Below are 60,113 nucleotides of genomic sequence, written 5' to 3'. Positions count from 1 at the left end.
ACTGATGGCATAGTCGTTGATATTATCATGTTGTTACTACACTTGCTGCATCAGAAGAGAGTTTCGCAAGATGCTTAACATCACGGTATCTCTCTTCTTTTTTTTACTCTTTGATTTAAGTTTTGTAATTTGAATTATATTTTTTATAAACCGTCAATCCGTCCGAACCACCAAGGCAAATTCGCCATTATTTGCCAACCGAACCGCCGATTTTTGATAAGAAAAATGACAAATTTTAGTGACACTTTTATTAATCCGCCATCTGCCATACAGTTTCTATTTTTCTCTCAAACCGCACCGACCCGCACCGCGCACACCCCTAATCACATATGTAATCATCCGATGACTAACGCTTTATTTATTTCGATATTATAAAATATATTTTCTTGATTTTTTTTTTGGAGCCAAACATGTTACAATTTACATTATTGAAAGCAAATTTGCAAGATTAAACATATCTTTTAGGAGATGAGATGAGTAATTTTTTATTTATTTATTTATTTTAAGAAATTAGCGAATGTATGTGAGGTTATGAATCTGTCACATGTCATGCTGGATATTCTGACCCAAATTCACTTGAGTCCCACCAATTTATGATCGGAAAAGGGTAGGAACCCAGATTTGCAGTTTCAGAATTTGCCCAGAATTAATTTGTGTGGTAAAAATTAATTTGTTAAAATGTAAAGTCCATAAATAAAATGAATTACAAACATTAATTATTATTTCTAAATAAATTGTGAGTAAAAATTTTTGAATTTGTAATCCTCTCTCTATCATCACTACGCCTTAACACAAAAGCTACCAACCACACTTTTTGTTGCCTTGTGTGTTTCGGCTCAGAGGAGAGGATTATCTATCAGCCACACAAAGATCCAGAATGAATAATTTACGAGTGGAAGAGCATCCTCATCAAACTCTTTACATTTTTAATCAAATTAAAGTTGAAAAATTTATTTTGTTATTTTAACTAGTCACTCACTGCATCAAACTCTTTATTTTAACTCAATCCTATTAAAATATTTGTTATTCTTTTTTTTTTATATAATTAAATTGATGAGCTATCAACTAAACAATTCTTATGTTCTACAAAAAGTAAAACTAAAGAAAAAAAAAATAAAAAAATAAAAAATTTGCCGTTGACCGGTTGACCGGCCGGACGTCCGACAGGACTTTCGGCCGGAAGTCAGGTTATATCCAAACTGCGTGTTGTAGTGATGAGCAGTTGCTCGCTTCATCAAAAGAGTTACTGTAGCAAATTTAACAAAAAGTTAATTTAGAAAAAATTTGTTAAGATTGATGGAGAAAGAATTTAATAATTTATTAGTTATATTTTAACTTTTTGCTATTTTGAAGAAACTGATGCTGATGCGCTAATAGTGCTCTGTTGAATGGAATAGACATGGACATGGAGGGGTTGTCTATCAAATTCTATGTTGTTTTACAAATCGGTGGTGCTACATGCACCAATTAGTATACTAACTAGTGTATGTTGACTTTTTGGCTTTCGAAGGTTATTTTTGTAATTGCGAGCGTGCCAGCAAGGATCAACCAGTCCTTACAGAAAATTAATTGCCAACCAATTATCAAATGATTGTGTTTTAGTTCTTTCAGCCTCAATGAAGAGGACTTTCACTGGTAGCTTGATTTAAGAAATTAAACAAAATAACAATTAAATGAATAACAACTGAAGTATTTCATTAAAATGAAAAACTTACAATGATCTAAACTTAGCCTCGTAGAGGTTTACAGCAACAATCTACTTGAAACTACTCCTATGAATGAAGTGCAGTGCAGGAATTTAAAGTACAGGAAATGTAAAACTGGAAAGGAAAATAAGTGTAATAAGACTGGTTTTTTGGATCTGAGTCTGAGAGCTTTTTGTGGGGCCTTCTCTGCTATTTATACTGTTCAAGGATGACCATCAAACTGCATTTCTAACCGTCGAACTGCTCCTCCATGCTCGCTGATCGTGTTGCCTCAAGATTAGCTCCATTACGCAATTACTTGCAGTTAGGCTTCCCTTCTAAATTTAAATTTGAAATGTGAGTAACTGTTGAAGTCACATCACCTTACATCTCTTTGTTGATCCACTGCTATTCAGATCTCGTAATAACCAATACTAACTGCCACGTGTACGATCAGGATCGAAGACTTGAATAGTCTTCCTATATTATCCTTATTTTGCCACTCGTCAAATTGTAATTGGCTTGTACAAAATATATAGCCAACATTACCCCCTGCACTAATATACCCAATACTTGGTGATATTAGTGGATCAAGGTCCTTTTCCCACGTCTTAGATCGTGCTTGGGTTTTGCATTCTCCCAGAAATGCAACTGTTATTCATCATTTGCTCAACCATCACTTTGTCGAGTTTACTGACCCTTTAGAGTTCCCTTCTTATGCGCGAAGCTCGGTGGTCTATCCCTACGTGCCCATTGACCATCGATGCAGTTTGGAGGAGAATCTGCTTGTGGCATGGTATACATCCTTCATGCCTACAAGGATAGTGCATGCCGCCTGACGCCTAGAAGAGGCACATGGGTACAATCCATCATTCTTAGCCCAGAAGGCGAAGATTTGTTCTTCTAATTGGTTCGATTATATTAATGCCCTTGTTCCTTTTGCCCTTGCTCTATCTTCTGAAATAGAAGCATCCACACCAAGGTTCTGAAAAGCGATTGCAGTCGCCGTAACGGTGACGGTGACACGGTTGCGGTTGCGGGGTGTAAAGGCCGTAGTGTAACGATTGCGGTAACCGGAACTGTGAATTTTTTTATTTTTCGCACAATTTGAAAAAAACTTACCGATACGCATATTCTTTTTTCCATGATCATATTTATTGAGTTAAAAATAAATATTGATCAATTTTTGTAAATTTTTAAGTATGATCAAATATATTTCATATTTTTAAATCATTATAAACTGAGTTTTTTACATTTTATTTTAATAATTAATAACTTTATATTATACAAAAAATCAATCACTAACTATTATATATATGATAAACAATGACAAAAGTAAGAGAATAAATAAGAACCTAAATATATATATATATACATATTTTAACCAGCCTAAATAGATAATGACCACACTTATTATTATTATTATTATTATTATTATTATTATTATTATTATTATTATTATTATTATTATTATTATTATTTTCAAACAATATATAGATAGACACACAAAAACAAAATGGTTTAGTGATAGCAGCTGAATAGAATAGCATAGGTCTTACAGTTTCAACAAATCAATAACATGTTCTTCATCTTCCCTCTTCTCTCTCTCTATCTCTTTCTCCTCCATTTTCTCTCTTTATCTTCCCTCTTCTCTCTATCCCTCTTCCCCCATTTTCAGTTTTTTTTTTTTTTGTGTTTTTTCGAAAGAAACAGTTTGGAACCGTTACGTAACGGTGCGTAACAAGCCGTTACGGCACCGTTACGACCGCTAATGCAGCCACTACGGCCGACACACCTATGAATCTCAATCACACTGCAAAAGCGGCTGTAACGGGTTTCGGTAACCACCAAAACCGTTACGTAACGGTAGCGGCCGCTTTTTAAAACCTTGATCCACACCTTCTCTTCCGCCAAATCCTTGCTGGACAGAGAGACTGAGGCTTGCCCTCTCCACGGATAAGGTCTTTCCACCTTATAAGCCTCCACATTCCCCTAATCTAGCTGAGCGGAAGCAAGCTCAACTTCTACTCACGGCTTTCTCTCACTTGCCCTTCAATGTTCTTGAGGACGAAGTCCCTCTCAAGAACCATCGATGGGCTTGTGATATTCTGACTTGGGGTCATATCCTCAATCCCTTGCCCAAGCAGAGCTTCACATGTTTTTGGACCAATTTCCATTGTTTCTCCACTGGCATCGGACCTCTATGGTCACTACACAATCTTTAGACCAACTCTCGTCCCTTCGAGTTCATGCCCAGTACGAAGCAGAGAACTTCACTGAAGAATTCGATGATTTCAAGAATAAAGATTCTGTGTACTGGGATGACTTGGATATAGACGAATTAGAACAAGGATTGAGAGAAACAGCATTCGAAATAAAGACTGAAGAGCTCTTTTACGAAGTGAGAGCACATCAACTCATGCAGCCAATGTTAGAAGAAATAGAGGATAGAATAAAGAAAGAACAGAAATTCATTGATCATAGTTAGACTAAATTTCATGATCTTATTATTTATTCCATTCCCTATTTTTATGAGCTTGAGTTTGTACCCAAATAGGGCCATTCGATGTAATTGCTTTTGCTTTAATACCACTAAAACTTTTTCTTTGTTTGGTATGGTTTGATCTTGTCCCCATTTGTCTTTAAAGCAAATTCAGGGCTTCGAACTGAGCAATCTTATCCTTCGAATTTGGACTCAATCGTTTTAAATGAAACACTAAAAAGAACCAACAATGAACCTTTCCAATTTATGGAATATAGTTAACAATTTTTGCTGATTTTTATTTAGAATTAGTGCTTCGAATTGAACAATCTTACCCTTTAAAGCTTGTTTTAATCATAAACAACATATGGTCATGGTTAGTATGATCAACCAATTTTAAATTGACCATTTTTGCTTCGAAGAATAGTCCATGCTGTTTTTAATTCAAAAGACAATCTTTGTCTGTATGTATACAAACCAACTATTGGTTTTGATATTTCGAATACCAATTCCCATCCCTAAGGGTCTCAAGTTTTACTTCGAAAGACATTACTTTTATTGAGAAACCTAAAACAGGTCTTCAATCCTTTTGAAGCAAGCAAATACTTTGAATATTCTTACATCTTTAGGTATGGAATGTGCTTCGAAGCTGACTTGGTAGTTTCGAAGCCATTGTTATTTGACTTTTGACACCAAAATCTGGTTTCGAAGCCAAATACTATACTTTGAAGCCAACTTCAACATCTGGGATGTGTTTTTCCTTCCAAAAGTATCAATATTGAAGGAAGCTCTTCGTATTTGTACTTTTAGTACTTAACGAATTACGCGATATATCTTCCAGACACAAAGGTTTTTTTTTTCTTTAAAACCCTTTTTATTTCGTGCTCTGAAATCACTCGCTCGCTCAAAACACAAACCCTTTTCCTCTGTTAACCCCCTCTTCCTTGCCTCTTCCTTGTTGCTTGCTACCAATGGATTCCTCTTCTTTGAAAGTGCTTACTGGTGATCGTATAAGCCCAACCATGGCTTTGAAAAGATGTATTGATGTAGAGATCGCCAAGTTAACAGCTGATGAGTCAAGCGCCATAGACGGCCGTCTCTTCATTCCTCGTCACAGCAACAAACAAGAATACGTCTTGGGTCCCATCTTTCGAGAGGCTCCTGCTCAACTTCCAGCTTCATACCCTCGTCTGGAGGACCATTTTCTTCTCTACGAAGAAGGGCTCGACTGGGGAAATTGGAGGGTGACCCGACCTCATTGCTGCTGGCCGACATTGAGAGCTGAATAGGAAGAATGGTATGACAGAGTTGTACCTGCGCAAGAAGACGACCTGCAAGAGCTCTGTATTCTCGATACCCTCCGTCTTTCTAGGTTTATCATTCCTGAAGACCCTTTCTTGATTCCCGCTGCTTTTTGTTTTTTGAACATGGCTTGCAATTTTTTCCAATTTCGGTGTGGCATGATGGCTCCCACCGTTCTTGATATTTGCCATCTTTTAGGGCTTTCACCCCTTGGCTCTCCTTTCACTCCCGGCTATCCAAACCTTCCTGTTAAGTTCTCCCTTCCACCCTTAAACTCCTCTTACAGTGATTTTGTAAAGGCCGAAAATAAAAGGGTAGGTCCCGTGAGAGATAGAGAACCTTTTTCCTTCATTTTGTACTGGTTGTACAAATTTCTCTTTTGTACATCATCTCAGAGGACTATGCCTGACTTCGCCTCACTTGCGAAGGCACTTGTTTTGAAAAAACGCATAGCCCTGGCTCTTTATCTCTTAGGCCATGTTTATAGAGCATGTTCCCAATTTTGTGAGAAACCTCTTGATATAAACCAAGGGGGTCCCCTTTGGGTGCTCCAACTCTGGCTCTTTGCTTACTTCACTAATTTGCATCCCAAATGCTTAAAATTTCTTGTTTAGGACCCTAGCACTTATAGGGAAAAATATGCCAGAGTTGATCTTTATCATGCTTCCTTTGTCTACTACCTCATATTTTTTCACCAACTTCCTATTTCTCCACCTGCTACCTTCTTCTGCTACTTTCTTCTGCCCCTTTGATGCCAACAAAGGACCTGCTTGGCTACGAACATTCTTAGCTGATAAAGAGTGCTCTACCCCACCCCCACAAAGGCATGTGGGCTTCTATTTTGCTGCCGAGGGAGCTGTTCATTGGCACTTTAAACCCTCGAGCCCATAAGTGTATAGCTGAGGTGTACTGTCCTTCTCAATTTGCCAGGCTATTTGGGTTAACTCAGGGGATTCCCATTCCACTCTACAGTCTCTTGAATGTCCATCTTACAGCTAGAGACCTGAGAATACCCAAATCAAAACTGGAAGAAGCAACATTCAAACTGTTGAAAGAAATGAGCGAGTTCAAATTTGTCCCCTTCCTTCCTTCTGGCCTGGCTCTAAAAATATTTCAAAACTGGTGGATAACCAATATGGAAGTGTGCCTATCCGTACACCCTCATGACTTACTGATAAGGTTAGGAGTGGCTTCGAAGGCCAAATCAACAACATCCTCTCTCTTTCCATAGCTGCCAAAACTGCTCCTGTAGCCTCATCCTCTCCTGCTAGAGTTACAAGAGCTGCTTCAAAGAGGGGTAAGTATTTTTCAGGTTTTCCCTTAGACTCTTTTGTTTGTTTCCTTTACATTCATACCTCTTGGTGCAGGGTCTCCACAAGAAGAATCTCCTAAGAGGGCTGAAATCCTAACTACCCTCAAGGACAAACAAAAGCAGAAAAAGAAAAGGAAGCTGATACTCACTCTTGAGGAATCCGAATCCCAGATTGAAGAAGAAGAGATTGAAAAAGAACAGGAAGTACCATTACAGAGGAGAAAGATGGAACAGATGACTGTCTCTCTTTCGATTGAAGATCCCACTCATGAGGCAACTGCAAGAGTAGTAGAAGAGGAACTTACTTTTGGGGAATCTGAATCCCAGATCGAATAGAGAGAAATTGAGAAGGAACAAGCAAGACCAATACAGAGAAAAAAGAGAAGGAAAATGACTGTCTCTGCTTCTGATTTGGTCGAAGACCCTATTCATGATGCAGCTGCCAAGGCAGTAGAACAGGAACATTCTAAGGCCATAGTTGTCTTTGAGAGAGTTGAGAAAAGACGGCAGTAGCAATTCTTAAGAGATGAAGCAGCTGCTGCTAATGCAATCCAAAGGAAAACTGTAAAAAGGCAATATATTGCTGAGCATTATTCCCTTCGAAGCTCTCCTATTGCTGCTATCACTTTTAAAACAAGTAATTTCTTTCATGCTTCTACTGTTTCTCCCTCATCAAATTTTTGGTATTGAAACTTGACATTACTTTACATCTCTTCTTTTGTAGCAACAACTACTGAGCCTATTCTTCCAATAAGGACTCCCTCAGTTTCAGTTGAAGTTGATCGGATGCAAAATGTGAGGACTATTCAGATAATACTCCCACTTCCTAGGCCTACATTCAATGTACCCTCCTTTAGGCCAAGCATTCCTGTATCTCTTTCCTTTGGATTAAATCCGTATCTTCCTTACTTATCTTTGGATCTACCTCAATTCAGTTCTCTTTCGAGCCTTGCTCTTCCCCTTCCTCCTAAGGAAATTCCAACTGATGCTCCATCTCTGATGGTAGTCGATTCCCCTATAGAGGGTGCTGGCAGCTCTTCAACCCATGGTTTATTACCTTTACCTACTTCCAGCCCTTCTTTCCTTGACCTATTGGTGGCTAGGACCATAGAGACTGCTGAAGATGCTCCACCCATTTCTCTTATCCCTATGCAGTCCTCTGCGCCTACTACCACTGCTCTTTCTGCACTCCTCATGTCCTCAGATGAGGTAGATATCTTCGAAGCAAGACTAGCCAGTCTCTTTAACATGCCCTCTACCTCTCAAATAGCTAATGATGAGGCTGAGCCATTAGTCCTGGCTGATTCCTTGTTAGCAATTCTTGAGAGCTCCTCTTCCTCTAGTAGTAAGCCTTCTGCACTTCTGATGGACTTAGATAGCTGTCTGAAGTTACTGACATCCTTTTCAAGGATTCCTTTCGAGGCTTTACAAAGGCCTATAATAAGAAATGGCTTCCTTCAGTGCCGTAAAGTTGTTGAGCAATCCAGTATAACTGTCTCAAGTCATCTATCTCAAGCAGCAGCTACTATTGACTTTTACATCAACATTTGTCATGCTGCCAAGGCTGTAGAGGAGAAATTAGGGAGAGACCAGAGCTTTGTTTCCATAGTACATGCTGAAGTCTCCGGGCTAAAGGAACAACATTCCTCTGTCTCCTATTTTTGAACTCAACTACTGGAGAGAAAAGTTCAACTTGAGGAGTAGCTATCTGCAGTGAATCAGGCTTTAATCCAAACTGACACCAAACTGCAGATCACCAACCAAGGGCTGGCTGACCGAAAACAGGAAATGACCACAGCCATTCAATTGTTTTCATCTTTTAATAATAAAGCATCCATTGTAAAAGAACAACTGAGGCATTGTAATGATTTTTGGGCCAATTTATGGCAGAATGTATTAAACTCTTTATGAAAGACAAATTCTTATTTATCATTTGAGTATTTTTGTGTTCTTGTACTTGGCATTTATTTTACTCCTTGTGTTTCCCATATAGTTTGGAAAATAAGGCTTCAAATACTTGCCATTAATCTTTTTGGGATGTACATATCCATTCAAATTTCTTAAATGGTATGCTCCAAAAAGAAAGACTCTATGGACTTGGTATGGTCCCTCCCAGTTAGGTGACCATTTGCCAAACTTATGGCTTTTAATCCCTATTGGAAGTATGGTTTTCCACACCAAATCACCTTCATCAAAACCAATGTGTTTGACTTTTTTATTATAGTTTTTGGCTGCTTTCTTCTTTTGGAAAAGAATGCTATTTAATGCCAGAATTCTAGCTTCATCTATGCTTTCTAATTCCAAGCCCATATTCTGATGGTATTGCTCAGGATTTAACTGGTCTTGGCATTTTACCCTTAAGGACTTAACATTAATTTCCGCAGGTAATACTACATCATGCCCATATACTAAGGCATAAGGAGTGACTCATGTTCTTGACTTTAGGAAAGTTCTATAAGCCCACAATACATCTAACAACAAGTTATGCCAATCCCTAGGATTGTCCTCCACAACTTTTTGTATTCTCTTTTTCAAGGACTTATTGGATGATTCAGCTTGACCATTGGCTTATGCATAATAGGAGGTTGAATTAACATGGCTAATTCCAAACTCTGTCACAAAAGACTTTACCATTTTTCCATCAAACACAGTCTCATTATCAACAGTTATAGTCTGTGGGATACCAAATCTGTGGATTAAATCCTTAATAAATCCAATAACTTCAGTTTGGTCTACAACCTTGTATGGCTTAGCTTCGACCCATTTAGTGAAGTAATCGGTGGCCACTAAGATGAAACAATGATGCTTCGAAGAAAGTGGGTGTATTTTCCCCATCATATCCATGGTCCATCCTCTAAATAGCCAAGGCTTTACTACTGTATGCAGGTCAGTTATGGGCACATGTCTGATCATGCCATATTTTTGACATGCCTGGCAATCCCTTGCATATTCTATGCAGTCTTTAAGGATAGTTGGCCAATAGTAGGAATGCCTTCGAAGCAACCATCTCATCTTGACACCAGGCTGATGAGCACCACAGATGCCTTCATGAACCTCAGCCATAGCTGTCAATGCTTCTTTTGGGCCTAAATATTCCAGCAATAAACCATCTCCCTCTATTTTGTAAAGAGCGTTACCGTATATGATGTATTGCATAGATTGCAATTTAATTTTTCTGCTGGCCTTCGAAGATGGGCTAGCCAAGTACTGCATTATTGGATGCCTCCAATCTTGTTACTGTAAGTCATTATGATTGACTTCCAAGACCACATTCTTTTTACTTAAATGTGGTATTGATTTCTGGTATGTTGTTTGGCTTATGTCCCTTTGAGTATTATCTCTTCTCTTGAAATTTGAAACTTTTTGAGCCACCTCATTAGCTCTACTATTCAAGAATCTTGGGACATGAGTTACATTTACTATTTGAAATTGAGAAAGCAGGTGTAATGCAACAACATAGTATGGCAACATGCTTATACTTTGACATTTGAAAATCCCTTTTACTTGGTTAACCACCAATTGAGAATCTCCAAATATGTCAACTACATGAACTTGTAGTCCAATAAGAATTTCCAATCCCACTATTAAGGCTTCATATTCAGCTTGATTATTAGAACAAGTAATTTCATCCACTTTGAAACCATGTGTGGTTTCTATTCCTTGTGGTGACTTAATCACTATACCAATTCCAGTTAGGTCATTGGCTTTCGATCCATCGAACCACATTTGCCATGGCTCAACACTAGCCATACCAAGTTCCATTATCTCTTGGCTTTCTGTTTGAGATGGATGGTCTGCCAAAAAATTGGTTAAAACTTGTCCTTTTACTGCTTTTTAAGGAACATATTCTAAATAAAATTCTGATAAGGCTAAAATCCATTTTCCAATTCTTCCCCTCAACATAGGTCTAGATAACATATACTTAACCAAATTTGTGGTTGCAATTACCAAGACAGTTGTAGACAAAAGATAGTATCTTAATTTCATTACAGCAAAATACAATGCAAGACACAACTTTTCTACAGCTGAGTATTTATATTCACAAGAATTTAAAAACCTACTAAGATAATAAACAGCTTGCTCCTTGCCTTCTTCATTGTCTTGGGTTAAGAAAGCTCCCAATGAATCCTCTACTACAGCTATGTATAACTTCAAGGGCTTCTCACCCTTTGGTAGCATTAGCACTAGAGGGTTGGCCAAATAGGCTTTGATTCCTTCGAAAGCAATTTGATGCTCTGCTGTCTACACAAATTTCTCTTCATCTCTTAACCTTAACAAGGAAGAAAATACTTTAGTTTTTCCTGCAGTGTTAGAAATGAATCTTCGAAGAAAATTAACCTGTCCAAGGAACTTTTGTAATTCCTTCTTACTTGATGGGGTCTGGCTTCAATGATGGCTTTGGCTTTATTCTGGTCAATCTGTATTCCTTTCTTGTGTACTACATAGCCCAAGAAATTTCCAGATGATACGCCAAAAGCACACTTAAGAGAATTGAGTTTCAACTTGAACTTTCTCATTCTTTCGAAAGCTGCTTCTAAGTGAAACAGATGCTCCTCTATGGATTGGGATTTAACTACAATATCATCAATATAACACTCTAAATACCTGCCAATGAGGTCGTGAAAGATAGTGTTCATAGCCCTCTGATATGTAGCCACAGCATTCTTCAGACCAAATGGCATTTTAACCCATTCGAAGGTGTCAATATTCCCAGGACATTTGAATGCTGTTTTGTGAACATCTTCCTCTACAATGCAGATTTGGTTATAACCAGAGTGCCCATCCATCATTGATAAAATTTGATGCCCTGCTGAACTTTCTACCAACAAATCTACTATAGGCATAGGATACTCATCTTTTAGAGTTACTAGATTTAAGTTTCTAAAATCAATACATACCCCCATTTTACCATTCTTCTTAACTACAGGCACAATATTAGATAGCCATTCAACATACCTGACTGTCCTAATAAAGCCTGCCTTGAGTAGTCTAAGAATTTTCTCCTTAATTTTCTGAATCACTTCTGGACTCATTCTTCTTAGTTTTTGCTTGTATGGCTTAAAGTTAGGCTTCATAGGGAGCCTATGTTCCACTAATGACCTATCCAATCTTGGTAGTTCATTATAAGACCATGCAAAACAATCTTTATATCTCTTCAGAATAACCAACAACTGGTTCCTGTCAAGAGCATTCAACCAAGAACTTATATAAATGGGCTATTGTACAGAACTTTCCCCTAAATTTATTTCTTCTAAGGGGTCTTGTATCTAAAAACTTACTGAAGCTCCTTCTTTGATTCCTTCTGGCTTCGAAGCAATCTCCTTGTTGTGTTCTGTTCTCAGGTTCTTTGATTCAACATCTTTACCCTCCTCCTCATAGACAAAGTCTGTCCACAAGGCTTCTTCTTCCTGTATTTCCTAGACTTTTGTTTCAATGTCCAATGCACAGTATTTATCAAGGGCCAAAACTCTGGCCTGTTGCTGCTCCTGCTTACAGCCAATTATCATGGCCTTTTTCTCTTGCTCTTGCACTTTCTGGACTATTGATTTTACATCCAATATTGAGAACTTGATTAGAGCCAAAGACTTGGCTTCTTGTGCTTCGCCTCTTTGCCTACAACTAGGCATCATTGTCATTTTTAACGACAACCTCTTCATCAGCACTCTCATGGACTAAGTGTTTCAGGTGTGTCACTTCCTCATTAGCCGTCACTTCGACTGAGCCATCAGGTTTTCTCAGTATACTGAGTGGTGTCACTCTCTCAATATACAGCTTGGCCTCTGCGAAGTCTGCGCAGGCTATGAAAGGTTGAGGATCTGCATCAATTTCCTCTATCTCTCCATTGCCTAAGGCCATCATTATTTTCTGATGCAAAGAGGAAGGCACACATTTATTAGTGTGGATCCAATCTCTACCAAGTAAAGCATTGTACTTAGCATTACTGTCGATCACGAAGAATGCCGTCATGCAGTCCCTGGTTCCCACACTTAGGTTAATGGACAGAATTCCCTGAGCCATCTGTTTGTCTCCAGCGAAACCAGCAATGGTTGTACTGGTTGGGATTAAACTAGGATTCTTTTTCCCTAGTTTCTTCAAAGAAGATTTCGGTAGTAAGTTCACCGCTGCCCCATTATCTACCAAGACTTGGTTCAATTGTATCCCATCAAAAAAGGCCTTGATATACAAAGACTTGACATGCTGCGTCATAGAATCCGAGGGATACTCAAAAGGATATGAGAGGTTAATGCTTACCTCTTCTTCACTCTCATATTCAGTTTCCATTGGGGTAGCCATTACAGATTCATCCTACACCATACTCACTTGTGAGTCTTCACTAGAGACTGGAATTGGGTCAATTTCTTGTCCTCTTGGTTCTCATCTCCAGCTTAGAATTCATGCGGTAGTATGTGTACCATATTCATTGATACTAAGCCAAATTGCATGGCTGGCTATGTCTGTTTCTCCTTTTCAGTTACCCTAGAAGCATCCTCCATGCTGCTTTCTGGCACTTTACCCTTCGAATGGTCTGCCATGACCGGCTTTTCAACCAAAAATATTTGTTCAGCCATGAAAGCTTCGAACATTTTTTTCTCAACCATTTCTTTCTTTTGGCCTAAGCCAACTTCTTTCTCTGTCTCGCTGTCACTCTCCATCAATGCCTTCTTCAGTCCTGCTAAACTAGACTTCTCTCTGGCTTTTAGTTCAGAGTGAACTTTGGCCAACTGTTCTCTACTGCAACCCATTTTGCCTTGTAGAGTTGGTTTTGGAGTATGGTCTGACTTTGGATTTTTCTTTCCTTCTGTCTGCACCAATGAAGAACTTTCTCCACTCTCTTTCAAGTCTTGCTGGTACTGAGTGTACCTACGCTGAATTTTCCTCCTTTGTGATCTAGAAATTACGGGGACTATATCTGGTTCCTTTATTTTTGGGTGCTTAAGCAATACCCAATTGTTTGGAGCCACCGAAGGAGGCTTGACCATCCTGCCTTGGTTTCCAGTTACATCTCTTTGAGTAAACACTTCCCTAGGTTTGTTCTGCACCACAAACCAATCTGAGACCCCAGGTACCCACGAACTTACTGGCCCAACTGTTGCACTGCTTCTTTCTTCTTTCGAAGTCACCTTCGAAGCTGGCTATGAAGGCCACTGCTTGGCCCTGACTTCATGCTTTGGGCCTAACTCAGGCCTTCGATGAAGGTGTCCACTTTCTGTCCTGCGTGAGGCTGGTCTAACGGGCCAATCTTTGGCTTTGATCCCATAAACTGAACCTCTCTCCAATCTCCTCTCAGAATGACTGTTCTCCATTCTGTAATAATTAGGTGGCCTGGACTCATGTAAAGGCCTCTTGCCTTTGGAATGCATTCTATCAGCTGTTGGTTCAACCCTCAATGGCTGCTGCCTAACACCAGATGGATATGGCCTTTTATTGTAAGCATTGGTTGGTTCAGGACGTCTCTAAACATCCTTGTAGTATTGTTTCCCATCAATTGGAAGTCCTTTCAATTTCTTGTAGCTTAGTTTGCACCTAGGACACATCCTTTGCATTACAGCTGCCTCTAAGGAATCGTCATCCAGTGCTTCTTCATCAGAGTCTTCCCTTTGGTGTGAGAAACCTTGTCCAATAGTTGGTAGATTTTCAGTATCTTTCTTGATAGTTGTCTGGTTGGCCACATGCATCTGCACATTGACTTTTTTCAATTCTTTTAAAGACAGGTTCTGAAAGTCCGGCATAATGACATTGGCTGTCACCTCTCAAATTTCTGGAAATGGATTACTGTCGATCCTCATGGCCTTTTCAGCTTTGGCTGGAAATTTCAAACTTCCTTTCCGAATTTGTTTTTGGATCCTATCTCGAAAAACAATACAGTTCTTAGTCGAGCGAGACCAAGAATTATGCCATTTACAATATACTTTTCCTTTAAGTTCATCAAGAGATGAAATTTTAACTCCTTTTGGTAACTTAAGAAAGTTGGCCGCAAGCAAATGATCAAAAATGTCATCTGCCTTAGTTAAATCGAAAGAGTATTTTCTGTGAAGGTCTTTTTTTTTAAATTGATGGTCAATTGTTGTATCCTTATGAATTAATGCTTCATAGATCACAGGTTCTTTCCCCACAATCTCTGCTGCATCGATCTCATAATTAGGATTTCTATAATATGTCTTGTACGATGCATTATTTTGATCTTGTTCCTCCGCTAGTAATGCTTCATATCTAGACACCTTATAAGTGAGTTCCACTAAGTCTCTGAACTCAGTTGAGTCAAACTTTTTTCGAAACCTAAACTCTAAGCCATTTTGAGCCAATCTCACGAATTTTGACTCTGGCAAGATGACTCTACATTTATTTCGAGCCCTTTTAAATCTGGCAATAAACTGAGTAGCCTTCTCGTCAAGCCTTTGACTCAATCTTGCCAAGTCTGCCATAGAAACCTCTAGCTCTGATTGAAAGAATTGGGCATGAAATGCCTCTTCCATTTGTTGCCAAGTTTGGATAGAGCCAGGTGTAAGGTTAATATACCATACAAATGCTCCCCCAGTTAGGGAATTTGGGAATAACCTTAATTTTATATAGTCATTATTAGTAAATTCACCGCATTGAACAACGAACCTAACAACATGCTCCACTGTTGATTGGTTTTCATTCCCATAAAAAAGGGCAAAGTCTGGTATCCTGAAACCTCTTGGGTATTCATGTACCCTGTCTACCCATTCTGGGTATGGTTTCCTGTACACTGGAGTCTGGACCCCCCGAGCCATTGGCCCACACATCTCTCTAACAATGTCAGCAACTTGGTCCCTAGGGACCATATTTTGTGTCTGATGAACCACTACTGGAGAGGCAAACATAGGATTTGGTGGGCAAACTTGTGCCTGTGGTCCTCTTAGTCCATAAGGTGGTATATTTGGGACTGGTTGTCCTTGTGGTGCAGGTTACTGTTGGGGGTGTGGGTAACCTCTTTGAGCTTGTCCTGCAAAAGGACCTGCGAAAGGTGCTGGAACTGGTGTTGTGTCTCTTCCATTTGTAGGAAAACCTTCCAACCCCCCGGGTATAAATTCGAATAAGGGATTAGTGAAACCCCTTGTGCCAGGTATGGCTTCGAACATGGGATTTGAAACCATCCTTATGTCATTTTCTTGTATTGGGCCAGATCCACCAAATTGCATGGCCTCACTGTTAAGTATTGAGGCATTTTGACCTGCTATAGGCCTCGGAATAGATTCGTACCAAGACTGAGGTGATGGTCTTTCATAGTTTTGATTACTAGTTTGACCATTAGAATGTCCATTAATTTGCATAGGCTGTTTATCTCTAGCCAATCTTTGCTGAGGGACATTCGAAACTTCCTCCATGTGTCTTACGTTTGTTAGTTAGTGGTTATTCATTCGATCCAAAAAGGATGTTGCCCACCTTTCCATTGTGTTCATTAATTGTTGTCCCATAGCATCTACTAGGCCACCTCATGGATTTATTGGCTGAGTAGATGGCACAGTGGATGGTCCAATTCCTTGGTCTCGTCCAATATTACGAACATGTGGTACTTGTTCTGAAGTGCTTGTCTGTTCTACCATAGATTCTGATAAAATGGGAGTTTCCATAGGATGTGTTATCACATTATCCTCCGGATTAGGTATCTCTACCTCTCCTTCCACGCCTTCTTCCAAGCGTTCATTTTCTCATTGTCTCCTACGTCTAGCCATTTCAACTAGTCCCACTGGGCGTGCCAAAAATATATGTTGACTTTTTGACTTTCGAAGATTATTTTTGTAATTACGAGCGTGCCAGCAAAGATCAATCAGTTCTTACAGAAAATTAATTGCCAACCAATTATCAAATGATTGTGTTTTAGTTCTTTCAGCTTCAATGAAGAGGACTTTTACTGGTGGCTTGATTTAGGAAAATTAAACATAATAACAATTAAATGAAGAACAACCGAAGTATTTCATTAAAATGAAAAACTTACAATGATCCAAACTTAGCCTCGTAGAGGTTTACAGCAACAATCTACTTGAAACTAGGCCTGTCAATGGGTCGGATCCGGGTCGGATCTGCCAAAATCCGATCCGATCCGATTAACTATTAATCCGAATCCGAATCCGAATCCGATTATTGAAAATCCGATTATACGTGATCCGATCCGATCCGTTTTACACGGATATCCGATCCGAATAATCCGATCCGATCCGTTTTTTTTTTTTTTTTTTTTTAAGCCAGCCATAAAGTCAAGAAAATACCAATTATAAAAAAAACATAGCAGCTTTTTATAATGAAAAGTTCATCTTGATGTTCTGACTTTCCTAATGCAAAACATAACATCATTTCAAAGCATCTTTCCAAAACAAAACATCATAATTACTCCCCTTGTGATACAATCAAAAATACATAAATGAGGGCTTTCACAATGTAGCATGAAGTAACAACAAAGAAAAACTTTTTAAAAAAAATATTCAATTCCAGCAAACTAAAAGTGAAATTGAAAAATATCTAGCATGTTTGACTAGCAACATCAAAATTGGAAACAAGTCTATTTCATTACACATGCTAAACATATGTTCTCGGATTTTGAACATACAAATCAAATCAAACAATACTAAGCTGAGCAGTCTAATTCAAAGCTTACAAGCCTAACCCAGCTCAATAACTCAACCTGATCATATCCCAGATAGAGTACAAAAGTCACTGTTGCATTCATGGTGTAAAAACAACTCAAAAGATGTCACCAGGTTTTGAGAGACAATGGAGCATCATTACAAAGCAACAAACCAATCACTTGGTTGCAAATTAAACGGTGATGTGATTCAGTTTCACTATCACCAATCATATCCAACTCAAAAAGAATAATTCCATCATTGACAAAAAAAAAAAAGTAACATCAGCCACCAAAACATTGCCACTGCATTCTCTAACTTACAAGAGGTCAGAATTTTATGACACACTTTTGGCACAAAAGTAAAACCAGAAAAAACTCATGAAAGACTCCTATGAAGAACAAGCTATGCTATACTATCTGAGAGCTAACAATAGTTTCCCAAACATGTTTGTGTCTCTTTTGGTCTTCTCTATTAGTTCTTCAGTATCTTCTCTTGTTCTTTGCTTCTACTACGATAACATCAGCCACCAAAACATCTGCAGAAGTAATTTTATCAATGTATCAGCAAGTGTAAGAGAAGATAAAAACAATAATGAAAACAATTTTGTTGATAAAGAGCAGTGGACCCAAGTAAAGTCACCGATCAGGGAGGAGACTTATTTTGTTATATATATATATATATATATATTTATTTTGTTATATATATATATATATATATTTATAAGGCAACTGCATCATGTGGTATGACCCTTTAGTTCCACTTTATAAGGCAATTAACATTGTGCCACATAGATGTAGACCACTTATTTTGGTTCAGCTGATAATGATTAGAGAATGAATTGGTTATATCATGAAGTAGCTGCAACTTGTCTCTATAATCCCTTTTGCTTTTGCAATTATGGGACTTCACTGTAGTTATAGAATAAAAATAAAAATAAAAATAAATATGATATGCATCTGTTGCAGTGGTTTCAGCCCCAGAAGCACTTATGGGGACAACTAGGTTCCTCTGTTGCCTTGTTTTGAGTCTAGTACATGGTAGCTTTGTGGGTATGTTCTTATTAAAGCCCAGAAAGGGGACAGATATAGAATGATGAGAACATGGTTTAGAGTGGAGGTGAGGAGATAGAGAACAGCTTGGCCTTTGAGGGCTTGGAAGCAGCTTGGCACAGGAAAGAGAAGAGACTGTGCAGATACTTCCATGTTTGACAATTGGAAGCAGCTTGGCCTTTTAGTTCCAATTCTCTCTCATTGTCCTTTCTTTTTCTTTTTCTTTTTTGTTTGCTAATATCTTATACTGTTAATTTTTGTTTTGGTTGTTCCGTAGATATTTCCCATACTAGAGGAGCAGTTCTTGCCTTGCAAACTTGGTGAGACAAAATTGGAGATGCCAGCAAGTGTGTGTGAAGATGGTTACTGGTATAGGGGCTTGCAAGGATTTGATGATACAAGAGATCTTGGGGAACGAGCGTGATGAGATGGAGAGTGAAAAGCGTTTTCGTGGACCATATAGAGAGGTTTTTTCAGATGTTGCTACAGACGATGAAACGGAAGGGGCGAGAACTACTGAACAATCTTCTCTCACTGAACTAGATGAGGTAGAGTGGCTAACTATAAGATTAAAGGCAGCAAAGAAAAGATTGAAAGAACTAGAGGAGAGGCGTGCTCAGTATGTTGCATCTCTATTGCTCAATTCTGGGGATAATGAGTGAATGTTTAGTGAAGCACTGATTTGGAAGAACCACTATCTTGCTGTCAATTATCTGAAAGTGCAACTATAGATAGAAAGAGACAACAGATTTGGAAGTAGGCAAAATCAGCACAACCGTCTACCATCTTAACAAAATATATTCAGACGATCCAACACATGTACATGGTAATCGTAAAAAGTACCAATAACCAGAGCAGTTCACATAAGCACTATTAATATTTAAACCAAGCTCCAAGAAGAAAAGTTATGTAACCACATTTCACAACAAGCAGTTCTAGTAAGAGATAATTAAAGCTATATACTCACGATTCTTCCAAGTCAATAACTTTAATAGCAACCGCTTTGTTAAGCTCATTATCAAACCTGCAAATCAAGAAAGCTATTACCTTAATATGCAAACAGATTATCAAATTATGTCAAATACGAATTTCATTGATCACTATAAAGGCATGGGACAAGCCCCATAATCTGAACCATATTTACCCATCTACTTCAAGTGATTCGATTCAATTCAATCCATCTACTCATGTCTGCATTCTTCTACATCTGCAATTTGAAAATAATGTGACATTAAGATATTCATAGAACTAAACTAAATAACATCTAATTATTTAAAAATTTCAATATTTCACTTACTTCTATTTTTGGTTGATTCAATCCAATCATGGCAAGTGATCAAGGCCTCCACAATATCTGGAAGTAATGAAGCACGTGTCTCATCAATCACCCTACCTCCTACACTAAACGCCGCCTCTGATGCAACCGTAGTAGCAGGAACACTTAAAACATCACGAGCTATCCTTGCCAAAGTAGGAAATTTTGCTTTATTCACTTTCCACCAATGTAGAATATTGAAGCTCTCATTACTTGGAAACACCAACTCCTCCAAGTATTGCTCCACCTCTGATTTTTGATAGGCATGAATGTTAGAAGCACGTTCTTGGGCATATCACGCATGAAAAGCAGCCAAACTTTCTTGTTTCGAAGAACCGACAAGCAACTGACTACCACTTGAGCTACTATTTTCAGAAACAAGTGCAATGCTACTCATAGAATCAGAAGAATCACTCCTATACTCATAAAAAAGATCAACAAAACCATTACGGACCCTCTGAATATGCTTATTAGCATCAACACCATAAATAAGCCCAAAGTAGTATTCCACCAAGTCCATTTTAAATCTTGGATCAAGAACCACTGCAATTGCTAACACCAAAGAACATTCTTCCCAATATTTTTGAAATTTCACTCTCATTGGACCGGCCATCAATCGAATGCAATCATACTCACTTTGCTCCCATTTTTTCATTTCAAGTTGAATAAGACAAATATCGGGAAAAAACACATTTGAAGTCGGAAAAGTGGTACCACTAAAGTGAGATGTAGCATCAAAAAAAATCTTCAAGCACCCACAAATCACATTTGCTACATTCCACTCATCCTCAGAAGGATTGTGCTTATATTGTTTGTCAATTTGCCCTAAGCGGTGGAATGCACTTTTCAAATCTAATACAGCTTCAAGCATTGAATAAGTGGAGTTCCATCTGGTAGGAACATCCATGGGGACTTTCTTTTTATGATGTAACTTAACATGATTCACTGCAACATCAAATTTTTGTTTTCCATAAGGAGACCTCCCTAAATATCTCACACTTTCTCGGATTTTTGAAATAAGACTCCCAATCACCTTCAAACCATCCTGAACAACTAAATTCAATATGTGCGCGCTACAACGCACATGAAACAATTGTCCACCCAAATGTAGTAATCCTTGGTCATGTAGCCATCGCTTTAAGAGTCTCACCATGACATCATTACTCGTTGCATTATCGACTACCATTGAAAATAACTTCTTATCTATGTTCCACTCTAAAATTAGATCTTTGATAAAACTAAACAAATGGTCTCCATCATGCGGGTAATCAATGCGTCTATAAGCAAGGATTTTCTTCTTCAACTCCCAATCATTAGTCACATAATGAGCAGTCAAACATGTATAGGCAAAATTCTGATGGTCTGAAGTCCATATATCAGTTGTCAAGGTGATCTTAGAAGAGAGTTCATCCAAAAATTGATATAACTTGGCCTTTTCTATTTCATAAACATCAAGGACATCCGCCCTAACAGTGTTACGAGAAACAAGTTTGAACATTGGTTGAAGATTATTACAAAATATTTCAAAAAATTCATGCTCAACCATGTTAAAAGGATAATTGTGCTTGATTACCATCCTAGAAAAATCCATACGACTTCTCTCTTGATCGAATTTAAAATTTGCAGCCTTAGGAGTAGATTCAGAAGCAGCCTTACTAGCAATCCTAGGGGCATTTGGCCCTTTAAGTACTGGACATGTCTTCGACAAATGATTTTTTAAATGACTAGTCCCTTTCCTACTCTCTCCAACAAATTCCCTATTGCAATGCTTACATCTAGCTATGTCATTTCCATTAGGTCCTTTAAATTTGACAAAGTCATCCCATACCTTTGAAGTTAGTTTTCGAATCCTCTTTGTGGGTCCTTGAGATACATCGTCATCCAACTTGGCATCATCAGCAGTAATAGGTTCGCTATAATCCGAAGACATCTTTGGCTCTAAAACTCAAATATGCACTACACAAGAAATCAAACATAAAGGAGCAGGAGTTCATTTAAAAATAGTGTGCACCAATTTGGAAATTATATAGATTTGTGACTTAGTGATTTTTTTGTGATGTTTTTTTAAACTGTCACTAAAACTTATAGTTAGTGACATTTTTTGTGACAATTTTTATATTGTCGCCGAAAATTAACAAATAGTGACGTTTTTTATAGTGTTTAATGAAAAATGGCATTAATTATAGGACATATTGGACAATAAGTCCACCTAGTAGGACATACACGTAAGTCCCCCTTTATTTACTTCTCTGTTTTTTTCTTGTTTTTCTTTTTTTAGGTGGTCATTATGAAGAAGTAAACTATGGTTCTTAATCCAGAGTAAACACAGGTTACCACCAAGAAAAGAGAGTAAACAGGCTTATTGCCATAGCAAATTGGGTAAACTCTTTCACGTACTATTCAATCTTTCAAGGAAACAAAGAGATTGTAATTCAGTATAGACAACAAGGATAACCATCCCCAAATCATTCAACCACATATAAAATGTTGGGAAATAGGAGTAAGAGAATGTGTCGTAAGTTATAACTAAATACACAACTTTTGGAATTTTCAAAAAACAAACAAAGATCTTCTTATATATATATAAAGGTTTCACAGTTTATCCTCAAATTAAGACATTCTAATTCTAATTATAATATACAAAAGCATAGCCATCACTGTATTTAGCAATATAAAGGGCAGGAGCTAATTTATGTTGCAATGAGCAACAATGAGGAAGAAGTGGGGGTGTTCAGCAACTACCTGAGGTTTAATAATTTCTTGGACAGTCTTGAGAGCAAAATTTTCTGGTGGCCCTGACTCCAGTATGGCCCTCCTGAATAAATCCTGATTTACATATCATCGGTTCATAAAAATAGTCACACAATTAAAAAGTAACTAAATTTACACAACAACCCAAAAACAAAGAGTCAAATAGAGAAAAAGGAAAGCAGTTGTTTGTAACACATTTATATAATTTCGAATTCTAACTTTTCAAGTGACCTAGGTGAAAAAATCAGATCTTCATTAACAACATCATTTGTACTAGGACTAAACATCTGAGTGAGGCTCTCTGGGAAAGGTTGTCCATGAAAGTACCTACAGTTACTTCCATAGAACCAACCACAGAAGATAAGAATAGTCATACATGTCTGATGGTGTGTGACACGGTTGGTGCAGTGGTGAAAGCATCTGACCTTCGAGGTTGTTCCCATGTATATTTTATGTGGTTGATTTTGTATCCATAGAATTATTGATTTGGGTCACTTTCCAATCCAATAATTTGGGGAGCCTTTGTTGTGAAAGATGATTTCTTAGAACTTTCTTTTTCCTTTTCTTTTTACCTTTACCTAGTATTTGCCTTTGTAATTTTATACTAAATCGTGGAGGGGCTCTCTGAAACTCAACAACAAAAATCATGTGTTTTTGTTGAATAATTGACAGAGGATACACAATTTTATTGAATAGAATGAATTTGGCATGTTGATCTTGTCTTCTATTTTTTATTTATTAATTTGTTGTTTTTTGGTTGCATAAAGATGTGTTCCAAGATATAAAAAAATCATTTGTCATTCAAAGTAGTGCTGCAGTCCCAGCAAAAAAAATAAAAATAAACAAAGTAGTGCCAATCCAAATAATCTATGATTCAAGAAGAGAAAATTATACATAGTGATCAAGTAAGAGTGATAAGTGATTTGTGTCAAACTTTACTGTCAAAAAAGAAAAGTATAAGCAAATCTAGGGAAAACCCACATAAGTACTTGTATAAGCAAATCTAGGGAAAAAAAAAAAAAACTACTTGTATGAATCTTTATATCATACTGATGAAAACCCACATAAGTATTCTACACATCTACTTAACAAAAAAAAAAAAAAAAAATAGTAAGATTTGAAAAACCCTCCAATCAAAAATATTCATTTGCTCTTTTTTCAAACTTGACCTTCAAAGTTCTTTCTTTCCAGATTCAAAACCCTCTACAAACTAAATTCTTTTCACACGCCCCAAATTTAAAAATTAAAATTAAAATTAAAAAAAAAATGCCCATAGTTATCAAAAACTATAAAATTAAAAAAATTAAAAAAAAAAACTTCCACATTAACAAAACCCAACTCTCATTAACAAAACCCAACTCTCAAATCAATAAAAAGAAACAATAAATTCACGGTCTCCTTTGATCTTGTTCAATATTGTAACAAAACCCAGCTCTCATTAACAAAACCCAACTCTCATTGACAGAGCAATAGGATCAGATCTGATACATACAACTTTAAACCAAGAATCAGATCTGATACGGGTAAGAATCAGATCGGCAACAAAAACAGATCTGATACGGGACAGAGACCCAACAAAAAAAAATAAAAAATAAAAAGGAGCAGAGAGATGATCTCTTACAGTTCGTAGCTCCGATCTGACAAGATTTGGACTTCGTTCTTTGAAATTGAGCGTTATGAATCCAATCGGAGCAGAGAGCTCGATTTGGCTAGGTTCATCGTCATCAATCGGAGCATTTTCAGACGATGAGAGAGAGATTTGATCTTCAGACGATGAACTTCAACAATAGAACGCACTTTTCAGACGATGAGAGAGATCTGTTTATGAGAGATCTGATTTCAATGGAATCGGATTAGGCAAACAAACGGATTGGATCGGATTTATCCGAGTCCGACCCGTTTAAAATCGGGCTACACAGATACGGGTTAAACAGATATTCGGATTCGGATTTGCATAAATGGACCGGATTAATCGGATCGGATTCGGGTTATACCCGATCCGTTGACAGGCCTACTTGAAACTACTCCTATGAACGAAGTGCAGTGCAGGAATTTAAAGTACAGGAAATGTAAGACTGGAAATGTAAAACTAGAAAGGAAAATAAGTATAATAAGACTGGTTTTTTGGATCTGAGTCTGAGAGCTTTTTCTAGGGCCTTCTCTGCTATTTATACTGTTCAAGGATGACCATCGAACTGCATTTTTAACTGTCGAACTTCTCCTCCATGATTGTTGATCATGTTGCCTCAAGATTAGCTCCATTACGCTATTACTTGCAGTTAGGCTTCTCTCCTAAATTTAAATTTGAAATGTGAGTAACCGTTGAAGCCACATCACCTTACATCTCTTTGTTGATCCACTGCTATTCAGATCTAGTAATAACCAATACTAACTGTCACGTGTACGATTAGGATCGAAGACTTGAATAGTCTTCCTATATTATCCTTATTTTGTCACACGTCGAATTGTAATTGGCTTGTACAAAATATGTAGCCAACAACCAACACTAATTATAACATTATTATTGACCACACTCATTAATCACATTATGAATTCTAAAAATTTCTTAAATTATGTCACATTATCAATTAGTACACTAATTAGTATATCAATTAATACATATAATATTATTCTTTAAAAATATCTTATTTGGCTTACACCACCACAAGTCCAGATCGCGCTCTCTTGCTGGCGATGATAGAGGAGGGGGATGGACTCGTAGTCGGTGACTGTGAGTGTGGCTGTAGTGATGCCCAATAGTGATTCCGAGAAAAATAAGGATATTATGACAGTTCTAATTTTAAGATAGGATAATAGGCAATTTGAATCCTTAAAATATATATTCTTTGTCATTAGTTTATTAAATTTTAATTTTGTCATTTTAATCTTTAAAGTTATCAATTTGAGTTAATTTGATCTTAGGTTCAACTTCTGATAACAAAAGATGAATAAAATGCAGTTTTGGTCCTTAAAGTATGTATTTCTTGTCATTTAGTCTCTTAAGTTTTAAATATTGTCATTTTGGTCCTCAATTTGAATCAATTTGGTCTTAACTCAATTTGGCAACTTTGACGATTAAAATGATAAAATTTAAACTTGAAGAACTAAAATGACAAGAAATTCATATTTTAGAAATCAATACTATTTTTTATTCATAAATATGTTAAAGCACGTTAAAGACCAAATTGATTCAAAATGATAATTTTGATGACCAAACTAATAAAATTAAAATTTAATGGACTTAAAGTAAAAAAACAAGGCATATTTTAGGATTAAATCTACGTTTTATCTAAAAGATAAAATTGTAAGACGCCATCGATGAAAGTGTATGAACTGAGGAAGTAAGACGCCAAAATTTAGGGTGTTGCTATCCACCTTCTCTGGATGATGATAAGAATCAAAATAGACAATTAGCCAAAGAAAAAAGAAAAAAAAAAGATTTGAATTATCTGATTGATACGTATCGTTTTACATAAATGGCTTACATACAAAATTCATACTACGCATCTGCAGACCCAAAATACAATCATACTGTGTGGCCTGACATTCGATACATCCACACAATTAATGGTTAGAGACAATTTGTTTAATTTTAGACCACTTTATTCACCATAAAAATAAAAATAAAGACAAATAAAAACAAAAATTAGGTCGTTTGATATCTGGCAGCAAATATATACTTACTTTGTTGATTCGCCTCCTGTTTGTCCATGACAACGCTCAGCTAATTGCGATGTTCGGCAAGTCCGTGCCTAAAACCAATCTAAGATTAGAGTGAAATCGACCAATTAAAAAAATAAGTGACTCTTGGGTTTGAGTTTAATTTGTGTATCAGTAAAGAAAACATCAAAAAAGGTTGGTAGTTTAGCCGGTGAGAGATTACTCTCACTGGGTTTAACGAACAAGTGACTCTGGGTTTGAGCTTTTATGAGAGTGACTCAATTTCCATTTACCTTTGTTCACCGTGTTGTAGGGTTCAAACTACAAGTCAAGCCTTTCTTGAGGAGTGCATAAAATTCCCCCGATCCCTACTTTGCCAAACCCGTTTAGCGCACACCCGTTTTGTTGGCCCATCATCTCATCTCATCTCATCTCATCTCATCGCATGTCCTTCTTCCTAGCCAGTAAGGTCCCTTTTGATCATCCCAAAGAATATTGTTATAGTTGGTAGCCCCTCCAACATTCTTTTACGGTTAATTATATTTCTAGTCTTCAAAATATGAAACTTATGTCATTTCGATTCTTTTTAAATCGTGTTAATTTAACTCCTAATTTATGAGCTGTTCATTTTGATCCTTTAATGTTTAAATTTTAACCTACAACAACACAAAAATGATTCATTACAATTAATATTCCAGTACTTTCACAAAATTTCATTTTAGTCACTACAAGAATTACAGGTTTTGACGACGTTTCTTTTACGACGTTTTATGAAACGCCACATTTTATACTATTTAACGGCGTTTTTTAACCGTCGTTTTTGTTCAATATTAAAACGGCACCGTTTAACTATTTGAAGGCGTTGAAAAACGTCTTCGAATGCCCTCTCTCTGGCGAGCTGGTAAATACACTCGTTCACTCATCAGGAGGATGCCCTAATCTTTTACTCACTCATCAGTCTATCGTTCGCTCTCTCTCTCTCTCTCTCTCTCTCTCTCTCTCTCTCTAAACAGATGCCCTAATCTCTTCCAGCAGAAATCAACGGATCGGTTTCGATTTTGATTTCGAAGTTTCTTACGCCTTCTCTGATTTCGATTTCATCTGAATCTCTGATTTCGATTTCGATTTCGAAGCTCCACCGCCACCACCATCTACACCGACGAGGTAGGTGAGTTCTCTCTCTCTCTCTCTCGCAACCCTCTCTAAACGCTTATCATTCGCAGAGATTCAGATCGGTCTCAATGATTTCATCTCAGAGCGATTTCGATTTCGAAGATCCAAAACACCATCTGCACCATCGTCTACTAAGGTGAGCTCCATCGTCTCTCTGTCTCTCTTTGAAACTCTTCATTTCGAAGCCTATTTCAGTGCTGTAATGAAAACATCTCTCTCAATTCATCTCTAAACGCTTATCATTCGCAGAGATTTAGATCGGTCTCAGTGATTTCATCTCAGAGCGATTTCGATTTCGATTTCGAAGATCCAAAACACCATCTACACCATTGTCTACTAAGGTGAGCTCCATCGTCTCTCTGTCTCTCTCTGAAACTCTTCATTTCAAAGCCTATTTCAGTTCTGTAATGGAAACATCTCTCTCAATTCATTATTATGATCTTCAATAATAATGAATCGTGATGAAGGAATGTGGTGACAAGAGTCAATGGCTATTGAGAACAACATTTCAAAAGGCAAAAGGCCTTTGTGATATTGGTAGAAGCTTTTAGAATTTTAGATGTTTAAGTGATAGGGAATATCATAATCAACTGTTTCCTGCCAGAATGTAGCTTTTCAAAGAATGATATGTTCTGGAGTACAATAGTAGAAGTGCTTCTTCATTTCATGCAAGTACTCGGACTGTCTTTACCATCATAAATTTATTTACCTATTCATCACTCCTTAATTATTGTGAACACTTTTAATCACTTCTTAATTGATGTGAAAGCTTTTAATCACTTCTTAATTGTTGTGAACGCTTTTAATCACTTCCAAAGAAAATACAGATCATTTGAATTTGTTGGGTTAATTATTTATCATATATGGCTTAGTAGCTTCAACATCTGTTATCTGTCCAGGGCCGTGAATCATTCGCTTCATATGAAAGTCTTGAGCAGCTTCACCGTTTCTTGTTTGTTCTTGGTGTTACCCATGTATCATATAGCTTTTTTGCCATTGCCCTTGCCATGATCAAAGTCAGTGTTTCTTCTTCAAAATGTATCATCTTTCTGTATCTTTGGAACTTTTCTTCTCAAGAGAGCCCTAAGATTTTTCTTCTTGTACATGCAGATTTATAGCTGGAGAACATGGGAAAATCAAGCGAAGTCGGCTCCGCAGGAACTACAAGGTGCGAAAAGTTTTATAGGGGTGATTTTGTTCTTCTCCTTTTTGAAGCACCCTTTATCTTTTAAGAGTTTAGTTCAGATGTTCTTCATTAGAAAATTTCTATCATGCCATATTGAAATTTTAATCTAGGTTCCCCGCAATCTGCCTCAAACCACACAAAAATGAGGCGACTATCAACTTTCATTTTTCACCACACATCCCATCCATGGAGCCAGCATAGAGTTCTTGCTTAGGTGGTAATGCACCTTTTTAAATTATTGTGTCTTTGCGATGTTAAAATGTGTCATTTTTTTTTGTTGTTGTTGTTATTTATCTATTCAATTGGGAAATGAATTTGCTGGTATACTACTAAACATCCTAAAAATGTGAAAATGCAGCTCGAGTAATGATTAGCTAAGGGTCTTATTTGAACATGCTTCCAGTTGCTTTGGGGTGGTAAAATGAATATGAAGCGTAAGAGAAGTTGTAGCTGCTGAAAGACGACCTAGGGCATTCAATATGAAAGGATAAAAAGGGCTTCTTGTTGTAAATATGATCATATTTCTTGAGAAGGAAAAGTAAATGCATTTTGTTAGGTACTGATGGTCACAAATGGTTTAGATGATTAGATAAGAAAGATTAGTGTACCATGCGTATAAAATCATCAAAAAATAATTAGGATATGGTTTGTGGTTCCCTTGAACTTGAATGGCTCCATAGGCTTGTTAGATAAAATTTAAATAAAGAATTTTATCTTCTTGAATAGAACCCTAGGGGAAAGTAGGTAAATTCTCCACATTTTCTAATGTGTATGTACTTTCCCGTTTTCTTGGAATTACAGAATTCAATATCCATGTGGAGTAAATAGTTACTAATAGTGTCTTCTATCTGATAAGTTCAACCTGGAGTAGTTCTTTATGAGAGCCATCACTTTACTCAGTTAAGCAACCATCTTTAAATTAAGACATTAGACTTTACTAGGCAACTCATTCCCATTTCCCGGTCGAAGTCCTTGAGAAACTTCCAGGAGATGGCAATATTTCTGTTTTACAACTTGGTATTGTGGAGGAGTAATTACACAAGTTATGGTTTAAGAAAAATTATTTGGTGAAAACAGAAAAAAGCAGGCAAAATTATAACCAAACAGGCATGAAGGATGATTCCCTTTCTGGCTTGATCAACAAAGTATACCTTCCTTAGAATGTTAGTCAACCTAGATCGGTTCTGACTCTTCATGGTTCGATGAGGCATACTATTTTTACAATGAAATGCTATATATTAAGTGAATGGTACAATAAATTCAAGACGATGCCCAAATATTCGTTCAAGGCTTCAATTATAGGATTCTATTATTTAGTTCAGAATAATTCACTCTGTTTCTTTTATTTTATAGAGTAGAAACATTTCTTGAATCAGATGACAACCAGTGACACGGAGTCTTCACCTTGCACACTTGTGTATGTGTACACTGTCATCACATTTTCTTAGTTAGATTATGTGCTTTTACATTCAATTTAAATTGTTTCACAACCATTTAGTTTTGTACTAATGAACTCCTTAATTATATTGCTTTTATCTCTTGGTTTTTGGTACTCTTGGTTGCTTTTTATAGTTATCAGTTTGCCAAGTGAGTTCAGAATTCAAACTCAAGCTATTTCAGTGTACAGCTTTGTTTCAGCCGCCAGTTTTGGAGTTCCATTAATCGAGCTGACTACATGGCCTTGCGCTTGGGCTTCATTACTGTAAGCATATTTAAATGGATCTTTCCCACCTATATATTTTCATTGTGGACCATCAGAACTGGTTGATCAAATGCAGATTGCAGATTTCTGTCTCTCTCCGAAACTCTTCATTTCGAAGCCTATACTCTTGACTAGTTCTAGGTTTGTATCAAACCAGCAGTCACTTTTTAAAATGTATTTAAAATGGCTAAAAAACTATAAAGAAACAGAGGATATATTTAAAATGTATGATCATCGTTATTATTTTCGGTGTAATTGTTCAACAATATGATTTTATTTTGCATTTCATGTACCTGCCAACCATGATATGTTTGATATAGAATCAGATAATCCTTTTTATTATATAAACTTAGTTCTACTATATGATTGCTGTAATTTATTTGAACTTTTGAGACATTACTTCTTGCAACATATAGGATGTAGATACACCATAGTGATAGCATATTGCAATTTGTTTGTTTTTTTTTACAAGAAGCAGAACCAAGTGACAGAAAGATTGGAAAACTGTGTGAATATGCTGCAAAAAATCCTTTATGTATGTCCAAGGTACTATCTGATTCTTTTGGAGATTCTCATAATAACAAGTTTCCTTCAGTCATTCTATGTTAATTTTTTTATGGTAAACCCAATGAAACATATAAGTAATGTACAAAGACACAATTTGAATTATTGTTATTGACTTGTTTTCTATCTATGTTCTCTTCACACAGCGCTATGCTATGCCATGCGTTGTTGTATATGATGAATTTGATTATGTGGTGATATATGAACGCTTGGCCTATGTTGACTCAATTCAGACCATTTATTCAATAAATCAACCTTATTTTCACTCAGTTTGACCTTTAGTCACCCAAACTCGAGCTGGGTTCTCTGTATGTGTCTCTTGACAAAAGAAAGAAAGTGTTTTTGACTCAATTCAGACCATATTTTAAATAAAGCTTTGGAAATTGATATGGAGACTCAAACTTTAGCTGGGCTATCTCTGTTTCTTCACTATGCCCAATATTTTAATGTGATCACACAGCTTAGCTTTATATGGATTGGTCTATGTAAATTGTAACCTTAACTGACAAAAATTAGGAATTGTTTTAATATCGCTTTATGAGTCCAATAAACTTGAGCTTACCCACAAAAGGAAATCATGAGAAAAGGATATCTGAAGAATTAATTGTTTGCTATAGCAGCATATGGACTGATACCAGTATCAACTCAACTGCTTGCTTTGAATTAATTGGCAGCCTAACTAGGTGTTTTGAGCCTCTTGATTGACTAAACAAATTTGTTTCAACAAAAAAATTTAGTTTGTAGCCAGAATCGCTAGATTATAGGAGTCTCAATCTCAGTCTCGCTAAGGACCTTAAACAAGAATTGAGTAGGATCTCATTTTTAGTGTCTATGATATGTGGCTTTATTTTTTTTTTAGCTAATTTATATACAAGGGGGAGAGGGAAAACTTGGCATGATAGAACCAAGAGCAATGAGGAATAGTCCAAGCATAATGCTGATGATGAATAGTCTAAACACAATGCTTGAAATATGACTTATATTGTGTTCCATGAATTGTTCTCCTACTGCTCTCCTATGGCAGGCAGGCTATAATCCTATAATTCATACTTTTGCCTTCGTGATGGAGAATGTGGAGGCAAATAATCACCCATGAGATATAGTTAACTAATTCAACTGCTTTGCCTATGCAGGAACACTTCTGATGTGTTTTGGGAAGCAATTTCTAACCATCAAGTTCTCTCACTGTACCAGGGCCTTGGGACAAAGAACCTGCAGTCTGTTATTTTTTTGTTTATCTACTTCTATGGATACAGCTTCTTTAAGAAGCTATACTTAAAGAGAAGTGGATCAAAATCTATTGGAACGAAAGCTAATTTGGTTCTTGCTGCCGCTGCTGGGGCTTGTATGGTTGTGGTGACACAGGTGAGGTCATATTTTAGCTTGTTATATTACTGGTCAGTAATAAATTTTCTTCCTGTTGATTACAATCAAACAACCATACTGGGTCTTTCACGTCACATTGATTTTTGCTGATCACTTAATCTATTACTTAAGTTCATGAGATCCTTGTTTGATTAAAGTATAATAATCACTTTGTCTAGGCTAAATTGTTCATGTGGGGAGTCATAATGAATATTTAATAGAACAGGGAATCATAACAAAAATAATGATGATGAAAATTGATTGGATATTGTTTAATGACTTCTAATTATAATTTAAAGTTAATCTTAAATTTGAATATATAATTGTAATGATGAAGTCTCTTTGAATGCCAAGAAGAATGAAGTATAGCATTTTTTGTTAGACATTCTAATTTCTGATATTGTTGTTCAGCCTTTGGATACAGCATCATCAAGGATGCAAACAAGTGAATTTGGGAAATCTAAAGGACTCTGGAAAACCCTTTCAGAAAACACTTGGAGTGAGACATTTGATGGTCTAGGCATTTCTCTTCTTCTGACAGCAAATCCATCTATCCAGGTACTTGATTGTTTCATTTTACACGCTCCTACATGGTTTGCCTGCCTATAAAAACTCTTGATTCACCAACTGAAAGAAAATAGAAAGCTCAAAGTTTTGTGCTACTTTTGAAAAGTTCATTTTTTTTTTTTGAAAAAAATTTAAATTTGAAACACCAAATACCAAGTAAGCATTGTCAAATAGTGGCCCGACACTACTGAATAATATTATTATATTCCTAAATTATAGGCACGCACAATGTGTTAAACAAATTTTGATAATGAAAACAAGCTATTGTATGAGATGATATAATAAATGTAACTTTTTTTTGTTGTTGTTAAACTTATGTTATAAGATGTGTACTGTATGCATGTTATGATCAAACCATCAACATTAGTGTGTTTTTATGTAACGTTTGGACAAGATCGCATTGAGAAAAAGGCTATTGTTGTAATATCTATTCAATTAGAGAAATTATGCAAGTGTTATGCCTTGTGGCATATGCTATGCATAAGAGCAACTTAAATAGTACGAATATTTTTCTATTTTTGTTTTTTGGTATCTGTATAAATTTACTACATTATTGAATATTTATTATCAACAATAGTGTTGTATCTATAGAATTGCTTTCCCTTACAATCTCCTAATGAGGTGATAAGACAGAATACATATAAGGAGAGCTTGAAGAAATATTTGAACATAGATTTTCAAATTTTACTTGCCATGTTATTTAGAGAAATTATGTGATGAATCATTTTTCTATTATTAAGTAGATATAGTGGTTTTCTCTATATTTTTGTCGACTTGGTTTTAGAAAATAATTTATGTATATTACAAGACCAACGTTCACAAGATAATGTCAGCATCATCATTGTTGATTTGGGGTATGCACTTGTATGCATTAAGTTAATTTAATCTAATTTTTTCCATTCTAATCTAATGTGTCAATCTATTGTACTGATATTAACCTTTCTAATTTGGTCCTAGATGTGACTTTTTGCAGGAAGACAAATTGGCAAAGTTTGCCACGTTCAGAAAGAAAATTTTGTTTATGAACTGGGCCAAGCTTGTGCTACTATTGGTATTGTGTCATTAGGAGTATGGATGTCTTCTCTGCTTTCTGCATGAGTTTTCAAGCCTGACTTTGTAAATAAATTCTCACGGATTTCTAATATATTTTGTGTCTAGATATATTCTGTAATTGTACATATATCACATCTTATTGCATTGTTTTTTTATTTTTAATTTTGTTTTCAAACTTAGTTTATTTATTATTTTAATAAACATCAATTATTAGTTCTTAATAATTGTTTATGACATGTATTTTTTTCAACCATATAAAATTAGCACAACTTTAAAAACAAAAAACAAAAAAATAAAGGCTATGGCGGCTTTTTTTGAACGTCACTATATCCCTACCCAAATGGTTAGATTTTTAAAATATATAAATGCCTTTGACGGCGTTTCCAAACGTCGCGAAATGTCATAGTGACATCACAGTATAGTTAGGGTAGGACATTTGGCGGCGTTTTTAAAAACGCCGCCTATACTAATATAACGACGTTTTCAAAACGACATAAAGCTATAACGACGGCCGCGTCGTCGGCGTTTGATATTAAATGTCACAAAAATAATTAGCACGTTTTCAGTACCTATAGCGGCATTTTTAAAACGCCGCTAAAAGTTAATTTTCCAGCAATGAGTTCTTTCAGTTTCAATTTTAACAAACAACTTTTTACAATTTAAATTAAGTTACAATGTCATCCTTTCGTCCATCTATTGTTAATGAGTCTAACGAGAATTTAAAATGGAGGGATCAAAATAAAACTTCGGTGAAATTACAAGTATTAAAATAAAATTTTAATGAAAGTATAAGGAGTCAAAAAAAAAAAAAAAAAAAGTCGATGATAGCTCACATAACAATTTTGTCATCGTTACTAACGTCACATGGATAGAATAATGACATTTCAACTTGACTTAAAATAAAAAGAGTTAATTATCACAATTAAAAATCAAGAGAACAATGTGAAATTTGAGTTAAAATGTAAAAGTGGTGACTGTAATTAAACCTAAAAAAGAAAGATAGAGAAAACATGATCAGTAGACTTTATTTATTTGTTATTTTATTGATTTTATTGGACAGGTCAATGAAAGAGATCAAACATGACCGTAGAGGAATACCATGTAAGGCCATCCAGATACGGATTTTCCAGTTTTGGTTTTATGGTAAAACAATTCTTTGCAGGAAAAGGGGGTACAGCTTTGAAGTGGAAACCAACATTAAAAATTTTGTGGTGTTTGATTACCGTCGGTCCAATCAATCAAAATGGGCCAATGAGGTGATGTGTATTATTTATGTGTGAACAAATTTACACTCGTTCTAACCCAACCAACTCGATGCATAGCATTACTTCTTTTATACATCATAGTATCTCTTGGAGGAAGATCCCTCTGACAATCAAAATGTGGATTTACATCAGGATTTCCTTTCAAGCACCTAATCACCTCTCTTACTGCATAACTGCTTATTAATGTTATCCATGCTTATCCCAGTTCTATCTTTGATCTGTTGCAAAATCAGTTTTTTCAACTCAGTTATCACTTTTTCCCGAGTCCTATATCGGGATTTTTCCAATTTCTCAAGAACCCAAAATAATTTGTGGATTGTCTCCCACTTAGTTGGCTCGTCTTTGAGGCAGAAACCTACCAGATTATATTGTGCCATGGAACAAGACCACTAAAAAGTGTTCATCCATTTTATTGTGTTCTGTCAAGCGGATCTAGGTCCATTCAGACAGAATTAATACAATACGTGCATAAATCTCTATAAAAAGTGTTTCACCTAGTAACAGGTATGTTACAGTCACATTGATGTTTGAGAAACTATGCTTATCAATAGCCACCAAGAAGGCCACAAATGCAGTAACAGAGGACAAGAAGCTGACGGAGCAGACAAACATACTGGTTTTTGAATGAGCTGTGGATGCCTTGGTGTAGATCAAATCATACATCATTCCAAACTCTATCACTTTGAAGGCATCTCTATCTATCATGTGAGAGATTTATATATCAAATGTGGGGTATGTTTGGTTTCGTTTTTTTGAGTTATTTTTTAGAAAAGTGATTTGAAAACTTTGTTTTGAAAATAGATATATGTTTGGTTTTCAAAAAAATGCACTATGCAATTTCTAATTTCCCTCCAAAAGTTGAGAGAGAGGACTAGATACATTGCCCAATTAAAAAAAAAAAATTTGTCACATGGTGAAAAAGATTAGGAAAAGTTGTCAAATTTGTTGATGATACTGTTTGTTCCAGTGAATGGATCAGACTGGTCCAAGCTCCTCAAGCCCACGTCCAAATGATCAAGCCCACTGGATAACCTGCAAACAAGTTCAACGGGGAACTAGGTAGTCCCCCAGTGAACCCTCCGACGAGCAAGTTAGGGAGAGAAGTATAGTGTATAGAGAGAGATTAGAGATAGAAAAGCTTAACCTTCTTCTTATCTTCAACATTTGCTTATATCCTTTGGTAATCATTTCGTTGTCCCTTCCGACCTGCCCTCCTCACCGAAAGTCTATTCTGTAGCTTATCTTGTTCAGGGTAAGGGGGTCCTGTTCCGACGGAGAGGTGTTGTCGTAATAAATGTTGTGATGGGCTGCATTAATGGTGATGTGCAGTGGCAATAACTTTGCAGATCTTTGTCTGCTGATGTGGCTCGTCCTTCACCTGCCGTGTGTCCGAATGTCATTGGCTCTTTATGCCATGTTGGACTCCAGCTGTCCTGGACCTCACTAGCTGGGTTATGCATTGGGCTCCAAGTGATGGGCTTGGATTGTTCATAGTGATTCGTGGCCTTTATGGGCTTATACACGTCAGTAGTCCCCCATTCCCGAGTGCAGCTTTAGTCTAACGAAGGGAATATTAATGAAGTAGATGAGGGTGTTAGGGATTGGTAGGATGGAGGTCGACCAGCAGGGGTGACCGAAGGGGTGAACCGACCAGGAGGTGGTCCGATCGTGCAGGGTGACCGAATGGAAGGGCCGATCACGGGGAGGACCGACCGCCAAGGTTGGCCGAGTAGGAGGGTCGACCACGAGGAGGGCCAACCGCGAAGGGGGCCGACCGCGGAGGTTGGCCGAGTGGGTGGATTGACCGCGAGGAGGGCCGACCGCGAAGGGTGAGGTGGAGGGGCATGGGGCTTGAGAGGCGGTGTGTCACGTGGTGATTTGAAGTGGAAAAGACAGGGTAAGGGAAGGAGACAGTGGATCGTGGTCGTACACGTGGCAACATCTCGCGGGGGGGGGGGGAGATTAAGCGCTAGATCAGAAATGAAGCGATAGGTCATTATGGGTGTTGAAAAGACAGTTTTGGCAGATGATTTGAAAAGTTTTCAAACTGGAGAAAATTAATTGGGATCCTTGGAATACAGGCAAACGGTGGGCTTTTGGCATTATTCGATTCACCTACTTGTTTATGAAAAATCAAAATATTCCAAGTGTGAATTCCTTTGTTGCTCGCAATACACCTCTGCAACACTTTTTCAACTTCCTTGCACCTGCATCCGAAGCGATTCGCAGGCATACCACAGAAATGGCCCAAGAAGAAACTGCGAATGTCAGGGTGGATCCACTTGGTGATGATGATACAGTGGAGTTAGCACAGCAATATAGGATAGAGAGGGTGGGGGAGTCGGTGGTACGATCCCATGGTTCCACTATGATAGCAGCTCCAAAGCCAATCAGCCAGGCAGAACCAGATCACTAGCATACAAAGGCAGATAGATCAACGGCTACTGTAGCGGATTTGGAGGCCATTCGCAAAAAATACCAGGTACCTGCTGAAATAGAGTTGTTGTTGCCGATGTCGACGGAGAGGCCATCCAACGCCAGGCCAGGGGAGTTTGCCCTTTATGAGGAAGCATTGAAGGGAGGACTGAGGCTGCCCCTGCCGCAAGTGGTGGTAGATGTCCTGAATCGTTTGGAGGTAGCACCAGGCCAACTAATGCCCAATGCGTGGAAGATCTTACTGACCTGTGCAAGTGTGTGGCCAAAGGCGAACGAAGGGGCGGCCATGACAGTAGACAAATTCTTCGCATGTTACAAGGCCTCAGGGCAGCAAGAGACTTGGGTCACTCTGCAGGCAGCGGCAGGGAAAGGGCTAGTAGCGGTGCTACCGTCATCGATCAAGGGGTGGAGACTACAGTGGTTCTATGTATCTGCCAGTGGAGGGGTTGAAGTGCGCACCATTTGGAAAGTGCCCACCAAGTCTGTGGAGCCAAGGCTGGGAGCAGCAGCAGAGGAGAGAGTGAAGAGGGTAAAGGAATGGAGGGAGAAGGAAGGGGCCAGGTGGGACGAACTCGTTCAGTTGTCGGCTTTGTTTGAGGCAGGGTTGGGTCCTCAGCCGAGTGGTGGGGACCTCGACCGAATGGAGTTGGAGGCAAGGAGGAAGGCTCAAGAAGCGGAGGATCAGACCATCCTTGCCAAAGTCCAAAAATTCAAAGAGTCTCAAGCAGACCGACCACCAAAGCCGGATGCAAGGGAGAGGATCTGACTGCGACCCAAACCCTTGGGGGAAAAAAACTTAGGTGAATTTGTGCCACGACCGCCCCCAATAGATCCTTTGAAGGAGAGGTCGTTAAAGGAGATGGAGGTGTTGGGCGTAGTGAAGAAGAAGAGGAGAGTGAGGAGGAGTGAAGAAGAGCCTGCCCAGAAGAGAAAGAGGGAAGTAAGGGAAGAAAAGACCAGTATGGCGAAGAGGGCAGAGAAGGGGGAAGTGAAGGAGACCCCAGGAAGAGTAATTGCCCTAGAAGTGGTGGACATTGCCTTAGAGGGCATGGAAGTCGTTCCAGTAGTGGCAGCGATTGGACCTAAGCCAAGGGGGGAAGAACAGCCCTAGGGGGCTCCTGCACCCCAAGGAGGGGGAGTCAGTCTGACTACTGCGATCTACCATGCTCATGCGGTGGCTGGCCGGCTGGAGAGAGAAGAAGGCCCAGCCAGGGCAGGGGCAAACTGCCTTGTGGGAATTGTAGAAGAGGCAGCCTTGCGCTCAACAGCCAGATTCAATGAGGCTGAACTGCTGAGGGGGTTATGCTCCGCTCAAATGGAGGTAACCACCTTAGCAGGGGCTCTGCTGAGGAAGGCTGGGGCTGCAAAGCTCAGGGCAGATGAGGCCAAGGCTCAACTTGCAAGGTTAAAGAAGGAGAGCGCAAACTGGGAGAGTGCCCACGCTGAGCTGTAAACGGCCAAGGTGGAGCTAGAGAACACACGCCACCAGGTTGTGTCGCTCGAGTTCCAACTGGTTGGCGAGCAGAAGAGGCTGGATGAGGCCCAAAAAGCCTGCGCGGTCACGGTCGAACGACATGAAGAGGCGATGAGCAGTAATGAAGAGCTGGTCAGGCAAAAAGATGAGGCAGACGTGAAGATTAACGATCTGTAGAAGGAGTTGGAGGGCGAGCGTGCAAAGGAACTAGAAGAGAGGGAGAGCCTTCAGAAGGAGTTGGAGGTAGAGAGAGCCAAGGCGACTGCTGAGAGGGAGACCTTGAAGAAGGAGTTGGAGGCAGAGAAGGCCAAGGCAACTGCTGAAAGGGCGTACCTGAAGAAAGAGTGGGAGGAAGAGAGGGCTAAGGCAGCCTCTGAAACGGCGACCCAGCAGAAGGAGCTGGACGAAGAGAGGGCGAAGGCAGCCTCTGAAAGGGCGGCTTACCCTGATTTGTATGTGGCAACAGTGGATCAATTTAAAGGGTCTGCTGAGTTTCAGATGGCAGTGGATGCCGCGGTCGCCAACAGCTTGGCGAGGGAGGAGTCTGGAGGGGCGGGCCCATCGAGGATGATCGCTGGAGGCAGAACTGAAGCGGAAATGATTAAGAGCTTCCAGCAGTCAGACTTCTATAAACACGAAATGGCTGAGTTTTGGGACAGTGGCTGGAAAATGTTCAAACGTAGGGCTGAAGAACTGTTCCCAGACTTAGACCTCAGTAGTGTAACAATTGGTGAAGATGATGTGGCCCAGACCCCCCTGGATGAGGGTATTAAAGGAGAAGACCTTGTCTCCAGTGAGGAGGAATGAGTGAAGTGAAGAAAGTTTGTACTTAAGAGTTTTTTTTTTTTTGTGTTTGTTTTTGTTTTGAATGGCTGTAATGAACTCATGTACAAATTTTTTAATAAATAAAATTGCAATTATGTTTTCGTTTGATTGTCTGTGCTTGTGCAGCTGAAATGAATGAGGCGTGGGCAAAGCGAGTGTATAACTCGTTGTGAAGTGCAAAGTAAAATTAAACTTGTAATAAGAACTAAATTTAAGAACTCCTCAGTGTAGAGTGAAGTTGAAGTTGTAATAAAAACTCAATGCAAAGTGAAGTTAAGAACTACTCAATGCAAAGTGAAATTGAACTTGTAATAAAGACTCAATGCAGAGTAAAGTTAAGAACTCCTCAATGCAGAGTGAAATTGAACTTGTAATAAAGATTCAATGCAGAGTAAAGTTAAGAACTCCTCAATGCAGAGTGAAATTTAAAATGTAATAAAATTATAAGTTTGTGTTTGCCACACTGCTGGAGTAGATTAGTGGTATATTGGAGTGAGGCTTGGCTTGTAAGGAAACAGGCTGACTTGTAAGAGTTTGATTGAGAAGAAAATAACCTGACTTGTAAAGAAAACATGTAAGAACGTCTTTGGAATTTGACTAAGCAAAGAGTGGTGTAAAGACTTGGACCTAGAATTGTGACTAAGTGTGTCTACTAATTCCACAAGCATGAAGTTTGCATAGATGGCTTTGACCAAGCCCTGCACGCGTGCTCAGTTGGGGCTAAGCTATGATTCACTAGCATCGTAAGGAACTCAGTCTGAACCTGAAATTGTGGTGCTCGGTCCGGCTGAGACTTGTTATGCTTAGGCTGGCTAAGGCTTGGTCTGGCCGAGTGCTTCATGCTCAGTCTGGCTGAGGCTTTATGATGCTCAGTCTGGCTGAGGCTTTTTGATGCTTAGTCTGGCTGAGGCTTTATGATGCTCAGTCTGGCTGAGGCTTTTTAGTGCTCGGTCTAGACGAAGCTTTTGAATGCTCATTCTGGCTGAGGCTTTATGATGCTCAGTCTGGCTGAGGCTTTTTAGTGCTCGGTCTAGACGAAGCTTTTGAATGCTCATTCTGGCTGAGGCTTTATGATGCTCAGTCTGGCTGAGGCTTTTTAGTGCTCGGTCTGGACGAAGCTTTTTAATGCTCATTCTGGCTTATGCTTTATGATGCTCAGTCTGGCTAAGGCTTTTCATGAGTGCTGCAATCAAAATGTCATTGAGACACCATACAGATAACTGAGATATATAATTGAAGGCAGGGGAAGTGTAACCCAGTTAATTAAAAGGTTACATTGCGTAAGGAGATATCAAGAATGTGTAAATTTGCCGAAAACAAAATACAATAACTGAGCGATACAAAAGTAGGAGCTTATTGAAAGTAACGTTTTAGGTGTTTGGCGTTTCATGGGTGGGGGAGGTCTCAACCTTCCATGTCTTGAAGTCGGTAGGTGCCCGGACGTGGTTTGGCTTTCACGACGTAAGGTCCCTCCCATTTGGCTACCAGTTTACCCTCAGTCGGATTTTTGGTGGCAAGAGTTGCTTCTCTCAAGACAAGGTCGCCTACAGCGAACTCCCTTGGTTGGACTTTATGGTTGTAGTGTGTTCTCATTTTCTGTTGGTATGAGGCCAGTCTGACAGCGGTGGTCTCTCTGAGTTTTTCGATTAGGTCCAGGTCTGCCCGACGGAGCTCTTCGGTTTGTGCTGGATCCGGGTGTAAAACCCTGGGAGTAGGCAGACCGACTTCTACTGGAATAACCGCCTCGGCGCCGTATGTTAAGCGGAAGAGGGTTTTTCCAGTGGGAGTCCGAGCTGTAGTTCGGTAAGCCCAGAGTACATTCGGTAGTTCCTTAGCCCAAAGTCCCTTAGCAGCTTCGAGCTTAGTTTTGATGATCTTCAAGAGAGAACGGTTGGTGACCTCGACTTGGCCATTGGCCTGGGGATGACCGGGGGAAGAGAAATATGGTTAAATCTGGAGGTCGGCACAGAACTTCCTGTACTTGGCGTTGTCAAATTATTTGCCGTTGTCAGAGACGATGGCCTGAGGGATGCTAAATCTGCAAACGATCGACTGCCAGATGAACTTGGTTGTGTTCCGCTCGGTAATGGTGGCAAGGGGTTCTGCCTCTACCCACTAGGTGAAGTAATCAATGATGACAATCGCGAACTTGGTCTGACCTCGGCCGGTGGGAAGTGGACTGACCAAGTCGATCCCCCATTTGGCGAACGGATAAGGGCTGTAAAGTGTGATCAACTCTGTAGGAAGAGCATGGGGGATGTTGGCAAAACGTTGACACTTATCACATTTGAGAACAAAATCAGTCGCATCTTGATTGAGAGTTGGCCAGAAATAACCAGTACGGAGTATTTTGTGGGCTAGAGACCTGCCGCCCGAATGATTACCACAAATTCCCTCATGGATTTCCCGCATTACATAGGTTTCTTGAGCCGAATTGAGGCATCGCAGGTATGGGCATGAAAAACCACGTTTGTACAAGACGCCACGGACCAGGATGTAATTGGACGACCGGGCCCTGACTTTGGCGGCCTGCTGTTGGTCATCTGGGAGTTCTCCCGTTGTCAAAAATAGGAAGATGTCAGAGGCCCAAGGGATGGGTTCGTTTTGGAGGAACTGCACTTTTTGTAAGTCGGGTGAGATGGCCGGGTAGGCTAAGTATTCGAGGCGGACACCGTGACTGGGGTCAGACTGGTCTGCAGAGGCCAATTGAGCCATCTCATCTACCTTGGAGTTTTCCGCCCGAGGTATGTGCTTGATGTGGAAGGTATTGACGAGGCAAACAAGGGGGAGGGCCATATCCCTGTAAGCCCGCATTGTGTCCTCCTTGGTATCGAATTTTCCCGTAATCTGGCCGACGATGAGCTGGGAGTCGCTGAACACCCGGATGTGGCTGACTCCAATGTCCTTGGGGAGGCGGAGACCTGCTATCAATGCCTCATATTCGCCCTCATTGTTACTGGCATTAAACAAGAAACGGAGAGCACATTTGAAATAGCTGCCCTCAGGGGCGGTGAGAATAAGGCCAGCCCCACTACCTTCCCTGCGGGATGATCCGTCTACGTTGAGAGTCCATGAATGCGGGTCTTCTGGCTCGGTAGGGGTTGGTGGGGATGGGGGCGCAGCGGTTGGGGTAGGATTAGTGAATTCCATGATGAAATCCGCGACAGCCTGTTCCTTAATTGCTGTTCGAGGCTGGTAGGAGATGTCAAACTGACTGAGTTCCACTGACCACTGCATGAGTCTGTCAGAAAGTTCTGGTTATTGCATGACCTTCTTCAAGGATTGGTCGGTGAGAACCACTATGGAATGGGCTGGGAAGTAAGGACGGAGTCGTCTGGAGGTGGTGACCAAGGCCAAGGACAATTTTTCTAACAGCGGGTAATACTATTCTACTCCCCTAAAAGCCCAACTGATGTAGTAGACCGTCCATTGGATAGAGTCATCTTCCTTGATAAGAGCTGCACTGACTGCGGTGCTTGAGACGGCTAAATAGAGGAAGAGGGGCTCGCCCGTAATTGCTTGTGAAAGGAGGGGGGATTTGCCATGAACTACTTCAACTACTGAAAAGTTTCTTCAGATTCAGTTGTCCATTCAAAAGTTTGCCGAAGAACTTTGAAGAATGGTGGGAACTTATCTGTTGCGCGGGAAATGAAGCGGTTGAGGGCCGCAACTCGGCTAGTGAGCCTTTGAACCTCCTTAACCGTTCTGGGTGACTGCATCTCAATCAAGGCCTTGATCTTTTCGGGGTTAGCTTCAATGCCCTGCTGACTGACCATAAAACCCAGAAACTTCCCAGATCCTACGCCGAAGGTGCACTTCTCTGGGTTAAGCTTCATTTGGTACTTGCGTAGGGTGGCGAAGGTCTCTCGCAGGTCGGACAGATGATCAATAGAGAGTTTGCTCTTAACTAGCATGTCGTCGACATAGACTTCCATACTCCGACCTATTTGATTATGGAAAACGGCATTGACCAACCGTTGGTAGGTGGCCCCAGCATTCTTCAGTCCGAATGGCATCACACGGTAGTGGTAGGTACCTCGGTCGGTAATGAAGGATATATGTTCCCGATCGGACGGGTGCATCAGGATTTGGTTGTACCCAGAGAAAGTATCCATGAAGCTGAGCATTTGATGACCGGCCGTGGCGTCGACCAGCAGATCTATGTGGGGAAGAGGATAGCTGTCTTTGGGACAAGCTCGGTTTAGGTTAGAGTAATCGACACAGAGTCGTCATTTGCCATTGTTTTTGCGGACGAGGACCACGTTTGACAACCATTTAGGGTAATCCACGTTTTTGATGAATTGGGCCTCAAGGAGCTTGTCAACCTCTGCGGCTATAAGTGTATTGCGCTCTGGATGGAAGATGCGCTGCTTCTGGCGGTAAGGTTGAAAATGGGGTTCGATGCTGAGGCAGTGAGTTATGAAAGAGAGGTCAATGCCCGGTATGTCTGAATGGGTCCAGGCAAATACATTATTGTGCTCGATCAGAAGGGCGGTAAGGTCGGCCTTGGCTTGGGGGGATAGTTAGCTGCCGATCTTAGCAGTCTTCATAGGGTTGGTGGGATCGATGGGAACCTCAACGAGCTCCTCCACCGGTTCTCCTCTAACCAGCTCTTCCTCATTTCGAACGTCAAGTCCTTCAATGATCATGGCCTCCTTCAGCTCGACTTCCTTGAGTGAGGCGACATAACATTCCCTGGCTACAGTCTGCTCTCCCCTTACTGTCCTGACGCCCAGGTCGGTAGGGAACTTTATGGCGAGGCGGTAGGTTGAAGTGATAGCTTGGAAAGCGTTGAGGGCGGTGCGGCCAAGGATGATGTTGTAGGCAGAGGGACAGTCGACCACAAGGAAAGTGACCAACTTGGTAGTCTTCCGTGGGTATTCGCCGATGGTGAGTGGGAGATCGATGGAGCCGATGGAGGTCACCCGGTTGCCAGTGAAACTGACCAAAGGGGTTTGGAGGGGAGACAGGCTTTCCTCCCCAATCTTGAGCTGGCGGAAGTAGTTGAGGAATATGATGTCTGAAGAACTGCCGTTGTCGATGAAAACCCGTCTGACCTTATAGTTGGAGAGGAGGGTAGAAATGACGAGAGGGTCATCGTGAGGATAACGGATGCCTGTACAGTCTGCGTCCGTGAAGGTGATGGGCTCTGTCTACTACTTGGGCTGTTTGGAGGGTCGGTCTACCGTGGTAACTGCTCTGTCCGAGCCTTGCCTTATCTTCCTGAGTTCTGCCCTTTGAGCGGAGCGGGATGGTCCGCCACAAGCAAGGCCACCTGAAATGACTCGGATTTCACCAACTGGTGGAGGGGGGTTACCTGGCGGCCAACGCTGTTGTGGGGAGCGATCATGGCCTTGGTTAGGTTGGGCTGGCTGCCGGGGTGGGGTACGCCGACGGTTGTTTCTAAGGGGCTCGGTTCTTTGCCTCTGCTGTGGGCGGGTGTCCGTGAACCGGCTGAGACGCCCTTGACGAATGAGGGTCTCGACCTGATCCTTGAGGTTGATGCAGTCATCAGTGTTATGGCCATGGTCCTGGTGGAAACGACAATATTTGGACTGGTCTTTCCGATTGGAAAGGGTCCGTGAGGGTAGGGGCCATTTGAGGGGGTAGTCCCGTTGGATCTGGTGGAGGACTTATTTCATGGGAGAATTAAGGGGCGTGTACCACTCAAACCGACCGGGCGGTCAGGCTGGTGCCGACCGATCAGCGCGAGGAGGTCGGTCAGTATAGTGGGGTGTTTGGTTGTTATACTGGATGTTTTTGGGTTCTGAGTCTTTTTTCTTTTCTCTAGGGGTCGGGTTTTTAGATATTGGATCCTGCCGAGCGGCTAGTAAATCTTCAGCATTCATGTATTTCTGGGCTTTGGAGAGTAGGGCTATCATGGAGGTCGGGGGGGTTTTTGGAGAGGGAGAAGAGGAAATCAGACGATCGTAGCCCGACTATGAAAACCGTGAGGATGACCTTGTCATCGTTTTTCACTACTTGCAGGGCTTCGGTGTTGAAGCGGGTAATGAAACTGCGCAACGACTCCCCTTCGGTCTGACGGATGTTAAAGAGTTAGGTTACAGGGCGGCGTTGGCGCTAGGCTCCAATGAAATGGCTAAGGAAGGAGTCGCTGAGATGCTGGAAAGTGGAGACAAAGTCTGCTGATAACTGGCTGAACCACAGTCGAGCTGACCCCTTCAGTGTCACGGGGAAAGCCCGACACATGATCTCGTCAGGAAAGGCATGGAGGATCATGAGGGTACGGTAGGTCTCCAGATGGTCGACTGGGTCCGTCGTACCGTCAAAAGAGTCAATGGTAGGCATCTTGAACTTGGCGGGCAGAGGTTTGTCCCGGATAGAGACAATAAATGGTGAGCTTGCCGTGGTGAGGGTTTATGCTGAATGTTCTGCATGACCCCTTGGAGCTGGAGCTTCATTGCTCAGAGTTCAGCGTCCCAAAGGGGAATGTGGTCACCATGGTCAGTCAATGGGGGCTGGACGCTGCTGGCTTCCCCTTCAGGGGCTGGTGCCACGACCGAAGGGTGTGGGGGTGGAGGTGGTAGATTTATATGCAGGGGAGGAGGTTGCAAACCTTCCAAGTTGGGTGGATAGGGTTGCGGAACAGTATAGCTCGGGGCTCTTTCTTGGTTTGGTGGAATATCTGGAGGTGATGGAGGAGACATCGGAAGGTTTCTTTGGAGTAAAGCATTTTTCAAGGCCTGGTTTTGTTCGGCCATGCGGTTAATGCTGTTGGTAAGCTCAATGATATACTGTGGTGGGTTGTTTGGATTGGGAGGGTCGGTTTGATGTTCGGCAGCATTATGGTGAGAAGCCATGGATCTAGTCGTGACCATACACTTGGATGGGTAGGAGGAAAATGTTGTTAGGACAGGGTCTCCAGTGACAATGAGCATAACTGGCGTCCGGATAAGAACCACTTCCCACAGACGGCGCCAACTGATGATACTGTTTGTTCTAGTGAATGGATCAGACTGGTCCAAGCTCCTCAAGCCCACGTCCAAATGATCAAGCCCACCGGATAACCTGCAAACAAGTTCAACGGGGAACTGGGTAGTCCCCCAGTGAACCCTCCGATGAGCAAGTTAGGGAGAGAAGTAGAGTGTAGAGAGAGAGATTAGAGATAGAAAAGCTTAACCTTCTTCTTGTGTTCAACGTTTGCTTATATCTTTTGGTAATCATTTCGTTGTCCCTTTCGACCTACCCTCCTCGCCGAAAGTCTATGCTGTAGCTTACCTTGTTCAGGGTAAGGGGGTCCTGTTCCGACGGAGAGGTGTTGCCGTAATAAATGTTGTGATGGGCTGCATTAATGGTGATGTGCAGTGGCAATAACTTTGCAGATCTTTGTCTGTTGATGTGGCTCGTCCTTCACCTGCCGTGTGTTCGAATGTCATTGGTTCTTTATGCCATGTTGGACTCCAGCTGTCCTGGACCTCACCAGCTAGGTTATGCATTGGGCTCCAAGTGATGGGCTTGGATTGTTCATAGTGATTCGTGGCCTTTATGGGCTTATACACGTCATTTGTCACATTCCAAAAATTTGTCAAATTTCCCTCCCAAATGTACCAAGATTCTGAAAACTTTATCCCATTTTCAAAACAACCAAACAAAAACTTCAAAAAAAAATTAAAAAATGGGTTTAGAAAAATAGAACCAAACATAAATTTACCACTCATTAGAGATTAAATTATGATAATATTTGATGTATCAAAATTTAATAGAAGTTTGAATACCTTATTGTGAAAACAATCACAATGTTGATTGTTGATTGTTGAACCTGTGTGCCTATCGTCTCATATAGGAAGGGCTCAAACTGTTTACATTCTTTTTGTGGTGATGGAGGTATATATTTTCTTACACTCGTTGAATGTTAAATTATTTTGATTATTCAATGTGTTTATTAGATTTACAAGGAAAAAAAAAATCATTATGACAATAATTAAGTTTTAGGGGTTATGTGGGGTGTTCTAAATAAGTACATTTTTTGACTTTTTTGACTAAAGTTGAGGAAAAAAAATGGTTGTTTGGGTTAATTTTTTGACTTTTTACGAAAAAATGTGTATTAAAAAATTGTATAAATTAGTGTATAGGAGAACATAAGGACAGTAGGTAGTACGGCCGTCTGTTTGGGCAGAGTGAATTGATGATAAGAAATGGTTGCCTACTTTTCGGGCATTGCATTGGACGGTGTTGTTTGGCCCGTGGAGGCCATCACGGGTCCCGTTTTGATAATCTGAACCGTTCAATGTGTAAAACTCGTCGAGTACTATATGCCTGCAAAAAATTACATTGATCGGATATCGATAGCTATCTGATCGGATTAGTTTTTTTTGTCAACCGTTAATTATAACACCATCCTTTTTTTATACAAAAACTAATTTGATTATATAGTTAGCAATATCCAATCAACGTGATTTTTTACAGACATATAGTACTCAATGAGTTCTACATATTGAACGGTTCATATTATCAAACGGGACCCATGATGGGCCCCCATAGGCCAAACAGCACCGTGTTGTTTGTGCACCAAGCCTGTGCAATTTTTTCAATAAACTCAGCTTCGTGTCTGTGGGACGTCAGAGTTGTTTGTAATAATTGTGTAAAATTAATTTTTTTATATTTACTTTTTAGTGAATAGTGATAACTTTTTAAGGCCTAATTTGGGATGTTAGAAAAAATCTAAAAAGTCAAAAAGTTACAAAAAAAAAGCAAAAAATTCATCACTATTCACAAATTAAAAATATAAAAAAAATTAGGGGAATTGACTAGTAAATCCCATTTTGTGGATTTGTAATCCATAAGGTCTTGAATGTTTTCTTGGTGACTGAGTTGTCCCTTAATTTGTTTGTTGACAGTTTTGCCACTGCTAGTATTATTGGTTGACATTTGGCGTGAGTTTGTATGGGAGAAGGTGAATGGGTGTTTGTGTGTGATGTTGATCGAAAAAGCGCACTAATACCTTTTTTAATTTAGTAAGTATGTAGCACGCGCAGAATGGGACGTGGGTTACGTCGTAAGTGTTGTTTCAAGTGTGGCGTGAACACGAGCAATAAGGCACACTGAACTGGTTTCGGATTTCCGTTTCAGATTTCTCATAATTTGACCATTTTTTTCAATTGCCATTTGTGACGTTTCAACGTGAACCCTACCATTTGTTGGGTTCACGCAGAATCCAATCGCCTGCTCCGACGACGTACGACGGGTGATGCTTCAGCCAATCCCGCCATTTCTCATCCCAACTCTTAATCTCCTGCCCTCCTATGGAGTAACTGAGTTTTGGGTCATCGTAGAATGTTAGGTCATCCGGGTCGTTGCGTAGGTTTACCCTGTGCGCATCTCCAGCGCAATCTCGCTTCTTCGAAGAAATCGATGCCTTTATTTCGTTCTGTGAGAAACCAGAACCAGTGTTAGGGTTTATGAAGGACGAGAGAGCCCAAACCGTTAGAAGAGCCACCAAAGCTCCACCGACAAATATAAGGTCGTCGAAAAGAAACGACACCGCTTTGGTCCGAGCTCCATACTTGGCCATGGATAGTGATGAAGATGTATGGAACTAAGAATGCTCAGCAGGCACCATTTGAAGCTCAGAAGGAGTATTCTTGCCAGTGTGTAGCCGTCGTTCCATTGTTGGGTTCACATAAGTTGTTCATTTGTTGGGTTCACGTAGTGTTGGTGTGATTCCGAAACCCACATTATCACACCCCAAAACATGGGATCCGAATTACCAAATGTGGATCAGCAAACGTATCCCACAAAATTTGCATTCAATCCCAATATACACCTCTAAAGAAAAAACAAAAAATGGGGCAAACTCGTCCACACACGCATCACATAAATTTAAAACGGGACCTGGTTGTCCACAAAACATGCCAAACAAGACTTGCTAATCCAACAGAATGAATGTGGAACCAAATGAAGTAATAGATTGGTAAATAGGACTTTCTGATAATTTTCTCAAAAAATTAATATACATAATATTTTAATACAAACCAACATTTGTCTTTTCCAGGTACTAAATTGATGTTTGAGTACCGTGAAAGGAACAAAAAAAAAATTACATATATATATTCACTAAGTTGGACAGTAATGTTGGGCCTGTAGAGGCCCACCATGAGTCCCATTTTGATAATCCAAACCGTCAATATGTAGAACTTATCCAGTACTATATGCTTGTAAAAAATCACGTTGATCGGATATCGCTAACTATATGATCAAATCAGTTTTGTATAAAAAATAGATGGTGTTACAGTTAACGGTTGACAAAAAAACTAATCCGATCAGATAGCTATAGATATCCGATCAACGTGTTTTTTTACAATCAACGTGTTTTTTTACAAACATGTAATACTCGACGAGTTGTACACAAACGGTTCCGATTAGCAAAACAGGACCCGTGGTGGCCCCCACTTGACAAAGAGCATCATCCAAATGGTTGCCCAAAAATGAGGCAACCATTTCCTGTTACACCACTCTGCAAACCTTACTGCCACCGTACAGCCTACACTGTCAAAACTTTTCCTACACACTAATTTATACAATTTTTTAATACACATTTTTTCATAAAAAATTAAAAAGTTAACCTAAACATCCATCTTTTTTTCCTCAATTTTTTAGTTTAAAAAGACAAAAAGTGCATTTATTTAAGACATTCCAAACAACTCCTAACTTTTTTAGCAACTATTTAGCTTTTTGAATTTTTTTGGATATCCCAAATCAGGCCTTAATGATGTATATGATGGCATTTATTTGATGATAAATAATCAAAATAACCATATATTTATTTTTATTTTATTTTTTTTTTTGTCGCAGAAAATAGTTAAAGTTAGGTCTTGTGGGAGTCAAAACTAGGAATGGCAACGAGTTGGGGCGGGGCCAGGGATTGCCCTCTCCGTCCCCAATCCCTGACAGTATGAAATTCCTCATCTCCGCCCCCGATCCCTAGTGAGAAGCCCATCACCCCCTTGCCCCTATCCCGAACGAGGATCGGGTTTCCCTGACCCCGAAAAATCCCCGATAGAGAGACATACACACACAGAGACACATACACACATCTGCAGATTTGAGTAGTCATAATCATCACACATACACGCACACACATCTGCAGATCTGAGTCGTCGTCGTCATCATTATCACACACACACAAAAACAAATAGAAGGAGAGAGAAGAGAGGTCTCGATCAGTGACGGAGTTAAAGAGGCGAAGAGAATATGACGAAGAGAAGAGAGGTCTCGATCGGTGAAGATGGAGACTCTAGTTGCGCTGTCAGTATCAAGCGGCAGAATGCAGCCATGACAGCGAAGAGACGAGAAGCAAAGAGAGGAGAAAGGGTACTGAGTTGAGAGAGAGAGATCTGAGATGAGAGAGAGGTGGGTTGTGATTCTTAGATCTAAGTCTAAGATAAGAGAGAGAGAGAGAAGTCTAAGATAAGAGAGAGAGAGAGAGAGATATATATATATATATATATAGTGGATAGGTGAGTGAGACAAAGAGGAGAGAGAAGCGAGGCTGAAACAAAACGGGACCGGGGAGGAAAAATTTATCACCGTCCCCGGCCCAAAACTTATCGGGAATTATTTTTTGAATATCATCTCTGGCCCATCGAGGATATTTTCCAAAAAAAAAACCGTAATAATCAGGATCGAGTCCCCGTCGGGCCAGGTCCAAATTGCCATCCCTAGTCAAAACCGAGCTCGTTGATTTTCTAGTCCTCATTAATCAGGCACAAGTCAAGTAAAAATTGAACTTGGAACAGAGCTCTGAAATGGTTCTGCATAATATATAAACTCCTCACGAATTTTACCATCCAAAAGCAAATAAGAACAAGAACTATTGCAAGTGAAATCATGGGATTTTAACAAACCCTTGTGGAAACCAGTTATATCTTTCATGAGCTTTAACAGTCAACATTTTGCAATATAATAAAAATGCTACAAAGGATACAAAAATCAAATAAATAGAGCATACAGTCAACATTTTGCAATATAATAAAAATGCTACAAAGGATACAAAAATCAAATAAATAGAGCATAAAACGTACAAGCGTAGCTTTGTCATTTGTAACTCTCGACAAATGAACAGAGGCGACGAATCAACCGTCGATCAAACATATAAAGTGGAACCCCCTCCCAGAAGTAAAACATCACCAAAAAATGATCTTGGTGAAATGAATAAATAGTTCATGCATTTCCTCTCAGGGGATCACGCCTTCGCGCCAGAGATCAATCTTGTCCTATTGTAGCCTTCAAAGCGAGGATGTGGAGTTATTTTCTCCAGTAACCCAGTACTGTTTTACAGCAACTAGTATCTTCTCGGGAACAAGTGGGCCGTCCTCGTGATCCATCAATTTAGTATCCCACCTCATACCTCCTACTATCTTCTTTACCTTGATAAGCACATCGACTTCATCGCGTATTATCACTGCACCCTCTGGTCGCAAAATTCGATCCATCTCCAAAAGAATGTCTTCAAAATTGCATCTTTATTGATTTGATAAGAATATATGTTAGTTTGTAATCTTTCCCAACTTTAAGAAGACAATATACATGAGTTGAAGGGGCAACAACAGAAACAAAACATGGCATAGACCATAATTTCCAAATTATATGATTATTATTTTTTTAAAAGGAAAAAAAGAAAAAAGAGCTGGATCTGAAATATGAAACTGGACCATCAGTTGCATTAGCACAAAATAAACATGAGAATTCACATTATTGGACCCATGGCGATAGAGAAATAGCAACATGCATCAAATGCACACTATAACTAGAATTTTCCACACAACGAAGGGCAGAATCATATTAAAAAAGACTTGATATCTATTCAACCAAAAATTCAAGGCGCAATAGTAAAGAAATACTCACTTGTCATTGTACAAACTGAAAAGCCCATTGGCATGAATGAGGTCATATGTCCTTGGATATGTGGAGAAACCTTCACACCTGAACACAGAAGGTTATACCAAGTGAAAATGTTATCTACCTTTGTACCTTCACTAGGGTTACAAAAGAAAGAAATGAATGAAGCAGTTAATGATGAACTTTAAGCTAAACAAATAAGTTTCTCCAACTAACAATGAGCTTCTCACATCAAGAAGTAAACAAATTAATAAATTTCTCCAACTAACAATGAGCTTCTCACATCAACAAGTAAACAAATTAAAAATTTGCCAACCCAAGCCCTTAATAAGTAGATCAAGACTGAAGCATGACTAAGGAACCACCCTTTTTGTATGCATACAAGGGTTGACAGAACTACCATAGGTAAATCATGTCTTGTTATGTTCTGATTTGTTATTTCCTTTACCCATTCATCTTCTTCATCATCCAGCACAAGAAACAATAGTTATCAAATCTAGTATCTTTTTTTATTTTATTATCTAATTCCAGTAATTTGCAACACCCTTATGAATTCTGAATTATTACTACAGAAAATAATTACCATCCTTGTGCCAAATTTGGCCATGAACTTTAAGTCCACTCCCTAACAAACATGATGATGCATGATCCACTTCAACACAGAAGGGACCCTTACAAAAGATTGACACGACAAAAATTATCATGGTCTAATACATAAATCATCTTATTGGGCCATTTTTCTAACAATAATCCACAATATTTAGTAAAACAAAATGTTCCAAATTAATCTCTCTCTCTCTCTCTCTCTCTCTCTCTCTCTCTCTCTCTCTCTCTATATATATATATATATATATATCAAGTTTAATTTTGCAAGCAAAAACTAACACTTAATGGTCCTCTGCATTCAACACGTCAAGCATGTACTCTGTAGAACTTTATTCACGATTATCCAAGAATTCCCAAAATAATCCCATAATAAAACTAGACATGGGAAGATGTTGCAATATTTGAAATAAAAAAGTTTAGAAGTCAAACCAGTCATGGTAGATGCCAATCAATCCACGCTCATACACAACCCCCAGGGTATTTTTCTCCGCTATAGTGGGCACAACATTCATAACCCACAATTTGGGAGAACTGAGTGCTGCAGCAAAACCTCCCAATCCAGCATTCATATCCATAATATTGCGATACCTTCCTGAGTCAATAATTTTGATAATTTTCTTGTACACGTTTACATGCTTCTTCCATATTTTATTGTCCTCCAGGTATGCATCAACAGAGACTCCAGGAACAGATCCACTAGAAATTCTGGGAGGGACAGCATTAAGCCTTTCCGGAAATGGCTTGAGTTCCCCACCATCTCTGTTAGCATATGGAGTAATGCATTTCTCAATTTTCTTGTACCTAATAATAACCAAAAAGAAGTACAGAGGAGATTAGGTACACTGACTTTTTTCTTTCCACAAAAATGCAACTTCAGTCAAGAAAGAGAGAACAAATAACTATTTAAGCTAAGGTCGGTTTCAAAGTTTGTCAGATATAGTATAGACCTAGCCTGAGGCCTGATTAAAATTAAATCATATTCTAGATGATGGAACAGCCTGTCTGCACCCCTAAGACAACTTCCACCGTTTATAACTAAAGCAGGGCTGGCAGATTATCCACTTTTTAACATTCACAGTTTATAGATAAGCTGCTCTAACCCCTAAACATTATTAAAATACAGTACTCTGCAATAAGATTTATAAAGATCAAGTGCGAAGATTGATTAAGAAGTTGCCCTAATAAACACTACAGGCAATCCAAGGAAAACTTCAAAAAGAATTCCAAATGCCCTCTTATTTCAGTTAAGAGGGAAGAGACAACAACTATATTCACCAACTTTTATGGCTCAAGAATAATATTCACATAGTGATTATTGAATACTGATACGGTGCAATAGAAGGAAAAATTTTACAAAAATCTCAGAACAACATTGAATAAAATCATTTTTAAATAAAATGAATAAAATAAAACATGCAATCCATGATCATTAAAACTAGATTAAAAGGGAAAAATAAAATAAAAATCAACTACTCCAAATATCTTCAGAATCTACGACATCATACCAGACATCATCTGCATCAGCTGTTTTGCAAAATGTGGCTTCAGAATCATCTTCTGTTCGACGACATGAATCAGCATTTACTCTCTTCTGCCATATAGCAGTCTCACCTTTCTCAGACTTCTTCTCCCAGCATAGAAGTTTGGCAATCTCCTCAATCTTCCTTTGTTCCTCCTGGAGTTCCTCCTTGGGACGCTGCCATGACTTGTAGTTATGTTTCCAATTAATTGGAGGACCAGAAAGCACCCAGTAGCCACCAGGTCTAAGAACGCGATCAACTTCCATCATGTACATTCCATCTGCATAGAAAATCGTCCAGAAATACAATCACACATATTGCTGACATCATAAAATGTAATTTCCAACAACAAAGACAGAACATGAAAGGTACATGGGTTTTTGATCCAATACCCCTTAGACATTAAACTTTATTTCAATATATAATCCTCACCGTTGACTCCCCATGGAATTAAGCAACGAGAACAGTGAGCCATGTCAAAGGCTGCTGAGGGATATGGCATTTTTATTGATCCAAGAACACCAATAACAGCAGGCACTCCCCTTTCAAGAGCAAACTGAACCTGTGCTTCATGTGAGTCTCTTGGTGCAAATGACATGGCTATAACATTTCTCTTCCAAAGGTAGGCACCCCAGCTAGCAACCTGATGAAAATAAACCATTTTTTAAGGATTAAATATAAAGATCCCCCAAGAAAAAGAGGAAACATCAATATAATAATCTCTCTGAAGAAAAATATAAATGCAAGTCAAGGAATGATGAACATAATTTGCAGAGGTTTGACAAACTCAAACATACCCCACAACCAGTGTCCAATGCAGTTCTAACAGTCCCATCTTTAATTGGTATTACAGAAGCAAGCTGATCAATATATGTATCTGCCCCTTGTGGAAACTGTGTTCCACCACCTGGGAACCTAAATACATTGCCCTCGTATTGAATCCAGTTCTGAATAGCCTTCTCAACTGTCAAGCTCTTATATGGTGCATTGGCATACGGTACATAATCACGACTCTTAGGCCATGGAAATGGGGTCACATATCCTTTAGGTGCTGGAATAAGGCAATGTAACTTCTCATTCTCAGCAGGACAATGCCGTTCTCGGTAGATCATGTTATCCCTTGGAAAGGTCATGGCACGCCTTTGATCTTGGCAGGGTGTATAATCAGTATAACGGGAGCTGCACGGCTTAAAGACTTCAACTTTCGATTCAGAATCAACAACAACACCAGCTCCACCGTGTTGGGTCTCAAAATTCAGATTAGGAAGGATAGTGCAATCTGATCCGCTCTTCGTCATCTCCAGAGCCATACTGTCTCCCTTTCCAAACCCACTTCTTTGCCATGCTCCCAGTAAATAGAAGAAACAGCACAAACCAACTACTATAAAAATAGATACAGAACTCCTAGTCCTACTGTCACCCGCATTTATCTTTGGTGCCATAATGCACCTGAAACAATTTCCAATTAATATTATTAAACAATTAGAAACAGAAAGCAAATAAAAACACCACAGGATACATGTCCATTTGTGTCCAAATTAATAGTCATAAATATAGCAAATCCGGAAGCTTCTATTTGCACACAAACCCTTTTCTCAATTGGCACCATTTGTTCTAACAAAAATCAATTGTTCATATATCAAATACTGAACTGATCTGAACAATTGATTTTTGATATTTGGATGAAAAATGGCAGAGAAGTTTTGTGGTGTGCAAATAGAAGCTCCCCGTAAATCCAGGAGTTCAGTCGTTTTTGTTCTTTCTTTCTTTGTTCATTGAACATTTAACTAGTTTGAAATCAAAATAGATGACTCCTTGTGAAAAAGACCCAAAATGGCATATACCAACCCAATTTATAGCTGAATTTCAAAGATTACAAACTAACTACTAATAATTTGGATGTTAAGTTGAATGTACAAATAAACGGACCATTCGAACATTAAAAATTGACGAATTCATAATCCATTGAAACCCAGATTAGTAAAGCACAAAAAATCAGAACTTGCCACCAAGTTATCAGAGTAAAACATGGTGCATCAAAGATAATGATTCGTTTTTAGTCCAAAATTGCTACTACAACGCAAATTATGAAGCACGGGTACGGGTACGGGTACAATATGACGATATGACGGTAAAATCCAAAAAAAAGTAGGGTATGGGTGTGCTTGGTACATTTGTTAAAAAATATTTATTTTTAATTTAGGGTAATACAAAAATTAATTAAATAATTTAATTGGTTAACATTTGACCTACAATTAATATTTAATGTCAAAAGGAAGGGTAGAAATCAAAATTAAATGTTAATATATTAAATAACTTACAAACCATAGTTTAATTTTAAAAACGCGCTAAGCATAACTAAAAATAAAAAATGAGTTTTATTCATGTAGAAGAAAAAAATTTCAACTTACAGCTTGGTATATAGTAGGTCCGTCTGAGTACATCAAAAATTAACTACGTGTACCAATACCAGTTCGTATGCAGAAGTAGCATACGAGGTACCATACGCCAGTAAGTATCCGGTATGGATACAGCATGCTCTTTGAAATAGCCGTGCTTCATAGGACGCAAATAAGGCAGTCGAAAGTGAGTGATAGTTTTAATTTTCAAAATTTAACGACAACAGAAGAAACAAAAACAAAGAACTTGGAACAGCTAATGTAAGCTTGTGAATGCTAAATCTGAAGATCAAACTCGAAGTTCGCTGTAATTGTGATGAAGATCGAATCAGAACAACCGATTTGTAACTAATAACATAAAATCCAGAAATCAAACAGCATAAAACTCCAACTTTGAAACAAAAAATTGCAGAGAAGTTGGAAAAATCAGATCTTATCAACAAAGTGCTCAATTTTGAATCTCATACCTATTCAGATTGAAGATCTCCCTTCCTTCGACCTCGAAGCTCTCCGAGAGTGTACAATGAGAAGTTAGAGAGAGTAAAAATGAGAGACTGAGAAAACCCTAAAAAAGCTCGATCTTGTGTTCGGTGACTTGAATATCATATCTTGTCTCTCCCAAAAAGCAACGAGTTTTGCTGGGGGATAGAGAGCTCTGATATAGATCGAAGAAACGAGTCTCTCCCTCTCTCTCTAAAAAAAAACATTTACTAGTATCGTGCAACGTGTGAATCTTGGTTCTTTCATTTAAGAATGAGAGTTGAACGAGGGACGATGGGGGTGTTTGGTGGGGTTTTTTTTGAACTAATTTATGATTTTTGGTTTTTAAAAAGTTATTTTGGATTGTTTGGTTAAACTTATTTTAAACAGTTTCTGATTCTAACAGCTTGTTTTAAGTCAAAAAAGTTGATTCTGAGAAGCTGTTTACCCCTTGCTTCTGATTATCAGCTTCTACTGTGGACATGTTAATTCACGATTATACTCTTAGATTTTTTTTATTTTTTATTTTTTTAAAAATAGAAAAAGATCCAAATAGACTATAAAATATTATTATTATTTTTTATGAAAAATGTATACAAATAGTGAATAATAAAAAATAAAAATTAATTGAAAAAGCTACTTCACAGCTTATTTAACAAACACTACTCAACAACTTAAATCTATAATCCAACAGCTATACCAAACAGATTAACAGTTTCTAATTAAAGTCATAATCTATAATATGTTAAGTTATAATCTATAATTTGTTAATTAAAAGTCATAATGTATAATCTGTTTTAACAGCTCCACCAAACAGCACTAATAGGCTATAGTGCGGGGGGTGCGCACTATGCCACTTTGTGGCCCAGTGGAACCCACGCGGACGATCGTAAGTACTGTTGTTTGCGTCGTGTGATGGGTTTTTATGGGTCCCAATTTGTTTTAAATTTCGATCTGATTTGGGGACCATGTGGTGTTCACAGATGATCGTCGGTCAAATCAACGGTTCTAAAATCTTGGATGAGTTCGGTGCTATGTTTTCTTTTCTTTTTTTTATTTAATATATAGATGGTAAAACTGCTAAAAGCAAAAGAAAGACCATAGAAGAACAAAGCGAACAAAACTAGATGATCAAGAGAAGAGGGAACCTCTTCCATCCACAGCTTAGTGCGTATTGTGGTAGATACATTTCGAACACATCCATAGAATGTGATTGTATCATTCATACTCAATTTGGTTATATTTTGTAATTTTTTCATTAAGAAAATAATAATTCAATTGATCTTTTAAAATTTAATTTAAATCAGTAACAAAATTTTTATATATGTATATATATTAATAATAATTTTATGAGATCACTACTGTGTGGTAATTTTATTTATTTACTTTTACTATGTAAATATTTAACTATTATTAAAGATAATAATATACAATAAAAAAATTAAAAGAGATGTGAGAGTTGTGAGTTTATCATTTTATCAATTAAGATATATTTTATTTTTAAAAATACTAATATCATGTCATTTGGTAAATAAATCCTTACAAATATTTCAAAAAAATAACACTTTCCCGAATGAATATATAGGTCTATTTTAAGAAAATGGTAAAAAGTGACTTTTTGACTTTTAACCAAGCTTTTGGCTTTTTTAGATAAATGATTTGGGAAGTTGGTAAAAAATTACTTTTGACTTTTTTTTATTAATATTTGTTTATGATGTCAAATCACAATAAAATGACCAAACTACCCTCATTCAATTTAAAATATTTACAACTTCACTCATGTAACACATTTTGACCATAAGGGATAGAATTATAATTTCATCAGTGACTAAAAACTAACTTTTCAAATGAAAAAAAAATACAAAAAAGCTAACTTTTGACTTTTGTTACAAACCTATAAAAGTGGCTAAAAACCAAGTTCTCAAAATCTATCAGAATTGAGAGGCAGTTCAAGCTATCAGTTTTACCCAAAGGTAATTTGCCCCGACCTAAATAAAGATTTGTAACAAGTTTACAAATACAAAACTAACTACATAAAACAATTTTGAAAACACATCAATCCGTTATAAAAGATAGAGTTTTAGGTAAATTACTCTACTTATATTTTACGACTTTAGTTCTATGTCTTATGATAAGATTTGGACTCAAGTATTGTTTAATAAAGTTGAAAATTAAAAATTGAATGTTGAATTTATTGAGTTTAAATATTATTTGATAAAAATTTAAGTACTGAACTAAAAATAAATAGTTTGATATGTATAGAGTAAAATTTAAAATTTATTATTTTCAAATTATATATTTTAATTTTTATATTGTGATTCTGGTGGTGGTGGTGGTGGTGATGGTATGATGATTGTGGTGGTGGTGGCGGAAGTGGCAATGACAGTGACAACGGTGGCTACGGCGGTGGCAATGGTGGTGGCGGTAATGGTAATGGTAATGGTAGCGGTAGCGGTAGTGATTGTCATGGTGGTGGTGACGGTGGCAGCATAATG

At 38.8% G+C, this 60,113-nt stretch overlaps 4 protein-coding genes and 1 long non-coding RNA gene across 38 annotated transcripts; 1 reads left to right on the top strand and 4 right to left on the bottom strand.

Moving 5' to 3' along the window:
* Positions 1 to 16,696: 16,696 nt before the first annotated feature.
* On the bottom strand, positions 16,697 to 24,467 carry LOC145791154 (zinc finger BED domain-containing protein RICESLEEPER 2-like). The gene is made up of 6 exons (XM_082871312.1): positions 24,107 to 24,467; positions 22,477 to 22,560; positions 19,717 to 21,690; positions 19,564 to 19,626; positions 19,387 to 19,443; positions 16,697 to 17,905 (listed from the first exon to the last, which is right to left on the bottom strand). The coding sequence occupies exon 3, from the start codon at positions 21,662 to 21,664 to the stop codon at positions 20,030 to 20,032; it is 1,635 nt and encodes a 544-aa protein (XP_082727438.1). The 5' UTR covers positions 21,665 to 21,690; positions 22,477 to 22,560; positions 24,107 to 24,467; the 3' UTR covers positions 16,697 to 17,905; positions 19,387 to 19,443; positions 19,564 to 19,626; positions 19,717 to 20,029.
* A 1,441-nt stretch (positions 24,468 to 25,908) lies between these two features.
* On the bottom strand, positions 25,909 to 26,706 carry LOC114264487 (uncharacterized). Its single transcript, XR_003629981.2, has 2 exons — positions 26,439 to 26,706; positions 25,909 to 26,237 (listed from the first exon to the last, which is right to left on the bottom strand). It is a non-coding gene; the product is annotated as an uncharacterized LOC114264487 (long non-coding RNA).
* Positions 26,707 to 27,077: 371 nt separating this feature from the next.
* On the top strand, positions 27,078 to 35,387 carry LOC114267353 (peroxisomal adenine nucleotide carrier 1-like). 33 transcript variants are annotated; one of them, XM_082871304.1, is made up of 11 exons: positions 27,081 to 27,309; positions 27,369 to 27,454; positions 27,568 to 28,334; positions 28,429 to 28,486; positions 28,615 to 28,718; positions 30,132 to 30,206; positions 30,290 to 30,347; positions 30,685 to 30,752; positions 31,904 to 32,135; positions 32,547 to 32,693; positions 33,676 to 33,976. In XM_082871304.1, the coding sequence occupies exons 8-11, from the start codon at positions 30,721 to 30,723 to the stop codon at positions 33,766 to 33,768; spliced, it is 504 nt and encodes a 167-aa protein (XP_082727430.1). In that variant the 5' UTR covers positions 27,081 to 27,309; positions 27,369 to 27,454; positions 27,568 to 28,334; positions 28,429 to 28,486; positions 28,615 to 28,718; positions 30,132 to 30,206; positions 30,290 to 30,347; positions 30,685 to 30,720; the 3' UTR covers positions 33,769 to 33,976. The 33 variants fall into 33 exon arrangements, with proteins under 33 accessions (XP_082727411.1, XP_082727410.1, XP_082727409.1 ...); XM_082871302.1 differs by having other exon boundaries at positions 30,283 to 30,347; XM_082871303.1 differs by having other exon boundaries at positions 28,615 to 28,721; positions 30,283 to 30,347.
* Positions 35,388 to 48,903: 13,516 nt separating this feature from the next.
* Positions 48,904 to 49,287, bottom strand: LOC145792036 (galactomannan galactosyltransferase 1-like). Its single transcript, XM_082872517.1, has one exon. The coding sequence runs from the start codon at positions 49,285 to 49,287 to the stop codon at positions 48,904 to 48,906; it is 384 nt and encodes a 127-aa protein (XP_082728643.1).
* A 2,321-nt stretch (positions 49,288 to 51,608) lies between these two features.
* Positions 51,609 to 58,084, bottom strand: LOC114264486 (putative methyltransferase PMT2). Of its 2 annotated transcripts, XM_028205106.2 has the most exons (8): positions 57,606 to 57,860; positions 57,151 to 57,295; positions 55,537 to 56,188; positions 55,172 to 55,382; positions 54,725 to 55,019; positions 53,649 to 54,020; positions 52,620 to 52,697; positions 51,609 to 52,235 (listed from the first exon to the last, which is right to left on the bottom strand). In XM_028205106.2, the coding sequence occupies exons 3-8, from the start codon at positions 56,179 to 56,181 to the stop codon at positions 52,001 to 52,003; spliced, it is 1,836 nt and encodes a 611-aa protein (XP_028060907.2). In that variant the 5' UTR covers positions 56,182 to 56,188; positions 57,151 to 57,295; positions 57,606 to 57,860; the 3' UTR covers positions 51,609 to 52,000. The 2 variants fall into 2 exon arrangements, with proteins under 2 accessions (XP_028060907.2, XP_028060906.2); XM_028205105.2 differs by lacking the exon at positions 57,151 to 57,295 and having other exon boundaries at positions 57,606 to 58,084.
* Positions 58,085 to 60,113: the final 2,029 nt, after the last annotated feature.

Source organism: Camellia sinensis, chromosome 5, assembly GCF_055761805.1.
Source record: "Camellia sinensis isolate YWXY chromosome 5, ASM5576180v1, whole genome shotgun sequence".
NCBI classification, from domain to species: Eukaryota; Viridiplantae; Streptophyta; class Magnoliopsida; order Ericales; family Theaceae; genus Camellia; species Camellia sinensis.
Note: the sequence above shows the minus strand (reverse complement) of the source record. Positions and strands in the feature narration are given on the sequence as shown.

What these genes read in the sequence shown, in the direction of transcription:
- LOC145792036 (XM_082872517.1), bottom strand. Translation starts at nt 49,287, where the DNA reads ATGGCCAAGTATGGAGCTCGGACCAAAGCGGTGTCGTTTCTTTTCGAC.
- LOC145791154 (XM_082871312.1), bottom strand. Translation starts at nt 21,664, where the DNA reads ATGTCTTCGGATTATAGCGAACCTATTACTGCTGATGATGCCAAGTTG.
- LOC114267353 (XM_082871278.1), top strand. Translation starts at nt 28,446, where the DNA reads ATGGGAAAATCAAGCGAAGTCGGCTCCGCAGGAACTACAAG. An exon ending in GTATGGTTGTGGTGACACAG is followed by an intron (nt 32,136 to 32,546) that starts GTGAGGTCATAT and finishes ATTGTTGTTCAG; the next exon opens with CCTTTGGATACAGCATCATC. An exon ending in CAGCAAATCCATCTATCCAG is followed by an intron (nt 32,694 to 33,675) that starts GTACTTGATTGT and finishes GACTTTTTGCAG; the next exon opens with GAAGACAAATTGGCAAAGTT.
- LOC114264486 (XM_028205105.2), bottom strand. Translation starts at nt 56,181, where the DNA reads ATGGCACCAAAGATAAATGCGGGTGACAGTAGGACTAGGAGTTCTGTA. An exon ending in CATTGGACACTGGTTGTGGG is followed by an intron (nt 55,383 to 55,536) that starts GTATGTTTGAGT and finishes TATTTTCATCAG; the next exon opens with GTTGCTAGCTGGGGTGCCTA. An exon ending in TTCAGTTTGTACAATGACAA is followed by an intron (nt 52,236 to 52,619) that starts GTGAGTATTTCT and finishes AAATCAATAAAG; the next exon opens with ATGCAATTTTGAAGACATTC.